This window comes from Myxocyprinus asiaticus, chromosome 45, assembly GCF_019703515.2.
Source record: "Myxocyprinus asiaticus isolate MX2 ecotype Aquarium Trade chromosome 45, UBuf_Myxa_2, whole genome shotgun sequence".
In the NCBI taxonomy this organism is placed as follows: domain Eukaryota; kingdom Metazoa; phylum Chordata; class Actinopteri; order Cypriniformes; family Catostomidae; genus Myxocyprinus; species Myxocyprinus asiaticus.
In genome coordinates, this window is record NC_059388.1 from 15,705,668 (window position 1) to 15,777,756 (window position 72,089).

Genomic DNA, 72,089 nt, shown 5'->3' on the forward strand with positions numbered 1-72,089 from the left:
TCTATACATTTTTTCAATGCTGTCATTGTTTTCTATACTGTCTATGATGAGGTAAAAAAGGAAGCTCTGCTCTTTTTGCGCAATGCATCAAAGTCCAATGAAGATGAATGAGAAACAAGTGAGTACAAGATCGCAATATATCAATTTCTTTTAATCACAATACACTACAAATAAAGAATGTTAATATTATCATATCGCAGATTGCAATATAATATCGTATATCACCAGGTCCCTGCTGATTCCCACCCCTAACAATTAGTTACTCCTAAAACCTCTAATACACACAGGGACACACACACACAAATTTAATTTTTTACATTTACACAATGCATTAAAGAAAACTTATGTTTACGATATATATATATATATATATATATATATATATATATATATATATATATATATATATATATATATACAGTGGTGGCCAAAAAATATGAGCTGGTAAATGAGCAAAGAAGGCTGTGAAAAAAAATCTGCATTGCTTATCCTTTTTATATTTCATTCAAAAAATTCACAATCAAATCTTTAATTGAAATAAAACAACTGAAAGAGGGGAAATACCTCATTACTAAAAAATTTTTTCTCCAAAACACGATGGCCACAAATTTTTGGCACCCCTAGTAAAATATATCTGTAGTATATTTCCATTCATATTTTACATTTGTTTAGTACACCTGGGTGACTAGGAACATGAAATTGTTCAGCCATGACTTCCTGTTTCCCAGCAGTATAAATATAACACAAGGTAACACACAGGCCAAACTCCCTTAATCATCAATCACAGTGGGTTAGACTAAAGAATATAGTTCTGATATGCGGCAAAAGGTTGTTGAGCTTCACAAAATGGTAAGTGGCTATAAGAAAATAGTCAAAGCATTGCAAATGCCCACTTCCCCCATCAGGGCAATAATTAACAAGTTCCAATCAACTGGAGATCTTAAGAATCAGCCTGGAAAAGGACGTGTGTCTATATTGTCTCCACACACAGTGAGGAGGATGGTTCAAGTGGCCAAAGAATCTCCAAGGATCACAGCTGGAGAATTGTAATTAGTTGGGTCTTAGGGTCAGAAAGTCTCAAAAAATTATCAGACATCACCTAAATCACCACAAGTTGTTTGGGAGGGTTTCAAGAAAAAAGCCTCTGCTCTCATCCAACAGCAAACTCAAGCGTCTTCAGTTTGCCAGACACTACTGGAGCTTCAAATGCGACCGGGTTCTATGTTCAGATGAAACCAAAAAAAAAAAAAAAAAAAAAAAAGAGAGCTTTTTAGCAGCAAACACCAGTGATGGGTTTGGCGCACACAGAGATGAAGTACCCAATGCCCAAGGTTAAATGTGGTGCTGGATCTTTAATGTTGTGGGGCTGTTTTTCTGCCAGAGATCCTGGACATCTTGTTTGGATACATGGCATCACGGACTCTATCAAATACCAACAGATAAAAAAATCAAAAATGGGCCCTGGTTGGATCTTCCAGCAAGACAATGAGCCAAAACAAACATCAAAATCAACACAAAAATGGTTCACTGACCACAAAATCAAAGTTCTGCCATGGCCATCCCAGTCCCCTCACCTGAACCCCATAGAAAACATGTGGGGTGAACTGAAGAGGAGAGTCCACCAACATGAATTTGAAGGACCTGTAGAGATTCTGTATGGAGGAATGGTCTCAGATCCCTTGCCAGGTGTTCTCCAACCTCATCAGGCATTATAAGAGAAGACTCAGAGCTGTTATCTTGGCAAAGGGAGGCTGCAAAAAGTATTGAATAAATGGGTGCCAATAATTATGGCCAATGCTTTGGAGAAAAATATTTATTTAATAATGAGATATTTCCCCTGTTTCAATTGTTTTACTTCAATTAAAGGTTAGATTTTTGTGATTTCTTTGAATGAAAGATGAAAAGGATAATGCAGATTTTTTTTTCCACAACCTTCTTTGCTCATATTTACCAAGGGTGCCAATATTTTTGGCCACAACTGTATGTATGTAATATATATATATAGCTGTGGTGACTTTTTTTTTTTCAGGGTAATACAACACAAAGCATGATGTTATACATTTACACTCAATATTTAAAAAATTGCTAATATAAAAAAGTTCGCTAGATTTACGCTGCTAAATAAGGCGGAAACGTGTCATCACAGTCCGTGAAAAAGGTCTATTAAGAACACCTGTCCACCTACTTATTCATGCGATTATCTAATCAGCCAATTGTGTGGCAGCAGTGCAATGCATAAAATCATGCAGATACAGGTCTGGAGCTTCAGTTAATGTTCACATCAACCATAAGTATGGGGAAAAAAACTATTTAGATAGTGATAAATGACACAAAAAAACAATGAGGAAACAGTTGGATGCTGTTTTATTAAAAGACTATTTACAGAAAAGAGAAGCTGTGTTCAAAGGAGTCGAGTCATTCTCTGTCATCCCTCTGTATGTTTCCATAAAGCACGTCTCCAATGAGTTTCCGAACAGCTACTGTGTCACTGATATCTGTAAGGTGCACAAACACACACCCATAGTTCTTATGCTTGTTTTGCGAAGATTCTCTGTAAGAAATTGAAGATGGTGTAGAAATAAACAAACTCTTATTTCAAGCACATACTGTACGTGTGTGTGTTATGCATAGTAATGGGCTGAAGGCATTGCATAAATGAATTATAAATTCAAAATCAGACACGACACGAGCCTTGCCTTTGTCAGAATCCACTTTAGGCACATCGAAGATATTTTGGAATCTGAGAGGCAGGAGAAATGGCTTGTGGGAGGTTAGGGGCATTCATTTGAATGCCTGAATATTTGAAGCTTTTAATGCTTTTTTGAGTCTCTTTTTGAATGAATTTGCATTAAAAATAACAGATTTGTACATTCAGAATGACTCAACTAAAAAATTCAGATCCACTAATTAAAGGTAGGCTCATTATTTGAGTTATGTAATTAAATATAATAGTAATAAACTGAGATTTAAACAGCTTATTAGCATTTTTAATTAAAAACCAGGTCACCAGGTTCTCTCCAAATATTAAATAAAACAAGCATGAAATACATGTTGAAAGACCTGGATATTTATGTATTTTCCCTCTTGGAATCAATCAGGTGTCATCCATTAACCCGGTAATAAAAGCTCTCTCGCTTTCACAAAAAAATGATAAAAAACTACTTTTTTTTCCCTCCCATTTTTTGCTCCGGTATGTAAAAGCTTTTGTATTAATGTGTCTGACTTGGGTAGAGTGACTGTTTGTTTGTCATTTACGATGAATAAGTGTTGTAAAAAGGCAATACACAGTGTGAGACCAAGAGGAAAAACACACAAGCCCATAAAACAGGTGACTGGCCTTTTGTGCTTCATTTGGCATGAATCTCCGCCTATAGTTCTTCCTATAGTCACAGAGTCTTTCTACATCTCTATCTCTGGTGAACTCTCACCTGCAGGCGTTCAGGGCAGCTGCGTCCCGTGGCACGTTTAGCAAATCACACTTTGAAAATCACGTTGTGGAAGCACATCAGACTCGGAGGATGAATTATTAACAGTGGCACCAGGAAGTCACGCTGGCTTTTCATTAACAGCTGTGCATGTGGCAGGAGTCTGAGTGAGCAGAATGACCTGACCCCCCTTTGGCCAAGTCAAATGCTTTTGAATATGAAGGCAAATTGTGCTGCATCCCACAAAATTGAAATGATATGAGACAAGAATGTGTAAGTGTCAAACAGTCTTTTCAGCCCCTGTGGTGGAATTCACGCTACAACACTGTCAAAAGAACAGCATCTGTAGCGGTCTGAGAGGGGTTTTACTAGAGATGTACAGCATCACGGTAATGGCCAATGTTAGCAATATTTTTTGGTAATTTAAAAAAAAAAAAAAAAAAAATGTTATTGAATTGGCCGTGTTTTTTCTGCCAAGTTACAAAGTATTAAGTACTATACATTCAAATGTATAAGACAATCTTATGCCTGATTTCACATGAAGGATGTAATATTCTAAACTGAATGTTTAGGCCATGTCCACATAATGTTTGAAACCCTTAAAACAGAACCTATCGTTCTATATTGGTGCATAAATATACATTGGCATTCATTTTCTAGATGTATGATTATAAAGATTCATTCAAATAAATGTGGTCATGTCCAAGAGCAATTAGAATGCCATAGGAATAAGCACATATTTTCAGTTTACTGTTTTTGAATTTGTAGAATTTAAGAAAATGACTCCAGACCTTGCTTATACATCTTAGCATTTGTTCCTCCAGATGGTCATATGCAATCATATGCACAAACACACTTACCCACTCCCAGTCTGTGAAGAAGGGCTGTATAATCAGGCCTCTCTTCCAGCACACTCAGCAGGTTGGTGGGCTCCATTCTGTCCAGCTCCACCCTCCAGTACACATAGATCTTATGGTTAAAACTCACATAGACCAAGCAGGGGCTGTTCCTTCCATCCTTACATGCATACTGCCCTAATGGAGGGAATAAAGCACATTGAAGAGCAAATATTACATCAGAGGCTATTTAAAAAACATTTTACAAGTTAACATAAGCATAAAATTGAATTGAATATACCAGGTTCAATACAAGTTACGCTCAGTCAACATCATTTGTGGCATAATGTTGATTACCACAAAAATTAATTTGGACTTATCCTATTCTTTATAAAAAGCAAGAATCTTACAATGGAAGTGAATGGGGCCAATCCGTAAACTGTAAAAAATTATGATTTAAACAATTTTGCATCTTAAATAATACATGAGTTGTAACAGAAGAATTAATGTAAGTGCTTTTACACAATTATAAATGTCACATTTCTGCCTTTAAACCCTCCAAAAACTGGCCCCATTCACTTCCATTGTAAGTGCCTCACTGTAACTTCGATTTTGCTTTATGCTTTTTAATAAAAGCAGGGACAAGTCGACATTTTTTTGTGGTAATCAACAATATGCCACAAATTCTGTCGATTGTGCTTAACTTGTTTTGAACCCATAATATTCCTTTAATACATATTCTTGGTCTAATTGTGCATGATTCATCACAACATGGTCATTGTAATCTTTCAGCAACATGTAACAATTTGCTCCACCTCTGAAACAATTTTCCTTTGGCTGACATCACCAATGCTGTGTGGGTGGAGAATAACGTTATACCAATGTTAAATAACCAATCATTAAATAGCTATTTAGGCATTGTTTTATGCTACTGCAGCCTTTCGGAAACTTTGCCAATAGTTAACGTAGTAATTTAAAGATGGTTAACTAAATGCAATAAACGTTACAGAAATAATAACAAATTATGTCAGACTTTAATATAAACTATTTTGTCAAATGGACAGTTCTGATCCTGGATCCTGATTGGTCAAATACAGCTTTCCAGTTGTGCTAAAATATAAACAATATAGTAGCATCTATTATGCAAAACCCTGGTTCACCGAGCTACTGTGTATATCACTAGGTAGCACCAATAAAATAACATTGTTGCAGTTTACATGTCAAGGACTATATCTTCTAGTGTAAGGATAAAAACGGTAATAAAATAAAATAATAAATGTAATAATATTTAATAAATAAAACAGACCTTAAAATAAACCTTAATAAAATTAAAATGTGTGTCCGTAATTGTTTTTTTTTTTTTAAAAATAGTAACAGTTACAGGAACTTAAAGCCATGTTATATAGTGAAGCTAATACCCTATAGTGGTGACTATATTCAAAATATAGTGTGCCCTCTCATACCTTATACATGCATGCACATTGAAGATACAGTATGCAATGCTTGCTGCAATAGTGGGACTACTGGTCAGAAATCAGTCCAATGTTTTTTAAACCATTGAGACCTGATTGACAGCCTGATTCCCAATCAGTAGCCTGATTGATTGAAATGCATTTAAGCCACCACCTATTACATAAAGTTTAAACTGCACACAAATCCCAAAGCTTCACACAAGGCTGTATTTACTGTAATTGCTAAGTATAAAAACATCAATCAATATTTCTCAAGCTGGCATGTATAAATGATTATTAAATCAATCTACACCTTTGCTGTTTTGTTTAGGTTTAGAACATGTAGATCAGGAATCCAGTGGTGCTGTAGGGACGAGTCTGAGTAATGTTTCATAGGATGTCTAATGTTTTTAGCGTGAGAATATGCTTTTCTCCAGAGAGTGACGTGTGAAAGCATGGCACCTCTCTTTGACATATTGCCATCATACAGCAGACTCACAAAGTCTGGGGCTGAATTATAATGAGTTCACGCTGCCTACACATTCACACTTTGCGTTTTCACGAGATGAAAAGGAAGGCACTGGTGTGTGAGCAGATAAACATTATATGTACTATATGAGGCTTTGTGGCACATGAGTCTTTTCAACGTCAACATGAATGCAAGTCCTCATGTTTTTGTTTGTAAAAGCTCTCTCATTAATGAAATCCTCTTAATGCATCAATTTGAGGCCTTTCAGACCTTTACCAAGGTGCACAGAGAGAGAAACAGAGAGAGAGAGTAAGAAGGGATGATGAGAGTAAAGGGAATGTAGAAGTGAGAGAACTGAAGCAGTGATATTTCTTATATTGCTGGTTCTTCACATATCCAGTTAAAAAAATGGTAATGGTTTTGAATATTAACCAAAATATGCAGTAAAATTTCAGAAATACAGTCTGGTTAGAGACATGGCCCAATGGGTAGTGCTCATGCATGAGCAGGTTCGAATCAATTTCCCTCTCTCCCCCCACACTTTTCTATCTACCATCCATGTCCTGCAGATTTAAAAATAATAATTAATAATAACAATAATAATCATAATAATATATACATAAAATGTGAATTAAAAAAAAAGTAAAAAAATAAAGATATAAATAAATACATTTAAAAAAGAAATTTTGTTTTTAAAATCTGGTCCCCCACATTTTTTGGCCAATAAATTTCCATACATTTTCCATGACCTTTCCAGTTAACTGGGTGATACATCTTTTTAATAATAATTTTATAGAGCAATCTTTTGAATTAATAGAATAATAAGACCCTTAACGAACTAATTTTTTGTGCTGTATTGTGGGCAATAAGCAATATGTAGGCAATTAAATACTTTAAAGCAGTGCAAAACTAGAAAAAATGCAGTGCCTGGCCAAAACAAAAGTTGCCGTTTGGATTTAAATAAGCAGATACTTAAGAGCTTATGACTGGATCATTATTGCACTAATTAATATGTTTCAGCTGCCAACAATTCTTTTAACCCTAACTGATGCAATGTGTAGCTTCTCGTTTCTTAAACAATCATGTCGGAAGACATATCCCGTGGTCGTGGAAAAGATGTTACTGTGTTTCAGAAGGGGCAAAGAAAACAACTAAGGATATTGCTGAAACTGGAATTGGGTTAAGAGCTCTCCAACACATTATTAAAAACCTGGAATGATAGTGGTGAACCATCAGCTTCGCAGAAGAAATGTGGTCGGGAAATTTTTTTGAATGATCATGATCAGAGATCACTAAAACGCTTGGTGAAGTCACATCGTACAGTAAGAGCATTTCCACAAGAACTTACAGGATTGGGACTAAACAGCTGTGTGGCCACAAGAACGTCACTTGTTAGTGAGGCTAATCGGGAAAAAAATAATTCAATTTGCTAGGGCGCATTAAGATTGGACTGTGGAGTAATGGAAATAGGTCATGTGGTCTGATGAGTCCAGATTTACCCTATTCCAAAGCGATGGGTGTGTCAGGGTAAGAAGGGAAGCTCATGAAGCGATGCACCTGTCATGCATAGTGACCACTGTACAAGCCTCTGGAGGCAGTGTTATGATCTGGAGTATCTTCAGTTGGTCAGGTCTAGGCTCAGCAACGTTATGTGGCAATAAATAAAGTCAGCTGATAACCTGAATGTACTGAATGACCAGGTTATCCCATCAATGGGTTTTTTTCTTTGACAGCACAGGCATATTCCAGGACGACAATGGCAAAATTTATCGGGCTCAAATTGTGAAAGAGTGGTTCAGGGAGCATGAGGAATCATTTTCACACATAAATTGGCTACCACAGAGCCCTGACCTTAAACCTATTGAAAGTCTTTGGGATGTGCTGGAGAAGACTTTATGGAGTGGTTCGACTCTCCCATCATCAATACAAGATCTCGGCCAAAAATGTTCAACTCTGGACGGAAATAAATGTTGCGACGTTGCATAAGGTTGTCGAAACAATGCCACAATGAAAGACTGCCATAATCAAAGCTAAAGGTGGTCCAACTAAATATTAGAGTATGCTACTTTTTTTTTGCCAGGCAGTGTATATTCACTGTTCAACCTGTTACGATTTTACTAGGGATGCACTGATGTATCGGCCGCCAATATTTATTTTAAAATCGGAATCATCGGCAAATCGGTTTTAAGCAAACGCCGATATGAAAAATGGATGGTTTATTTAGAATTATCACACTTTGTAAAAACGTTCTGAATTTAAATGCACAGTCCAAATGATACAATAATGATAGCCACAGAATGTAGAAGAGTTGGCACTCCTAAGAACATGAAATTTTTATTTTTATTAACATTAATTAATGAGGAAAAACAGTCATTACATGACAGTTGTGAAAGCAGCACTTACTGTACCTACACATGATGAGGTAAAACCATCCAAAACCATCTAGCAAACTTTGACATCTTAGACATTGGTATGGTATCCATTAAGGCTGCACGACTTATTGGGTTAAGACAATATGGTCTTGCACAATAACTAAACCTTGAAAGCTTAAAAATAGACTGCATTCAGTGCTTCAGTCAGCATTGTGTAAGCAAGTGGCGCCCTCTAGCGATGTGTATGGAATTATCGACTATCCTTTATACCACAACAAAACATAAAAGGGCATTTTGTTTCTTTGGTAACTTTTCGATGATGTGGTTGACATTTCTGTGGTTGGATTTTCCCAACATATTCATAGTATGAATTTGTGATGTTCTATTGGAAATCAATTTTTTTTTTTAAATGTCCTGCTCTTTCCAGGGTTTCCATGACCTTGGGAACCCTGTAAAATGTTGATAGAGACTATACTGTAAATGAGAACCTCACCAGCACAGAATGCGTTCACATTTTCATCAAACTGGAAGCGGACCACCATACGTGTATGATCAATGATGTAAGTCTGGCCATCCCAGGCACAGGCCACCACTTCCTCTCTGCCATCACCCTGAGTGCACACATACATATTTCAGTTTAGAACACACAAACCAAACTTCAATAAACTTCAGGTACTGTACTTTGGGAATAAAAACCTTGTTAATTCTGAGAGTACTGTGGGATCAATAAAGAAACGAAAGGTTGTTTGATACCTTTTAATGTTCAAGTATAGAAAATGATTCAGGATGCACATATATATTCATCAAACTTACAGTAACATCCAGCTTCTGAAGAGCAAACAGCTGGTGATCCACCTGTACGGACCACAAGAGCGTCTCAGAGCTGTCCATGAGTTTTAGGGTCCCTGGAAGACCGCCATTCAATGAAAAACAACAACAGATAACCAATCAATAACATTAATGCATGGCTGAAGTCAACTGTAAAATGGCTTGTTTTTCACCCAACAATGAAAATAAATAAATTTATAAAAACATCCGTACTGAATCTGTTCTGTCTCTGGCACCACGGAACTGCGTGGCCATGGAGACAAATGTGTACAATAAACATATGCTTTCAGAGTAAAGAGAAAAAAAGTCAATCTTGATACACACTTGAGCTTAGAGTGAACAAAGAACCTTATGGGAACACATAAGTGTGTTTGGCTTATCACATCTGATTAATTACCTAGATGTGATGATGTGACGGCCTTCACAGTTATGGACTAACACCAACACCCATTTTAAATAGAGGGTTCACCAAAAATGGAAAACTTGTCAAAAAGGCATCTGGCTCTTTTAACTGCAAGGTGGGACTTCTATTCCTGCAGCCGCCTTAGTGAGCATTAGGATTTCATATATTTGTTTTTCTACAAGTGGTAACCATCTCACTCACCGTCTAGAGTGCAAAGAGCAAATAGGCCACATTTAGAGGAGTCATCCTTTGAACCTACAGAGAAGAGAAACAGAGGATAAATTGTAAGCCACATTCTATACTTTTCAGACAATACAGTTTGTAAGTATTTGCATGCTACATGCACAGTATGCAATCTATATGTGTGACATCTTGGTCTCTCAGTACCTCTGCTAATGCTGCCAATCAAATGAGTGGACACGTTCTTGTTATGGATGCGTCCAGTGGTAAGATGAGGGATGACATCTCTGGAGTGACCTTCCCTGTGAACATTAACACATATGATATGAACTCAAACAGTATGAGTTATTCCCAAATTCAGTTCTGGATATTATTTAAATTATTCAGTGGTGGTGTAACATTCACAGCAGTCCATTTCTCATTGTGATTCACCTGCTAGGAGTGGCTGTGCTTTCATCCCCAGAGTCTGCAGTGCCATCTTGTGTCCAAGAGCACGTCAGAATAGCATAACCACAGCCGGGCTGGGACACCATGAGCTCAGGTAGACCCTCTGGACTTGGGTTAACCGAAAGACTGTCAACCTGAGGAAACCAGAGAAAGGCTATATATTGTTCATTTATTGTACAATTATCTTTTATAGCCATATAGCAGTTTTTAAGTTTTAAGTTTCTGCTTTTTTTGTTCCATTCTGCAATTCGAAAGGAATTTTTCTATTGCTCAGAGTTTGCTCAATAGAATTAATGGAGTTCTCAGGTATGTTTTAATAAAGTATCAACTTTGTCTCAGATGTTTCTCCTTAGAAAAAAAAAAAAGATAGAAACAAATGAAACAATTGTTTACATACAGTAAGGGTATAGAGCTATAAAATTAATGTGGATCACATAGATCAGATAATTTGGATGGAACAGCTTGATGAAAATTGTTTACGTTCATATTAAAATCTCTTGCTTTTAATTGCAGACTTTGGCATCTTGGTAAATCTGAGCACAGTTTGTGACATTTTTGAGATCTTAAAGGGATAGTTCACTCAAAAATTATCTCGTTTACTCACACTCATGCCATTCCAGATGTGTATGACTTTCTTTTTTCAGCAGAACACAGAACGAATCCTTTTAGGACAAAATCATAGCTCTGTAGGTCCATATAATGCAAGTGCAAATCTTTGAAGCTCCAAAAGCATACAAAGGCAGCATAAAAGTAATCCATACGACTCCAGTCATTAAAATCTTCAGAAGCGATATGATAGGTGTGGGTGAGAAACAGATCAATATTTAATACTTTTTTACTATAAATAGTCACTTTCACATTCTTCTTTTGTTTTTGTCGATTCGCATTTGTCATGCATTTCGCCATTTACTGGGCAGGGAGGAGAATTGATGGTAAAAAAAAAAAAAAAAGACTTAAATATTGATCTGTTTCTCACCCACACCTATCACATCGCTTCAGAAGATATAGATTTAACCACTGGAGTCTTATGAGTTACTTTTATGCTATATTTATGTGCTTTTGGAGCTTCAAAGTTTCGGACCTCATTCACTTGCATTGTATGCTGAGATATTCTTCTAAAAATCTTTGTTTGTGTTCAGCAAAAAAAGAAAGTCACACATCTGGGATGGCATGTGGGTGAGTAAATGATGAAAGAATTTTCATTTTTGGGTGGACCCTAAAATAGGGTCTTTTTCTCAGTTTAAAATTCTGGGCAGCAGGAGACTTATCATTTGTGACTTATTTCGATGAGATATCATCCACTTCTAAACAATTTCTGGGCCACAGAAAGATTTCTCTCACATTTTAGAGCATGACTGGAGAAGTTTTTAATTTTCTGAGTCTAAAGATAAATACCATAGGATGCAAAAATGAGTGATATTTAATGTGTCTTCTTCAGTACCTGACCCTCCAGAAGCCACTTCTTCAGTAAGACCAGCTGGCCACAGCTCACGTCTGAAGCATCGGAGGGCTCCTCCCAACGGAATGCCCGCACCACCCGGTCCGTGTAGCCAACAACAAGCTCACAGCGTCCGTCCCCATCTTAAACACACAGACACTTCAATATCCATATCATTTAACTTCACAAGTGTCACAAGAAATCTTTGAGTGTCCTCACCGATATCACTGATGAGCATGACTTTGGTGTTGGCAGGGATGTGCTGGGTAAAACTGGGCTTCTGCTCGTCACCAATAGAACCATCCTGCTGGCTTGAAGAGTCTGACTTGGCTACAGCAGCACTAATGTCGAACAGGTGAAACCAGCCCTCTGCACCCACAGCCACAACAAAGTTCTGCCAGCATGCAAGTGCAGAAAGCAAGCCATGTTAAAACAATGAGATTAAAACATATGAAAGTGAAATTTGAGAGATTTATATAACTAAGATGCTTGTCTTTTCATGCTTCAAAAAGTTAAGATACATGTCAAAAAGCAATGGTAACACTATGGTTTTTGGACATGTAGCATGGTATTCTTTGAATTACCTTGGAATACCATGTAAAAACCATGGTACTGGCATAATAATCATGCAGTACCATGGCATATATCGAAGTACCATTGTATTACCATCTGATACCAACACTATGCCATTTTTGTGTGTGTGTGAGAGAGAGAGAGAGAGAAAGAGAGAGAGACTTACCCTGCCTTTATTGCAGACGTCCCCTACTCCCACACAGGTTAACTGGGAACAAAACAGAGTCTTGCAATGAGATATTACAAGTATATGCTAATTATGTCAGTCTGTGCATTTATTTATTCATTCTTCATTATTTAACATCTGCAAGGTCATGTTACTCACCATGCCCACACATGTTCGAGTAATCCAGGGCTTACAGTCATCACTTTTATAGATGTACAGCTTCCCACTTGTGTCACCCACCACCAGCTCATTCAACTAAAGGAAAAAGATAAGTATTTTAGTTTTTCTATTGTAACAGCTACATACAATTTAATTAAAGGGATAGTTCACTCAAAAATGAAAATTATGTCATCATTTGCTCACTCTCATGTTGTTACAAACCCATATGACTGTCTTTCTTCCGTGGAACACAAAAGGAGCTGCAAGGCAGGATGTTAGTTCTACTCACCGTGGAAAATGGAAGTATGATGCAATCAAAGTGAATGGTGACTAAGGTTGTCATTCTGCCTAACATCTTTTGTGTTCCACGGAAAAAAGAAAGTAATTTGGGTTTGGAACAACTTAAAGGAATATTCCGGGTCCAATACAAGTTAAGCTCAATCTACAGCAAAATTATTTTTGACTCATCCATCCTTTTCTTTAAAAAAAGGAAAAATCGAGGTTACAGTGAGGCACTTACAATGGAAGTGAATGGGGCCAAATTTTGGAGGGTTAAAAGACAGAAATGTGAAACTAATAATTTTATAAAAGCAATTACATTAATTCTTCTGTTACAACCTGTATATTATTTGAGCTGTAAAGTAAATTGTAATGTTTTACAGCCATTTTAGGGTTTGTTGATATTACATCGTCATGGCAACGAAGTGGTAAAATTGGCAATAACTATACACAGAAAAGGCTAGTAAGTGAGTTTATCACACTAAAATCATGTTAACATGCATATTGTCTATGTCTTGTGGCTATATTCTTGAAACAGTGAGTGTTTTAACGTTTAAAGATTGGCCCCCATTCACTTCCATTGTAAGTGCCTCGCTGGAGCCCAGATTTGTCCAAATAAATTTTGTGGTTATCAACATTATGCCACAAATGCTGTCGATTGAGCTTAACTTGTACTGAACCTGGAATATTTCTTTATAGTTGAGTAAATTACCAAATTTACATTTCATGGTTGACCATCCCTTTAAGACTGGAGATGATATGGCAGCAATAAAAGCACTATTCATATGATTTGTCCACTCATAGCTGGGGTATTTATAAAGGTAATTCTAGCTATTGGATCTCACATTTGCCTAACACACAAGTGCACAACTTACAGAGTCGTTATCTGCATCTCCAAGACAGATGGCGTGAGGGAAGAGTGTTCCTGTGAAGTCTAAACTCACTCTCTGAACATAACTTAACGACCGCATGTTTTTAAAACATTACCACTACACTTAACTGATTAAAATCTTTTAAATTACACGTACAAAGCAGTGGACAGTGGTTAAAACAAATCATATTTCCGCTACACGGTCTGTCCAGCACAAACAACTGCACATGATCTATACAGAACGATTCCAGTATTTCAAAATAAAAGCCCTCAATCGCTGCATTAATTTAAGGCAATCAGTATTATACAGTATGCAAATCTACTGAAATTATTAGGTTGACTTGAAAGAGATATTGGAATATTCTTCTTCTTCTGAGACTAAAATTTCTAACACTAACTCCTAGAGCTTTCAAGCTATATATACCAAACTCTGCACAGACATTCAGACTGATCTCAAATAGTGTGCTACATCTTTTCTAACTGATCGGACTTAAGGTTTTCCCACAGCGGACGATCAAACAGCGGAAAATCCCCATTCACTTACGTTGATGGAATGTTCAGATGAGCCACGACTATTCAAACTCCAACTGTCAAAATTCAAATCTGAGCCACCAACAGAAGGGTTAACATGCTTTAGGCTGCTCTTCTATCAAATCTCTATTTCTATCTCTCTCTTAATATGCTTTGGGCCACTCCATCGAATCTTTATTTCTATCAAATTCAATCAAGCTTTATTTGAAATACTGTTTTTACAACATTGCCATATCAGTTCACTATTTCTGTCTCTATCTGTTTCTTTCTATTTGTCTTTTTTCATCTATCTATCTATCTATCTATCGAACTGCCTAGCAACCAGATGTGGTTACCCTTGCAACCAAGTAACAAAACATATATCTCTGCACCAGAACATCGTAGAGACTTCCGGTTTCGTTCATTTGACTGAGGGTAGCAAGGAGCCTTTTGAGTATCACCTTGGTAACTGCCTAGCAACCAGATGGGCTTACCCTAGCAACCAAGTAACAAATCACATATCTCCGCACCAGAACATTGTAGAGACTTCTGGTTTTGTTCATTTGACTCAGGGTAGCAAGGAGCCTTTTGAGTATCACCTTTGGAACTGCCTAGAAACCAGATGGGCTTACCTTAGCAACCAAGTAACAAATCACATATCTCTGCACCAGAACATCATAGAGGCTTCCGGTTTCATTCATTTGACTCAGGGTAGCAAGGAGCCTTTTGAGGATCACCTTGGGAACTGCCTAGCAACCAGATGGGCTTGCCCTAGCAACCAAGTAACAAATCACATATCTGCACCAGAACATTGTAGACTTCCGGTTTCATTCATTTGACTCAGGGTAGCAAGGAGCCTTTGAACTGCCTAGCAACCATATGGGCTTACCCTAGCAACCAAGTAACAAATCGCATATCTCTGCAACAGAACATCAGACACTTCCGAGTTGGGTCATTTGACTAGCAATGAGCTTTGTTAGTATTACCTTGGTAACTGCCTAGCAACCAAATGGGATCACCCTAGCAACCAAATAGTCTATCTATCTATCTTAAACTTTCAGACTAGGCTTTTTCAAGCCAACCTAAAGTTTGTCTACAAACTTTTTGATCTAGTATTATTATTATTAATCAATAATGTTGTTTAGTTATGTTTGTTTTTTAATGATCATTAGTTATTCACTTTTTTTTTAATAAATCATCTTAAGATGCCACCACTCACAAAAATATAAAATATGTTTCATTGTATTGATTCTGAAATCATTTTACAGTGTTTAAATAAGATCCAATGTTAATTTAGAAACTTATTTGTTTAGATTTAGTTTTTACAAATGAAGTCATTATGTGTCCAGACTTTAATTCAGTATGATGGCTGATTCTTCAAGTTTCAAAATGAATCCTTCCCATGCAAAGACTATAGTTGATTTTGAGTGGGAGGTTGGGTTGATTTGAGGGCTTCGTCATATGCTATTAATAGCCATCATTGCCTATATAGCCCAATGCAAAAGACTGCAAACACATAAAACTGAACAACACAAACATGAGTCATATTTGTTTCAAATGTTCTCTATATTTCTGTGCAACAAACTAACCCCAAAGCCAAATTAAACATAACATACATATTCTGTATGTTGATATATAATGTGATGTAAACAATACAGCAGCAAAACACATCCCTGAAGCAATTGTAGCAGGTGATTCTGTAAGCACTTTGCAATTACAGCAGTGAAAAAGTATGTTTTCTTTTACAAATAAAAACTAGCTAATTAAACAGGGAGAAAATAATAGGCTACAAATAGTGACGCCGGTTTATTACATATGACACTGATTGGTTTTGCCCAATGCTTGACTTTTACATTCCTAAAATAGTTCTGGATGATTAAATATGCTAAATATAAAATTGGGAGAAAAGGAAAAAAAAAAAAAAAGAAAAAGTTGAGAGACCGTTTTAAGTGTTTGTGAATAAAATATTGGAAAGGACTTTTTAATAAACAAAAAGAGGTCTAAAAGTGCCTCTAGCAACATTAATCACCGAATTAAGTAAAACATAATGAGTATAAAAATAAAAAATGTAGGTTAGGCCTAAACAACAAACATTCAGAACACAATCACTGTATGAGCTTTCTTCTCATACTAACACGAGTCCATAGATTTCTTGCACCTCTGGTTATGGTTGTCCTTGATGGGAACTGAATGCTTTTGAAGGGCTCCATCATACATGTCAGCATTCCAGGCTGGGAGCTTTGCAAGTGCTCATGGGAAACGTAGTTGATCCTTCTTAATTGTTTTCTATAATAACTTCGGAGATGGTGTAACTCCTCCACAGCTGCTGCGGATGTAATGGAGATCTCTGAAGGTGTGCTCATCAGATCTGGTTTTGGCTGCTCAGCATTGGCAGTGCAGTTTGATTTAGTAGTAAGTGGTTTTTGCCTTCTTGATGTTGATTGTTGTTTAGGGGTGTTCTGAAGACCTTTGTTAGTTTCTTCTTCTTCTTCAGTCACACTGTTGTGTTGGACTACATTGACCTCAACATCAAACACTGAGGTTTGCTTTACAAATTCACTCGCTTCTGAAGCAAGATCGTCTATCTGGCTCTGAGCAAGCCTCTTCTCCATGTTGTGGTGGTCCTTGTGGATTTTAGTTTTGTCAAGTCTCTTAATGGCAGTCAAGGCCGTCTCTACTTCCTCTTGAGACTCACCTTCTAAATGAACATCCTGAGGAATGAGAAGAGGAAATTAGAGATCTTTTCCTGGTTAAAACATATTTGAGAGGAAAATAGAGCTATAGGGGTATGGTAGGGTTAGTGGCCCATGCAAAGCATAAAAGTTTGTTAGTGATGATAATATTTAAAATGATGTACTTTGATAACCAAAACACCACAAATTTCATAGCCAAGAAATAATTTACTTTATGAACTCTGGGATGCAATAAAGATAATAATTGGGATGTTGTATAAACATGAGCAGAAGCAAGAAAAAAAAAGTGGTAGATGTATTCCCTCATTAAACTCTCAAATGTTTCTTAGACAATGTCTACATGCTGTGGCTTGTGTGAATATTGGGTAAATGAACTGTACTTTTGGTCGCTTCTCCGTACAGACTATGGAAGGGCATCTTTCTTGACTTTCTTGGCCACAGATTTTTTGCAGTCACTGTCAACAGGTCTTTTGCCTTCTACTTTGGTACTACTTTTCTCCTCAGCACTTTCTGACATTCTCTTTACCTGTGGGGCGGCACAAGAGCTCTTTACCTGTGGGGTTCTTATAAGTCATTTGGCTGAATGGGTGGGTACTATAAACTGTAGGAATACAAAAGATACAGGTGTTACAGCATCAATGAAGGATAATGTATCTGAATTCAGATAGACGGGGAGAAATGATATCAACATCAGGAAAGGTTTCACTGCAAGGGCAATCCATCAAAGACATGATCGGCAAAGGCTTGTATTAGACAATACGTTTGTAGCTGGTCCAACTCAATTGTGACTGGTACACATCATGTTTTGGGACAGAGCTGTTCAGAGTATGATTAGAGAAATCCCTCACTTCTTCGCAAAGGATTTTGATTTAAGGAGATGATCTTTGACAGCTAACTTCCTTACATGAACACTGATTATTAGTCTAGGTTGAAATGTGTCTACTTTTGAGGGACAAATCTTTCGTTTTCAACCTGATGCAAAGAAAATTAGTAAAGAACATTAGATTTTCTTTTGGTAAATAAAAGTATATGAAATATTAAGGAAAGATTTAAAGCTGAAGTACGTAACTTTTTCAGTGTTAAAAATACTTTTTCCTATCCCAGCTTATTATGCAGAGACAACTACAAGTAAGCCATTCATAGGTTAATTTTCTCGAAAACTGTAAACACTGTGTCTCTGTGGCGCTCTAAAAATTCCTGTTAATTGTGAGCAACCTCAAGAGAGACAAAAGCATTGACTCGACCAATGGCGTGAGTTGGGGGCGGGACTATCTGAAAACAGCAGACGAGGGACATATAGACCAATCCTTTGACAACAACACCGCTTACATCACACACGGAAGTGGAAGAAGAAATCATACACAAACAGTAAACTTTTAACGGATTCAGTAGTTGAAAAATTATTTCGAGGGTTCTAGTAGATGGACGTGGCTTCAAGCCACCAACAGAGCTGACTGGACTGAGGAGATCATTTCAACTCACTGCTTTGCAGCAAACGTATAAAGCGAACATTATTACAGATAGGTTTCTAACTCATATCATTATAATAACTGTATAGCTAAGAATATTTATTTATGATGGTTTTGTGTCGTACTTTCGTTTAATCGTCTAATCTAACACAACAGTCTATCGACTTTTTGCCACCACGTACTGTTGTATTGTAAACAATAGGATTGGTCTATTCAGAAAGCTGTTTTGAAAACATTGTTTATTTTTGCAATTACGTATGGTGGCGCTAGTGTTGCAGAAATGACATACTTCAGCTTTAACAAACAATTTTGATGAAAAGATTAAAGTTTTATGTGAAAAAGAAACACTACATCTAAAGACTGTAAATTTGTGAAAATCATACATGAATCACAAAAATGCACGGTTTATATACAAACAAACAAAAAGTTTAATGAATGTGTTAGTTTCTGGGGGAAAAAAAAGCATTTATAACTTTGTGAATTGTGATGCACACCTAAAAAACTCTGATGACATCTACCTGTAACTAAGACGGGAAGAGGCATAAAACAGATGAACAAAAAAAAGAGCTCAACAGATACAACACAACAGAGACCAAAGGCCAGATTCTATACTGTAAATACAACTGGAGTTATACAAATTAAATGAAGCAAAAATTCCTTTTCCACAGAAAACAACATAATAAATGAGTTATTATTTCTGTTTTCATGTGGCCAAATCTAACAAGAGAAAGACCCTGTATCCTCATGAGACCCGAGCATGACTGCTTTGTGCAGTTTCCATTTCCCTATTTGATTTTTAACTAGCAGCACCTAATAAACATTTAAAATTCTAATGCAAATAGTTTTCCTAAAAATTACAGATTTATGTCCACATATGCGGACAGTGAGACTAAGTTGTGAAATTTTAAATAATACCAAGCTAAAGAAAGTCAGATTGTTTTAATTAGATTGTTTATAATGTTTCAAGGACTGTTGGACATTACTGCTGATTTTCTGTAAAGCTGCTTTGGAACAATGTGTACTGGGAAAAGCACAAATAATAAAATGATAAAATACAAATTATTTGACTTGATTTGACTTATCATATTTTTTTTACTCTGGCAACAAAATCTCAATGTTCTCTCTTTGCAGTGTCAAACAAACAAGTGATACCAAGCATTTTACCAATCAGAAATTAGCATAATTAATTCAGATACAAGTAATGGCCAGCATCGTCCAATCACTTCCAACCATGTTAAAATAAAATTATACATGATAAATTCTGAATCTATGTACTGATTATCATTGTCCCATGTCTGTCAAACATGTTGAGTGATCCAAACATCATCTGCAGCCTGAAACTGAACTTTTGATAGGAAGTTTGGATTTAATACACTTGCCTCCATAGAGAGCTATAGGATGCTCCCTTGCTCCCTATTTAGTGAATGACATAACCTCCCGTGTGCTGTCTGTCTGCACTGGTCTCAGAACATTTTGAAATGCACCGTATTTTCATCCTAACTCCATATAAATCCTCTGAAAACAAAATATTTATCAAATTGTGAAAATGCACAGTAAATATAGGATTTCTAATGAAAACTATTGTGTACATTGTGTTTGGCACTGTGGCGTTTCGCGATAAATTGCTCAAGTTTTAAAAAATGGCACATCTGATGAAACTAAAAACTTTATTAGGATTCTTACCAGATGTAGTTTTGTTGGCATTTCTCCCAAAGACAAACTCCGCTATGATCGGCGCCATGTTGTTTTGTCACATGACTCCATACGTTGAAAGTTTAACTCTTTACCGACAGCCCAGAGTCTCCTGGACTGAGATCAGTCGGTTTAAATGACATTAAATCATGCGTTGCCTAAAGCGAATGTTGACACGTCCACGCATTTGTTTGCAGGGTCGCACGAGGTTATAAGGTTACAGCAATTTGGAAAGAATCTGGCCAATTGTCACCACTGAAAAGATGTTCAGGCAAATATTGACAATCAAACAACCAAGAAAAAAAAAAGGTTTAAATCTAGAATTATGTACATTGGAAAAGAACAAGGAAAACATATAAGCAGACCCCTTGCACGGCTGCTAATCTTACTGTGCTGTGTGACGGCACTCTCCTCTTCATCTTCATAGTGATGGAGTGACTGTCGTTTTTCAGGAGAGCTGCTTTACGCCCCAGCTTCAGGTAGAAGTGGGTTGTGTAGGGAGTGAAGCTAAAGTCCTCACTAATTAATTTAAAGGGACATGAAGAGAAAATAAGAATTAATCAAAGTGTAAAACTCAACAAAATGCAGAGGAGGTAGCTCGTATAGCGAAAAGATTATTTAACTATTACTTAAAAGGTTAGATCATCCAAAAAATTAAATTCTCTCATCATTTACTCACCCTCATGCCATCCCAGATGTGTATGACTTTCTTTCTTCTGCAGAACACAAATGAAGATTTTTAGATGAATATCTCAGCTCTGTTGGTCCATACAATGCAAGTGAATGGTGACTAAAACTTTGAAGTTCCAAAAAAGCACAAAAGGCAGCATAACAGTAATCCATACAACTCCAGTGGTTTAATCCATGTTTTCTGAAGCGATCCAGTTGGTTTTGGGTGAGAACAGATGAAAATGTAACTCCTTTTTCACTGTACATCTTGACAGAAGTCTTCTTGGCGATCATGATTTCAAGCTTGATTACTCTTGCTATGCGTCAAGCACTAGAAAGTGTAATCGGGCTTGAAATCATGATCGTACCTAGAGACAGCAATAGGAAGATGTACAGTGAAAAAGGGGTTACATTTTTGTATGTTCTCACCCAAATCCAACTGGATTGCTACAGATGACATGGATTAAACCACTGGAGTCTTATGGATTACTTTTATACTGACTTTATCTCCTTTTTGAACCTTCAAAGCCCTGATCACCATTCACTTGCATTGTTTGGACTTACATAGCTGAGATATTCTACCAAAAATCTTAGTTTGTGTTCTGCAGAAGAAAGAAAGTCAAACACATCTGGGATGGCATGAGGGTGAGTAAATGATGAGAGAATTTAATTTTTTGGGTGAACTATTACTTTAAATAAGTCATCAATTGTAAATCTTAAATACGATAATGATTTCATTACATGATATGGGTGAACAGACAGTAGTTTAAGTGATGTTCTGAACCATTTTAAAGCACTTTAAAAACCTTTTCAATTCTACATAAGCATGAGAGCCACCTGAAAGTACCTGAAGTATCCATGCAACAAGAGGTGAATGATAACGCACTCCATCTCCAAGCGTGACAGGGATGTGATCTTTGTAGTTTTGCGGTGCTTAGCAGGCCCCTTCCCCATCCAAGCATCGCAGATTTTCAGAGGGGTCAACTTTTCTTCCATAGATCTGGCCAGCTCTACTATCTCAACAACCTGACGTGCATGCTTGGTGATGTCCATTGTGATGTAGTCTAAGAGAGAAGAAGAAAAAAAAAAAAAAAACCACAATTTGACCAAGGTCTAGTTACAGAGAGTTTTCCAGGTTCATGTGGCGTAAGAGAAACTCAGCTCACCGTTGCCATGACGACACACATCACACATTTTGTTGCACTCGTCATCATTCCAAACTTCATCAAAATGAATTGCCATCATAGCACGCCGACACCTATTAGCACAAACGGCATACTTAAATTAAACGGCAGTCGTACAACATAGAGTATAGGCCACATGGAGATATGTTGCCTTGAAAGTCAAAGGCAGAAACAACACAACGTTTCACAGACAAGGTTTTGAATCTGAACACTGGTATGCCACAAATATTGTGTATTATGACACACATTGGTCTTAATGAGCTCTTTTTGAACTATCAGAACCAGTACCTGTCCACATTTTGACAATAAGCCACCATATTCTGTAGCTTCTGCTGCCCAGTGTTCTCCATCACAACCATTGTGCTTATTCTGAAGATGTCTGAAAACCCATAGAACACAATGCAGTCAGCTGGACCGTCATCCCTCCCTGGAAAAAACATTGGTTTAACTACAGTATTGTTTCCTATTGAAACTTCTTACATTTAGTTGGGTTGGTTAGGACAGAATGTACAGTAATTCAGTGGTAGGATGTTGCTTACCTGCACGTCCACTCTCCTGATAGTAATTTTCAATGGACTTGCTAATTGTGTGATGGATAACAAATCGCACATCAGCCTTGTCAATGCCCATCCCAAACGCCACAGTGGCAACGACAACCTGCACAAACAAAATCAATAACAACAGAAGTTAAAGAAATATTCCAGGTTCAAAACAAGTTAAGCTCAATCAACAGCATTTGTGCCATAATGTTTATTACCACAAAAATTTATTTCGACCTGTTCCTCTGTTTCTTAAAACAAAAAGCAACAATCACTGTTACAGTGAATCACTTACAATGGAAGTGAATGGGGACAATTCTTGGAGGGTTTTAATGCAGAAATGTGAAGCATATAATTTTATAAAAAGTACTTACATTAATTCTACTGTTAAAACTTGTGTCTTATTTGAGCCGTAAAGTTGTTTAAATCTTAATTTTTACAGTTGTTTTTTTTTTTTTATTGTTTAACTTTACACAGAAAAGGTTAGTAAGTGATTTTATCACACTTTAATCATGTTAACACGCATATTGTTTACGTCTTGTGACTATACTTTTAAATTAGTGAGTATTTTAACATTTACAGATTGGCTCCATTCACTTCCATTGTAAGTGCCTCACTGCAACCCAGATTTTTGCTTTATTTTTATTTTTTTAAAGAAAAGAAGTAATGTGGTAATCAATATTATTAGACAAATGCTGTCGATTGAGCTTAACTTGTATTGAACCCGGAATATTCCTTTAAGACATAAGGACATATCACAGCAAAACAACTGTAATTGTGTATTTAAACCTGAATCTTTTTGGTGGACCATCGTTGATGAACCAGAGATTTGTCTGCAGGCTGCATGTTGGCGTGGTACGGCTGAGCAACAATATCCCTCTTCTGCAGGTCGGTAGCCACAACTTCTGCATCCTTCTGGGAGAATACATACACAATTCCTGCAAGTATAATGTGAAACATGCATTTATTTGTTGGATTTCTCTTTTTAAGTTGGTTTCACATTAATATAAATTCAAAATGACTGGTATCTTTTATTCCAGAATGCTGAGACAGTAAAGAAAAATAAATAAATAAATAAATAAATAAATAAATGAATAAGTGCAGTGGACACCTTGTATTAAAGGGATAGTTCACCCAAAAATAAGAATTCTCTCATCATTTACTCACGCTTATGCCATTCCAGATGTGTATAACTTTCTTTCTTCTGCTGAACACAAACAAAGATTTTTAGAAGAATATTTCAGCTCTGTAGGTCCATACAATGCAAGTGAATGGTGACCAGAACTTTGATGGTCCAGAAAATCACAAAGGATTGAAATATTGATCTGTTTCTCACCCAAAGTAATTGTATCGCTTCTGAAGACATTGATTTAACCACTGGAGATGTATGGATTACATTTATGCTGCCTTTTTGTGATTTTTAGAACTTGAAAGGTCTGGACACCATTTACTTGCATTGTATGGACCTACAGAGCTGAAATATTCTTCTAAAAATCTTTGTTTGTGTTCAGCAGAAGAAAGTCATACACATCTGGGATGGCATGAGGGTGAGTAAATGATGACAATTTTTTGTTTTGGGTGAACTATCCCATTAAAGCAACTGAATTACAGAATAACAGGCACCTGACTGGTTTTTGTATCTTCCCCTGATTAATGCTGCAATCTCATCTATACAGTCCTCATTATCTTTAAAACGAACCTGCAGGGATTGAGATGACAAATTATGAATTATTCCAATTTTATTGACATATTCAGTACTCAGTTCTGAAAACATTATTCAGCACTTTTTTTGAAGAATGCAACGATATGCTTGCCTCATAATAAAGGTTTACTCTGTTGAACGGTGCTGTCAGAGTGATGGGCTCTTGAACACACAAAATCTTCTGGCAATCTTTAAGAACGTTGCTGGTCGCCGTGGCAGTCAATCCGACCAATGGAACCTTTGAGAACTGCCGCTTCAGAATCCCCAGGAGCTTGTAATCTAGTAAAGGAACATTAAGTGTTACAAGCTTTATTCTGCCTGGATTAAAAAAAATCAAATTTTACCTGGCCTGAAGTCATGCCCCCATTGACTGCAACAGTGAACTTCATCCACAGCGATGCGTGCCAGTAGACCCATGTTGTAGGCCTTCTCCAGTTTTGACATCAGCATCTTGCTCTTGGCGATTTTCTCCGGGGTTACATACAGCAATTTGAAGGGGCTGTTTTTATCCAACATGCCTGCCAGGATCCACTTGGATTCCTCCTGCAGAGGAACGTGAATATCAGTGCATTGCCTTCCACCAGTCATATTATTATTATTATTAGTGATATATATATGCTATATCTGATATATTGTCCACCTTGCTCTCTATACATTTTGTATTTGTATTTATTTTTTAAATTAGGGACAATACACATTCATTAACATCATGTCCACGAAATGTACCAGATTTAGCCAAAATGGCTCATTTTCATCCCTGGGCAGGTTGATGTTAAAGGAGAAAAAAAATATATAACTCGACCAGTCATTATTATTTATTATTTAGTCATTATTGTTTAACTTGGAAGTGTCCCAATATCTATGAGATTCTGGAACATCAAACCTTTGTACTGGAGGCATTTAAAGTAACTGCAGAGACATTAATGGACTTCAGATACATCAGTTGATCTTCCATCAGAGACACCAGGGGAGCGATAACTAATGTAAAACCTAAAAGAAACAAAGAGATATTTATGCTAGAGCATTCGAAATACATTCTTGATCTACATCAATGTTTGGTGAGATGCTCTTGGGCCCGTCAAAAGACCTGCCTGACATGAATGTTGCATGGTTGCAATAATATTTACAAGCAATAACTTCTGGTCACCGTGACATTAGTTCTAAACAACTGCTAGATAAATAGAGCGTGACAGTGTGCATGTACCCTTAGAGCAGAGGGCTGGCAGCTGGTAACACAGACTTTTCCCTCGTCCGGTGGGCATTACCAGGAACAGGTCTTTCCCTGACATGCTGAGATTAATAGCTGCTAGTTGCAGTGGCCGAAATTTGGAGAGCTTGAATACACTCACCAGCTTCTCCTGAACTTCTTCTGACCAGGAGAAATCTGTCAATGAAGGGATAAAATAGAAAAACTCATGCATATAACTTTGATATTCCTGGAATGTCATTTCCGCTCATAATGGACAACATGGGAGATACCTGACTCTTCATAGTGCTTTAGGTCCTGTTTGCTAAAAGAGGGTTTGGAAGGTTTAGGAGCTTTGCTGGATCCTGAGGGCTGGGCGGAGCTGCAGTCTCCCTCCAGGATCTTGAGAAGTTTGTTCTTCCTGCAGTTCAGCTTCTCCTGTTTCTCCAGCAGCTCAGAGATCTGAAGTGCTACCATCTCCAACTCTGCCTCCACGGAGTCCAGCTCTGCCTGAGCTTCATCTGCAAATAACAGGACTTTAGTCTCATGCACAAAGATATGGCAAGCAAGCACATGCGCTACTTCCCTGCAAACCTCCTAGACAACACACAGATTACAGGTATCACTGCTGATGAATTCCCTCCGTGTCTCTCACCTCTGCATCTCTAATGAGATGAGCTTCACAGAGGGATGTAATGAGGAAAGTCACACTAGTATGTTTGCCTGCATCACTCCTCAAGAGAGTAATAAGAAATATCCTGACAGCCTAATTCATCCTCTCAAATCCACACATTTTGACTTAGTTTACATTACTTCCTATTCTTGACAATAGTCAAAATGTGTGATTTATTTGTGTGTAGGCAAATACTATCTGATCCATGAATGCTAACTGAACGATTTCTAAATCAGAGACACTTACCAATGTCATTGGCCATTTTATGCAGTTATTCTTCAAGGTCACAACTGAAATGAAACTGAAAGGATGATAGAAAGACACAGGATGATGTTAGAAAACTGCTAAAATGCTATAGATACATTACATTGATTGAGTTTGGACTTGCATGTCATTTCCCTAGTAAAGACTTTAAATAAAGTGTACACTTTTAAGATTACAGAAACGTTTTAAAGAAACACACACATACACCACTGATGATCTATCAGTGCATACTAGTAAACGACTCAAACCCCTTATAAAGTGTACAAATGCGTATCCTGAGTAGGGTGCACTTTAAGAAATAAATAAAACTCCAGCTGCATGCTAAATACTTCGCATAAACTCACCTTTTGAGTGCTCAGAAGTCTGCTCCGTTTTCACTTTCTCTTGTTTGCACCAGATGAAGTCCTCGTTGCCCCACGCGACCATTGATCAGGGAAACGACAAATCACAGGCCTGAGAAAATACAGGGGCTCCAGACAAAATAAGAGTCTGTGAAAATAAAATCACGTAATCATATCATATATGATCCATGAAAATAATTACATGTAGGCATGAAATTAATGGAAGATTAATTGTGTGCAGTACATAGTTTTATATATGGAATGTATTAGAAATGATTCGCACCCGCAAGACTGTTAAACTTTTGTAAACCAGGAAGTAGATTTTTATTTTTCAAAATAAAAGTCAATTAACGGCGCGTGTATTTGAATATGACGTGAATATATGTACGTACCAGAATCGTGGTATAATTAATAATTAAAAATGTAATTGTATATTATCAATTGTGTTGTTTAAATACATGTATACATTATAATTAAATATTTTATATAGACACAAAGGTTTATTACAACGTTATAGAATGCAATTAATAGAAGATTTATTGTGTACTACCTAGTTTTTCTATGGAATGTATTAGAAATTATTCACACCAACAAGACTATTAAAAGTTTGGGAGTCATGATGATGAAACTCCTGTTTTTGTAGTTGTTCTTAGAGGACTGATTAGCCGCTTATATGAGGTTACATGCTGCTGATATGCTGCCTTTATGTGCTTTTTGCACCTTTAGTGTTCTGGCCACCATTCACTTTCATTGTATGGAGCTACAGAGCTGAGATATTTTTCTAAAAATCTTCAAGAAAGAAAGACATATATATCTGGGATGGCATGGGGGTGAGTAAATGATGAGAGAATTTTAATTTTTTTGGTGAACTATCCCTTTAAGTGCACTGAGCTTTGGCATGTTTCAGACATGGGACAGTCTTGCTGATGTTGCGTGCACGCGCATTTATTGGGACAGGGCAAATGTATGTATGAGAATCCTGATATAATTCTGTGGTTCTCAGCCTTTTTGACTCCAAGGCCCCCTATTGGCCAAGGCAATTTTCGAAGTCCCCAAATGGAGGTTCATTAAGATATTTCCTCTGGTACTTCTGCTGTATTGATAACAAAGTTGCTTGTTTTCTAATGTCAATAGATTAATAATTAATTGTAATTAACTTTGTGATTCCAGAAGTTTCAAGAACTGTATGTTTTTCAAAACAAAAAAAACAAAACAAAAAACACACACACACACACACACACACACACACACACACACACACACACACACACACACACAACACACACACACACACACACACACACACACACACACCGCTGTTAAAGGGAGTTAAAATATGAAATATTATGTCCGTTTACTTGTTGTTGTTTTTTTTATTATTATTTATTAAAACATTTTTAGATTTATCATAACAATATAGATTATTGTTATATTGCTATATTATTGCTTATAAATAATTTTAAATAAAATTAAGTTATCTTAAGTCCCCCTTGGATATTTGCTGAGGCCCCCTGGTTGAGAAATTAATTGATCATTAATAATATAATTATATATTATCAATTGTGTTTTATTAAAAAAATACATGTATAACTTATAATGTAATTATATATTTTATCAAGACACAAAAGTTATAAAACATTATATATTTTAAGCAAAATCATTAAATGTCATCTTTCCATTAGAAGACATAGTCCCTGACAGTAAACGGTAACGTTGCGATGTAACAAAAATAATGGTCAGCTATGGGTGCTGCGCAGTAATACAAACAGTAGCTAGGTGAAGAGGTGAACGGAACTATTCTTTTTATGATAAATATTTACATGTGTTGTAATCAAGTTGCAATATTTTATGACTGGTTCCTATAGTTTCCTATTGTGAACTTATTCAGGGGCAATGTCCACAACCTCCACAAGAGGCTGCTATAAAACAATAAACAAATTTTATGGTGTCCTGGCTCATCAAAGTTCAAACATATGAAAGAAAAGTTTCTCCTTACACCCTTTCTCTCCTAAGAGCAGGGCCGTAGCTAGTGGGGTAAAAGGTGGTAACGATTCTAGGGGCCCACAGGTCCAGGGGGGCCCACAACAAATTCTAAACATTATTTTTTTAATAGGAAAGGGGCCCTGAGCACTATACCGTCTGGAGGCCCAGAATACCTTGCTACGGCCCTGCCTAAGAGGACAAGAGATACTTTTCTCTTTTACTCCTATTTGAATTTAATTGAAATGTAATGAAAATCCACAACGAGCCTGTGAATCATGAAAGACAGCTCGTTGGCTGGTTGTAAACATCTTGTATTCTCTTAAAATTGAGAGCATTGTGATATTCCATAGCTAATAAAAAGGTAAACTATGTACTGTGGGTTTATATCAAACTGTTTCTTATTGCTTGTTTGATGCTTCAATGTTTCAAGCATTACAGCAATGTAGCTGCTTTGTTATTGTTTTCCTGTAGCGCCCTTCTGAAAAGACCAGCTTAACCAGCATGCAATTCTAATGCTAGTCTACACTGGTTTATGTTGATTAGTGCTTGTTTGGTGCTGGCCAGCATAGCCATGCTTTTCACCAGCAAAACATTGACTAGCATGGACTTTCTGATGAAGCTGGTTAGGCTAGTTTAAAAGCCTGGTGGGGACACCAGCACACCAGCATCCCATGCAATGGTGGCACGCTGGACAGGATTGCCTACCTTCCAGAGCACTGATGACCCTGGTAACTAAGATGTGCCCAACATGCATCAATCAAATTCCTTTAAGTCATTTTCATGGGACAAAAACAGATGAAGAGAAAAACAAAACAAAACAATGTGGCTGCTTCGAAAAGAACTCAGCTTAAAGAGAAGTTATTTGAATAAAACTCAAACAAAGTAGTTTTGCAATATGCTTTGCTTTGAGTTCTCTCTACTCTGTCTGGCCACTTAAGTGTTTAAGGCCCAGCTGTTGCATACGTCAATGCGACACTTATTTTTCCATCAAATGCTATGTCCACTTTTGTCTGCCTCTCATATTTCTAACAAGCACAGTGTAATTAAATGTCATTAATGCACAGACAATCGCGTTTCTATGGTTCAGACATCTGAATGTACAACAGCATTGAGAACAGCGATGGAGGTCCAACACAGAGGATCTGTTCTCACAAGCCTGAGCAGATGTGCTCTGTGACATTTAGGCGCTGCTTTAGAAAAAATCCCTCTTCTGATCATTTTGAACTAAATGTTAAATGAAAAGTGAAATTAGTTGTTGTTCAGTATGTCCTGAGCTCTACTGTCATGGGCAGTTCAGAGGTACATTAGAAGATAAAACTAGTTTTACAGGCTTTACATACATTCATACATACCCTGAGTGAGTATATATTCGACTTGAAGTTTAATATGTCATAAATTCAAACGCTATATCTACTGATTTAGTAAAAACCTAACAAGTGTTTTGTTTGAAAAAATGTGCTTATCCTATCCTTCTTTAAAATAAATGCCACTATGCCACTATTTTGTTATGGAATAATGCATTGGCATTCATACATTTTTAAGTGCATGTTAAGTTTACAAAAAACACATTTTGGGGCAACTGACAAAACTTCAAGAGGATGAAGCAAAAGTGCAGAAAAAGTTAATCAGTGTTGACTGATAGACGTAGAACAACTTCTATGCACATGCTCTGAATGTGGATTGTCTCACAGCCCTCGGCTCAGAGTCCACGGGGTGCTGAAAAATCAGCTCTGGCCCTTCCTCTGCTATTGTACGGGCTCTTTTCTTACACATAAAGACTAGAGAGACACAGAGAGAGGCATTGCTGGAGAGGGTGGCAGAGAGGGGGTCAAGGGAGAGTGAATGAAACATTTTGGAGGCTTTCAGTGGTGCAGCTCTAAAAGAAGGGATGAATGAGTGAGGGAGTGACAGAGAGAGACAGAGGGAGAAGTAAGGAGAGTGAGAAAGAGCAGGGGGTCGAGCGGGCAGCCACATGGGCAGTTCTCACTCAGGATAATGAGAGTCTTTTCTGCAGCACTTAACCTCCAAACGGCACGCTGGGAACCCACAGCCGTGCAAGCTAGTCCACACAACAGCCACGCTCGGACATGCTCGCCCATCGCTTAATCAAATTTTACACCCAGCTCAGTGACCCCCCTCACCACACGTGGCCCTGACAGCCTCTCTCCCAGGATCACGCTCACCCAGAGGCCAAGCACAAGAGAGGAAGAGAGAGAATGTTAATGAAGATGAACAAAAATCTAAGAAAATAATCTTGCAGACACAAGTGGTTTTCTGCAGGGCTTCATTTAAGCAATAGCATGACACGCAGTGGAGCCACTTCAGCAGTGACTATATTCACAATATCACTTGGCTTCATGTGCCTTATTACTTTTCTAAAATGGTAACTACATAATAAAAGAACATTAAGGACATAAACTTTCATTTAAACATTATTTTATTCAGAAAAGTCATAAAGTTATTAATTCATTAATCAATCTTTCCACTTGAAGAGGGGTTTTAAAAACTTTGATGCCAAAGACCCCCAATTGATGATTCCCCTCCCCAAAATATAAAAAAAGCTATATATTTGTATGTATTAAGACCCATTTATATTGTGTGAGAAAATAAGCATAGTATAATAAAGACAACGTTTTCTTAGTAAAATTAAATAATTGTCTTTTACATGGTTATTGTATTAAAGCTAAATGAAATTATTAAAATATATATGGAAAATGTTAACTTTGTATCAAGTTGACGGTGTATCTATTTTCTAACCACTATTAGAGTAATAAAATTACATAACAAAATGTATTACAAGCTTAAGGCGATAGTGACAAAGACAATCCCTAGGAAGAGATAACACAAATAAAAACTATTCTTGAAAGTATGTATGTATGCTGCAAAGAAGGACAGATGAACACTTAGAAATAAATAATAAGTATCTATTATACTAAATACCCATTTGTTTTCATTTCTTACTGTTAAAAAGTATGGCTGTTGATAGAATAAAATAATCATTCATCTCAACATTTCAGAATTAAACTTTTTTTTCTACAAATTTTTACACTTTTTGTTTTCTCTGAAATTTTCCACGGACCCCCTAGTACTCCCTTACGGCCCCCTTGGGGTCCCCGGACCCCAGTTTAAAAACCCCCTGCACTAGAAGAGATAGTCCCTAACATGTCAATCTAGGCTAAAGGGATAGTGCACCCAAAAATGAAAATTCTGTCATCATTTACTCATCCTCATGTTGTTCCAAAGCAGTATGACATTTTTTTTTCTCTGTTACATAAAAGGCAGAATGACAGACTCAGTCACCATTTACTTTCACTGTATGGAAAAAAGATGGTAACTTAGTGTAACATTTTGCTGAATATCTCATTTTGTGGTGTTCCATGGATGGAAACAAAGTCAAACAGGTTTGGAACAATATCAAAATAAGTAAATTATGACAATTTTGACTTTTTAGTGAACTATCCCTGTAATAGTGGGCCTCTATGAGTGCTGCGGAGCGAAATTCACGGTAGCTACAGTAGATGAACAAGCTGTTCCTATACTGTGTCTTTTAGCACAGCTGGAATCAGGGGTGTCATGCACCAATTTTTTAAGAGGCACTAGTGCCAGTTTTGGCATGCTTTGTATCTGTTATAACACCTACAGTGTTTAGCTACTAAACTTATACAACTACATTTGAAAGTTGGCTTTAAAATCCATTTGTCTCAAAAATTTGTTTGTGCATGACAGAGTGCAGAAAAAGGGGAAATTAAATCTTTCCTTTGCACTATAACAACAACAACCCCCATTTCTGCAAGTGCTTAAAACACAGTCCTGTATCTATTTATAGCTCACTGGTGCAGGAATGAAACAGTAGGAGAGATAAGAAGAGTTCTTGCCTCAGGGTATGAATGTTAACAGGAAACGGCAGCACGTCTGTGGCCAGCTAGAGCAATGATCAGCCCACAGAATAAGTGTGTTAAAATACTCCCATGTATTAGAGAGCGCTCAGTGCGACAGCCACCTGAGGAGCCCATCAGTAATGGGAAGTGGACTGCAGAACATGGCTTGGTGGTAAGTGACAGCCCTCCATTCTCTCTTGAGCAAACACAAAGGGATGCAGTCACTTTCACCTGTCCCTCAAACAGTTGACTCTGGTCCCTGATTGGAGTCTCTAGGTGAGTTTTAATGCGTGGCTGTCTAGCAGTGGTTCATAATTTACTTTTTCACAAACATTTTCCACATTCTCTTTGACCCTTAAAGGGATAGTTCACCCAAAAATGAAAATCCTCTCATCATTTACTCACCCTCATGCCATCCCAGGTGTGTGACATTCTTTCTTCTGCTGAACACAAACAAAGATTTTTAGACGAATATTTCAGCTCTGTAGGTCCATACAATGCAAGTGAATGGTGACCAGAACTTTGAAGGTCCAAAAGCACAGAAAGGCAGCATAAAAGTAATCCATACGACTCCAGTGGTAAAATCCATGTCTTCAGAAGCGATGTGGTCGGTGTGGGTGAGAAACAGATAAATATTATGTCCTTTTTTTTTTTTTACCACTTTCACTTTTACATTCTTCTTCTTTTGTTTTTGGCGATTTACATTCTTAGTTCATATTGCCACCTACTGGGCAGGGAGGAGAATTTATTGTAAAAACTGACTTAAATATTGATCTGTTTCTCACCCACACCTATCATATCACTTCTGAAGATATGAATTTTACCACTGGAGTCATATGGATTATTTTATGCTGCCTTTATGTCCTTTTTAGAGCTTCAAACTTTTGGTCACCATTCACTTGAGGACCTACAGAGCTGAAATATTCTTCTAAAAATCTTCAGTTTGTGTTCAGCAGTAGAAAGAATGTCATAAACATCTGGGATGGCATGAGGGTGAGTAAATGATGAGAGAATTTTTATTTTTGGGTGAACTATCCCTTTAAGATTTTAGAGTGCTCTGCTATGATAGGCTACAGATACATACAGCGACACATACGTATATACAAACACAAAGACATTTGTTTGTATTGTATGTTGGTCTATCCTAGCTTGTCCACACTTATATATCACCATAAGGACACTCTTATCACAGACAGATGCATTTGTCAGTCAACACCTATCAATTATGCTTTTTGTGAACTTTAATGTCCACAGTAGTACAATATTTCAACCAAAACTCTGTATTGCTAAGATCTATCAGCCAGTATAAACCTTATCAGGTTAGATGCCATATTTAATTTTACTGCAAATAAAAAAACAAGGCTGTGAGGAAACATAAAAATTATGTAATGACAAAAATTCCAGTGTACATAAAACTCTGGAACACATGGGTTGTGCTAATTAAACAGGATCTAACATTTGAATAGTACAACCCATTGAACCCTTACAGTCTGTCTATCCCACAAAGGCTTATTTTTATGCCATCATAACCTTAGCGTGTACTACACAAGACATTTTAACCAGAAGAGGGGGACATTTTTCCAGTCGGTCAGACCACTTTTTTTAGCTGTTTCCCAGGGCAACCTCCTCCATATTCCTGGATGGGCCCTCCCCTCAGAGCCTAACCTCTCCTAATCCTCCTCCCCCTGTTTCTGTGGCGACGGCTCAGACGAGCAGGTGACGCATTGACAGGGAGCAGATGGTTCCCCGTGGAGGTAAGCATGGCTAAACAATAACTCCATACTCAACATAGAACCCTTCTTTCTAAACTCTACTCTCACTCCTTAACCACACAGGCACACACACACACACACACACACACACACACACACACACACACACCCTTACACACATACACGTAAACACACACAAGCCCATTTGAACTCTTTCACAGAGACTTCACCAAAACATACACACAGCCATTTTCATCCAGCTGAAGCCCTCTCCATTCCTTTATAGCAAACATACACACCATCACACTGCACTAATCAAAAAAACATGATCATACTCACACACAGCACTAATGTGCTCCCCTTTCATCACAGTCACACTGAAGAAATGTCGGCCTGCATTTATGGCACATGCACACAACACTGGTACAGATCAAAACACAGATGGCAAATAAAACATTCTAATGGCATTCAGTATTTGATAGGCTGATTGATTCATGGTTTATTATTTAACAGAATTTGCAATCCCAACTGATTTTCATAGCTCAGGAGACTTAATAAAGTATCATCTCTTAGATGTTTAAAATTCCTTAGAAGAAATAAAAATAGGCACAAATGAGACCATTTTAGACATACAGTAAGAGTACAGATCTATAAAATTAATGTGGGTAGCAAAGTTAAGATAATTTGGTTTTGGAAGTCTTTGATGACAAATGGTTGAGTTCATATAGAACTCTAAGATTTTGAGCACAATTTTAGACATTGTTGAGATGGGTGAGATTAATGGGGTCTTTTTCTCAGGAGTAAAAATCGAAGAAGCTGGAGAATTACTAAAAATGATCCTCCCTGCAGGCGATATGTAGGTGCCGATATGCACAAAGAATGCAAATTGCCAAAAACAAAAGAAGAAGAATGTGGAAGTGAAAGTGGAGATTTACAGAAAAAAGGACTTACATATGAATCTGTTTCTCACACACACTTATCATATTACTTCAGAAGACATGGATTAAACCACTACAGCAGTGGTTCACAACCCTGTTCCTGGAGGCCCCCCAACAGTACACATTTTGGATATCTCCCTAATCAAACACAACTGGTTCAACTCATCAGCTCGTTAGTGGAGACTCCAAGACCTGAACTGTATGTGTCAGAAAAGGGAGATCCACAAAATGTGCAGTGTTGGGGGGCCTCCAGGAACAGGGTTGGGAACCACTGCACTAGAGTTTTAAGTATTACTTTTATGCTGCCTTTATATGTTTTTAGGACCTTCAAATTTCTGGTCACCATTCACTTGCATTGTATGGACCTACAGAGCTGAGATATTCTTCTTAAAATCTTTGTTTGTGTTCAGCAGAATAAAGAAAGGGGGATGGCACACATCTGGGATGGCATGAGGGAGAGTAAATGACGAGATAATTTTTTATTATACTATCCCTTTAAGCAAATGTCTCCATTTGACCTCTGTTTAATGTCATTACTGTCTAAAAGAAACAATTGAGATATTAATGAGATCTCATTTTAAATTTCTCCATGTCGTTTAGAGACTGATGCAGAAAGGTGGAGCATTCTGAGTATCAGATTAAATAGAAGAAAAATAGAATGAAAATATGGAGATGATTGGCAGAGTCTTTGTAATCGGTCTCTCTGTCTTTCTCTCTAAAAAACAAGGTACAGACATTTCCATTATCCATTATCTGTAACAATCCATAAGGAATACTTTCTTTCATTGCAGTGCATAGTGTATGTTTGCCCCAAGTCCAACATGTATTTGGTGGGGGGGCTGGGAGATGTTGTATACAGTATGTGTATATGAGTGTGTACAGGGGGGTAGGGAGGGATTATTATGGAAATCAGCTAATGCATGTTGAACATTGCGTTCTGGTTTTAAGTGACTAGTGTGGAAAGCACAGCACAATGTCCCCCCAACTTTTGTTTTACTTTCTCTCGCCCTCTTCTAAAGCCACACTTTCTCCCCAAACACCTGGAGATCACAAAAATGGAGGATAAGAGCCCTCCTCCCCACACACACACACACACACACACACACACACACACACATACACACACACACACACACATCAACCAACTCCACACTGCGTCTACCTATCAATACAGTGAGTGTGGACTGCGGGAGGCTGTTCGGGGTGGGCTACGCTGAACCTCAGGCTCTGCCATACAGCCTCACAGTCAGGAGCCATTGAAGTGCTCTGCCTCCATAATGGAGTCACTAATAGATGGCCATTCAGCAAGGAAAGTGTTTTCTGAAAAAAGGGGGAAAGAGGGAGAGAAAAGAAAGTTTTAGGCGAAGCAGCAATCACTATGTACGCTGCCTTGAGGATGTAAAATTTATTCAGGCCTCCTCCCTCAAAAGCCCCATCCCACATTTTTTTCTTCTTTTGACTAAGAGAGTAAGAAATAAAAAAAAAGGAGAATAACAAATCACTACTGAAAGGGCTTTATAGAGAGTTTGGAGTTATCTTTTCTTCTATACTTGTATATAGGGCGAATAGCTTGTCCGGGAGTAAGTACAGGCCTGAGTCCAGATAATGTTTAAATGTTCACAATTTCTAGCCTCTGCACATTCCCTCAATTAGCCGCACCTCTTGGTTTCATCATACATGCAAAAACACTCTTAATTGAATATTCTGGGTTCAATACAAGTTAAGCATAAACAATATGTGTGTTAACATGATTTTAGTGTGATAAAATCGCTTACTAAACTTTACTGTTTAACGTTATAGCCAATTTTATGATGATTTATACAACTTTACAGCTCTAATAATAAAGTTTTAAAAGAAGAATTAATGCAAGTGATTTTAATAAATTATAAGCTTCACATTTCTGTCTTAAAACCCTCCCAATATTGGCCCCATTCACTTTCATTGTAAGTGCCTCACTGCAACCTTGATTTACAATCCTGCTTTTTATTAAATTTTTTCTCTCCCCAATTTGGAATGCCCAATTCCCAATGCGCTCTTAAGTTCTTGTGATGGCATAGTGACTCGCCTCAATCCGGGTGGCGGAGGACGAATCTCAGTTGCCTCCGCGTCTGAGACCGTCAATTCGCGCATCTTATCACGTGGCTTGTTGAGCGCGTTACCGCGGAGACGTAGCGCGTGTGGAGGTTTCACACTATTCTCCGTGGCATCCACGCACAACTCACCACACGCCCCACCGAGAGCGAACCACATTATAGTGACCATGAGGAGGTTACCCCATGTGACTCTACCCTCCCTAGCAACCGGGCCAATTTGGTTGCTTAGGAGACCTGGCTGGAGTCACTCAACACTCCCTGGATTCAAACTCGTGACTCCAGGGGTGGTAGTCAGCGTCTTAACTCACTGAGCTACCCAGGCCCCCACGATTTTTGCTTTTTAAAAGAAAAGGAGGGACGAGTTGGAATAATTTTTGTGGTAATCAAAATTATGCTACAAAATCTGTCAATTGAGCCTAAGTTGTATTGAACCCATAATATTCCTATAAATACAAACATCTCTTACATTGCGTTTACATGCACACCAATACGCTGATAACTACCAAAACTCAGCTTATTGAAAAATTGCTTACATGCAATGTGAAATCTGGGTAATGGACAAAAATCTACCTGTGTCAGTTGGTTTAATGCGTAAACTGTTTATGACCTTACCCGATAAACGAGCACATTTAAGGCATTTACAAGACAACACACATTGTCAGCTAAACTCTTATTCATTTTTCTTAGATGGTTAACAATGGAGTGTTCACGTTATGTCATGATCAAATATGAATTACTGTAATTACAAGTTTCCAACTTGTAAAAACTGTTCACGTATTTGTCGAACTCATATTTACGAGTTGGAAATGTTTTTATGAAAGCTCTGATTTTACCGTCATCATGTCACGTAAAAAGAACTAAACTTGCTGCGGCCTCTACAAAGCTAGTTAGGTTTCTCTGCAAATATTTTGTGTTTGATATTCCATTTTATTTTAACCAACGTTACCTGGTGCACTTTCTTTGTTCTTAAACATTTTGTAAGAGCATATAGGGGTAAATCAATGAATTAATGTATTGATTAAATTATTTTAATGTCAATAACAATAAAGCCACATGTGGATCCATTTTTGTGTTATGAGTGTTGCCATAAAAACAAATACATTTTGAGTACGAAGACATGAAAAGCTCTGAGTAGAATCTCGTAATTACAGGAATTCCAATACAAATTGAACGCAACATATGTTTTGTCAGATTTTCTAATTCCCAGTGAACTGAACACTTTTTAATCTTAATGTAGCAGGTGCACTGATAGCAATCTTGCATTATTTAAATTCACAAAAATGGAGAATGCTGAAAAAGGCCAAACCTTTTGTAATTCTGTTTCTAATTTGCTAATGCCTCAACACACAAACACAAATACCCTCATAGGCTCAGAGTGTAGAGGTCAAGATATATGCCACAGTTATTTTTCACAAGCAACATGACTCAGTGGGGTGGAAGTAGGTCCAGTGGTAAAGTGTTGCAAGAATCATATTGTGAAGAAAGAACATTAAAGCAGGGATGTGGAGAGGCCTTATTGTACTGCATGTGTCTGTTCTGGTTTGACAGATTGATGGAACGGGTGTATAACAGCCCAGTGTGGGCTCTCAGCCCAGGATGAAGTTTAGAACTAGAGTGAGTTTGTCCCTTAGGGGGTTCAATTCTCCTGCTGGGATGGGCTCAGCCCAAAACCACCGGCTTTTGTCCTCCAGCTTTTAAGTTAACAATACCTTGTAGAATGGCTAGATCTTTTTCACTAAACACATTTACTTAGGCTTTCTTATGATTATAGGATGCATATTTCAAAGTCTCACATGCACATACCAGAATTAGTTCATTATGTTTCAAAGTAGCATATGCTTAATTACATTTATCACTTATAGTTTTTCCTGTTTCAAACTTAATCAATAAGGAGAGGCTGTATAAGCCTATATACTATGAATGCACTGCGAAACAAAGCCAAACAATCAGAAAAAGTAGGCTGACTTTTCTTTGGCTAAAATCAGTCTGTCGAAAAAATCGGTTAACCGAAATTCGAAACACTGCACCCAGTGGCCAAATTGGTAAGTGCTGTTGGGCATATGGGCAAGTGTGAACTCCATTTTCCGGGTTAAATGTCCATGGAGGGCATATTTTAAAAACTGTACCCCCAACCCAAACCTAACCATCACTGGAGTAAAAATGTAATGTTAGAGGGAAAAAACTCAACCTCCGAATCGCGCTATTTACACTAATGCGATTACTTATGGGTTTCAACAAAGGATTGAACCCGGGTCTTCCACGCTGCTGACGCAATGTGCTTCCGTTCATACCACAATGGAAGGTAAACATGCTGGAGCTGATGCAAAGATGTCTAATAGGTGATGGTGCTTGTCAGTGAGTTGGCATAATGTGGCCGATCCTAAGGTACTGGAACTCTCAGAAACAATATGCCGATTTCCCGGTCGATCATGTTTTTGTTTTTTTTACTACGACAACTCTGAAACTGTAAAAAATTACTTCAAAAGTTTCTTGATTGTCAGCCAAATGTGGATTATAAAATAGTCACTCCATTTTCTCTGAATCTGAGTATAGTTGAGCCAAACCCATCTGTCACAGTACAGATCATAGTCTAACATTTCCTTTTGTGTTCTATGTAAGAAAGTAAGTCATATAGGTTTGGAACAACACGAATTTGGGTATATCATGACATAATTTTCACTATACAGTGAACTATCCCTCTACTTTGTTTTCTATTGTGTCACCATGGGAACAAACTCACATTTGGTTGAGTAGTTTGGCTAATATTTCCCCTTGAAATTTTGATGAAGACCAAATGAGCACAATAACTCCAAACCTCTTCGATTCTCTCAAGCTAATGAGATATGATTAAGACGACAGATAGACAGCAGTCCTACTGTCATACACACACTTGCACACATTCCCACTAATGAGATTTGATTTGTGGGACTGATAGTGTGTGTGGTTTCCTTAAAACGACTCTGCAAATCCTCAGTAATGTAATTAAGCACAACGGCAGATTTATGCATGTAGCAGGACAGAACCTGATCCTCACCCATTCTCTCCACACTCTAAAAAGCCCTTTGTTTGCCGCTCATGTGGTTTGGACTTGTGTGTGATTTTCTTGTGTGTTTTTCGATTGAAAACTAACGATTCACCTGACTGATTTAGTATAATCATTAACTGAAACAATGAGCTCACTCTCAAACATTTAATTCCAGAGAGCAAACCAAAATTAGCTGTATTAAGAGAAGTCAGAAACAGAGAGAGTCACAGAGGACAGGGGACAGGGCTTGTTCTGTCCCAGTAAACACCTATATCTTGGAGCTTGAGGTAAAATAAGTTTCGTTACAGAAAATAAAAAATACTATGCTAACAACTGAAGAAGGAGGTAGATGGCAGTTTTACTCCTGGAAACCCCGATCTGTTTGTGTACGGCTTGGCGGCCCTCATTATTCATGGCGATATGTCAACACCAAGGCCTGGCAACTCAGTTCTAGACCCCAGACCTGGAGAAATATGGTGAATCTCCACCCTATCAGGGTTCATCCAAAGCCCTTTATCATGGATAACATTAAGCTTGGTCTATCAGTGTATCTCTGATCTCTGATTTAAAAATGAAAAAGCACTCAGAATCAACCCCATGTTGAGAGGATGGGAGAACAGGGACAAGACAGCAAGCCTAAAATCGAAACATCTGCCCAGGTTTTTGTAATGAATGTTAAGCAGGTTATCTGCTGTGCCAGAGGTCAGTGGGACCGCTCTGGGCAAGTAAGGCAAACTTTGGTTTAAGCCCCCCCAGAGAGTCTCCGAAATCGGGCAAGGTGCTAACTCCTGCTCTCACTATTGTAGCAGTACCACTAACCATATTGATCTCTGATGCTAGCAGATTAGGTCATAAAGAGGACTCTGTCCTGGCTGTGGGGGTCCCCCTCTGATTCTCTCCTCTTCTTTCAGGGTCACAGAACCTGTGGAGCTCCCCTGACCCTCCGAGTCAACACGCACACACACCATTGAATCTGCAAAGCTGGCGAGGATGGACTCTATTAAGCCAGATTGGTTGGACGGTTACATTCATAGCTCATCATAGCTAACCCAGCGAGCGTTGGTTTTGTGCATGTGTTTTACGCTAGTCTGCTCCATGCTGGGGATCAAGGCCTGTCCCCTTTTTTAGGCTTTTAATGGGGTTGCATTTTGGAGACCTCATTGTCTTGGGGAAAAAGGATTTCCTCATGTGTTCTCCATCCCTTTGTGGTTTGATTGATGTTCTGTGTTGTAAGGTTGTGTGTGGATGATGTAAGGGTGTGCATTTGTTGTGTATGAGCTTGGTAATTCTCTTGTTGTGGACTCAGCCATGGACATCAGTGTAATGTGGTTTGTCAGAGAATGCAATGTAAGCTTGGACAGTGATTTGATTATATCATCTCCAAGTGAGATTGAAAAGTCCTGTCTATTGAAAATCAAGCTGGAATATTTTGGCTTAGAGTAACAGTTCAGCCAAAAATAAAAATTCTGTCAAAATGTACTCACCGTCATGTTGTTTCAAACACATATGACTTTCTTTCATATGCAGAACACTAAAGGAGAATATAGTCCAACACAGTCTCAAGACAAGTAATAATTTGCATGAAATGGTGAAATCGTACGACCTGGCAACATTTATTCCCATACAGACCAAGCAATCAACAAACAGAATTTTAAATCGATACAATACAGGCATAACATTTTAATTAGCCTCCTATACAACACTTTATTTTCAGAAAGTAAAGGTTAGTGGACAAATTAGGTTACTCATTAAATATTTATTTCTGCAATCAGGCGCGGCTTGTCCTTATGGGCAGGCAGGGCAGAGCTCCACCCAGATATTAATCCACTTGAAAACATAGATCTATCCTATAATATAATACATTTTTATCCTATATTTAAGTCAGAAAGTAGCTGAATACTCCGTTACACAGTGTTTTATATAGATACTAGATACTTGCCTTCCCAAACTGCACAGCGCACATCAGTTTTTCCAATGGAAATCTGTGGTCAAATATGGTACTGCAATGAGCACTAACTGATACCCATTGGAGCAGAAATGTATCTGTCTATTAATGAAGCGCCAAAGGTAACTTTAGTATTAGTGCATGCCAGCAGTGTGACAGATTGCGAACATGGCGAGTACTATCGAAAAATGTGTGTGAACAGCGTGTCGTTTCTATCGCAAATTCAAGACAAATTGGCCATCAAACAAATTAGTTCTGACAATTCAAACATAAAAAATAGTTTGGCAATCAAAAGATAAGGGTAGGTGATAAGACGTTGTATGTTTTGTATGATGATAAAATTGTATGTTAAAAAGCCTTGGCTTTTGAAACTTTCTGTTTTAAATTTACTGTGATTTAAAACATTAATATCATTATAAACATTCAGTTTTTTAGTACTGTGGAAATATGTAAATGGCATGTAGATAGTGCTGTTTCTCTTCCTGTCTTCCCTGGGGTTCTTCAACGTCACTTAACATTATAAAATAACATTTGATTTAGATTTTGATCTACAACAAGTCAACATTTTAAGATAAAGCATATTTCGAATATTAGAATCAATGTTATGTTCTAAGAGTGCTGCCTTGTGGTGGAATATTGCAAGGACACCACATATTGTGTCAGCTTGTTTGAGTAATGAGTAATGAGAACAAGTTGAATAATGTAAAAAAAAATTAAAAAAAATAAAGCAAGATCTGCCCCACCTATATCTGTAACTGTGGTCACAAGCCACTACTGTCTGCAATACAAACGTTTCTCTTTCTTCTGTATTACACAACAGTGATTTTTTCTATTAAAATCATGGTTAGGTTTAGGTTTGGGTTACGGGTTAAAGTTAGAAAAAATCGGAATAACTTTGTTCATTGGTTAGTTCATATTTTTACATGGGAGTAAAAGTTTTACTTTTTGTACTAATTATTAAAACCTGACATACACTCACTGAGCACTTTATTAGGAACAGTATGGTTCTAATAAAGTTACCGACGTGGTCTTCTGCTGTTGTAGCCCATCCGCCTCAATGTTCGACTATTCTACTTACTACAATTGTACAGAGTGGTTATCTGAGTTACCATAGCCTTTCTGCCAGCTCAAACCAGTCTGGCCATTCTCCTTTGATCTCTCTCATCAACAAGGTGTTTCTGTCCGCAGAACTGTCACTCACTGGATGTTTTTTGTTTTTGGCACCATTCTGAGTAAACTCTAGAGACTGTTGTGTGTGAAAATCCCAGGAGATCAGCAGTTACAGAAATACTCAAACCAGTCTGTCTGGCACCAACAATCATGCCACAGTCGAAATCACTGAGATCAAATTTTTTCCCCATTCTGATGGTTGATGTGAACTTTAACTGAAGCTCCTGACACATATCTGCTTAATTTTATGCATTGCACTGCTGCCACATGATTGGCTGATTAGATAATCGCATGAATAAGTAGGCGCATAGGTGTTCCTAATAAAGTGCTCAGTGAGTGTATCTTTTCAATACAATGGCACTCACTTTAAAGTTTAAAAAGGACCCAAAGATATAGTAAAAGTAGTCCACACAACTCCTGCATCATATCCGTCTTCTGAAGGCATGTGATAGGTTTTGGTTTGAAACAGCCTGAAATGTAAGTCATTTTTCAGTGAAAGTCTTGACATGAGTTGCGTGTTCACCATTGCTTGTGTCTTCTAGTGAGAACTTGCATTGTTTGGCACTAAAACACTATTTTATGATACTTTTGAGTCCTTTTATAAGCTTTAAAGTGAGTCAGCTGCCATTGTATTGAAAAGATGGACCAGGATATTCATCAAGACATCACCTTTTGTGTTCTTCATAAGAAAGTCATAAAGGTTTGGAACCACATGAGGGTGAGTAAATTATGACAGAATTTTCATTTTTGGGTAAACTTTCTCTTTAAAAGATGGACAGATGGCCCAACAACCAAAAGAGGGAGAGATGGAGAGGGAGAAGAAGTAGGCACTTTGCCTATTAGTACATCATGTAATTTGATCTTCCTTTTTCCACCTACTTGTTATTGATAAGCCTCACATTTCCTGTGTCTCTGGACCAGCAGCATAGCATTTCCTGTCTGGCCTCAGTCTGTATGATGCAATGGTAAACAGCTTCCCTGACAGGAAGAGCCCACAGAATAGGGGCACTGATGCGCCCCTGAGACACAGAAGCAATGGAAAGCCCATCTGCCTGGAATTGGCTTAATCTCATCTGGTGAATTGGACGATGGAATACAGAAAACACCAATCATGCCTGTCCAATTTCATTATGGAACTCAATCATGAGGAGTTCAGAGAGCAGGGCAGAAAAGTGTGGGCTGACTTGACCCAGTGTGGCTCTGCTCTCTGGGACTCATTTATGTTTGCTTGAGAGCTCAGATTTGAATAAGTCCTTCACCCAGTGCCCTCTACGGCAGCGAGTTGGATTACAACATGAATATGACATCAAATCATGAGCGCTGTTCACCCAAGCTGCCCTCCTGATGTTTATAAACAGCCTGTGGTGTTGAGCAGGAGCAGACTGTGACTTTTAATGATTCTCTAGGTCTCATGAGGTCCTTTTCTGTCCCTTTGCCAGTCTGTGAAGACTGAATATTACAGTTGTCTTTCACAAAATATACACAACATTGTACACCCAAACATACAATCACTCTTTCCTTCTGGTCTTTAGTCTCTTTTCCCAAATCTCGATGCTTCCCCTAACTAAGGATCGCCCATTTGCATCCAAACCTATTTGATTTCAAGAAGTAATTAGAGAGAGGGCAGGTTTTTGTGCACTAAGTGGTCACAATTTAGCTAAGGGATTTGGTCATTGTGAATCGTCCAGCAATCTTTTAAGTGATGAGCAGAAATTAGGGGGTGTTTTATGAATAAGAGGCATTAGTCAGGAATATTGTCTGTAGTGATGTTCAGAGACAGGTAGAAGGTCATTTTCAATTCTAAAACACCTGTGTTTGACAGCTCTGGTCCTCTTATACTAGATCACATCAGGTCTAATGAGCTGTTTACAGTAGATGCTATGGTCAAGGGCGTAGATTTGGAATTAGATGGAAACATGTAGATAAGAATTTACATGTTTCCATTGATCATGGTATAAATATTGGAGGGGTTGTACTTGCTTGTTTTGATTATTGGCTGGGTTACATCCCCCTTGGAATCTATGCCCCTGGCTATGGTACAATCACAACTAATTGTGTCCTAAAGCTTCTTTAGAACCAGACCTAGTTAAAAGCTATTAAAGCAAAAAAGTGATGAGAGGTTGTGCCCTACTGTGATTTTACCATCAATCATCTGTGCTCTTAGGCATGAAACAAAGAGAAACTTTAATTATTAAAGGGATAATTCACCCAAAAATTTAATTTTTCTAATAATTTACTCACACTTATGCTATCCCAGATGTGTATGACTTTCTTTCTTCTGCTGAACACAAACAAAGATTTTTAGAAGAATATTTCAGCTCTGTAGGTCCATACAATGCAAGTGAATGGTGACCAGGGTTTTCATGTATAAACATTGCGTATGCACAAACATGTTGCGTATGCCACTTCTCAAGCTCGAGATGGGATTTATAAAAAGTAAACTTGACGTGAAAATGTGTGCCCGCCACGCAAGCTGTACCCCATGCGTACACACTCTTTTACTGCTGTATTTGAATTGATGACTCTAGCTGGACAAGTAATAAACTGAATGGACTGATTATAAAAGCTTTTCATTAAATACACAGTATATAGAATAAAAAATGTAAGTAGTATGTAGTTAAGCACTTGAATCAAAATGAATCGTAATCCAGATAATATTAGGCTATATTAATTGTATGTAACTAATTGATAAGGCATTCAAATATAAGCTGTAATAAGGAAATACTGGTAGTGGATGCACAGCCAGCTTGTACATTTTATTTTTAAAAAGCTCTTTTAGTAATCCAATGATGTCAGGCAATAGTTTAACACTGCACAATCTTTGTTTTGTTTCCAGTATTAAATATTTAACTTCTCTATAAAACACCTTTAAAACTATTAAAATATTGTCTGAGAAGCAAAATTGCATAGATTTCTGCTTGAGACAATAAAGAATTGTCCAGGGATAAGATATATTCTCTGAAAACAAGTTAAAAAAATAATGTTTCTCAGGTTAACAGATCTTGTTTTAAAGATATCTAGATATTTTACTCTAAAACAAGACAAAGATAAAGAAATTGTTTTTAGCACCAGCAACTAACTTATGGGCACTTGAGGCATTAACAGTCTGCATTATCTCCCGTGTTAATAGCTTCTCGTACCGTTAAACTCGGTAGTCACGTGTCTGGATGGCAATATGCATATGGTAATTGTATGTAAAGGAGGTTACACATAGTAAAAATAGGCGTTGTACACACCATACAAGTTTATATGCTAGCTGGGATTTATAAAGTGAACTTTACGCAGGTTCTGGCATATGTATGGTTTTATAAATCTGAAAAATGTGTGTTTCTATGCACAAAAGTCAGATTTTATGTACGCACACTTTTAGGATGAAATCCTAAATCCGATAATCACATAAAGGCAGCATAAAAGTTAACCATATGGCTCCAGTGGTTAAATCTATGTCTTCTGAAGTGATATGATAGGTGTGGGTGAGAAACAGATCAATACTTAAGTCCTTTTTTTTACTGTAAATCTCCACTTTCACTTTCACATTCTGAAAGTGAAAGTGAAATGGAGATTTATAGTTAAAAGGACTTAAATGTTGATCTGTTTCTCACCCATAGTGATTGCATCGCTTCAGAAAACATGGTTAAATTTTTGCCCATTATCCCGATTTCGCATTACATGTAAACTACTTTACCGGCGTTCTTACTGACTCTCCCAATGCACGTAAGTGTTGTGCGCATGCCTCTTCACATATTGACATCAAAAGCAGAGAATAACTCGTAAATGTGTTTTTCTTGCTTTGCTGGATTTTTTTAAATAAGCAGATTTTTTTTTTGTGAACAGGCTCAATATGTGTGATCATGTAAATGCCTTAAATATTTCCTATAAAACTTTTAAGCAAAAACTGATCGACATGGGTAGATTTTTGCCCATTACCCCGATTTTGTGTTGCATGAAAACACCTTGGGGCTCATTCATGAAACACGAGCAGAAATTTTTTTTGTGTAAATCGTACGTAAATCCATTCTGATGTAAATTCTCGGATTCATGAAAATGTTCAAAATGTTAGTTGGTATGAACAAAGTTTACATCTGCTCCCGACCATGTGTAAATCGTGCATAAGACATCAGAACTTGTGTTCTTTTAGGAAAACTGCCATGACTACATTTGGACAGAAGTGAAATTAAACAAATCATGGAAAAAAAAAATAGCTAATAATTAAATGAGTGTAATTAACCTTAAAAAAAAAAAAGAAAGAAAGAAAGAAAGAAAAAAAAACCTTTTTCTTTTTCATCCATAGTCTATACTTATTTAGAAATGTTTCTTTGCTACTTGCATTTATCTTCAAAGTATAGTTTTCCAGCAGTATTGCTTGCCTTGGGGTGAAAAGGTTCATTGAAAGACGCAGTTTATGTTTGATTTTCTCGAAAAATTAATGCCCTCTAACGTGACTGGCTGGACAGTTTTATTTTTATTATTATTTGATATGAGCTCTATAATTTAGGCTTTATAAATTAATATAGGAATTTTTAAATCGTGTTCAGTTGATAATGTATGTTCAGTGCTAATGCTGTTAAATCCATAAATAAACACATTGCGGACAGGTGCGTTGGCCTACACAATACAATAGGGGAGAAATAAGAAAAAGTCTGACGCTGTCATATAGCTTGCAAATCTGTTAGATCATACATCATTTCTGACTTTCGGTCAAAGATCTTCTTCAAGTATTCTATTAATATCTCTAAAGATTCCAGTTGCAAGTAGCCTATATCACTGTTACCATCATGATTTACCTGAGAAGTTACACAAATGATGCTGGCGATGCACTCAACAGAACCAGAGATGGTGACTGGTGGTGGACATCGTCCTCCCGGCGTAACATGAAATGTTTTTACATTCATGTCAAACCATTTTTATTGACTTACAAAACTGTTTGATTCACAAAAGATCCTCCGAGGACAGCAAAAACATGCGATTTACTGTAAGTCCTCACTTTCTTTGAGACACTGTTGTGTTTGCTAAATAAACATTTTACAATGTGAATGCACTTCATTCATAAGCACGATTTAATTACTGTTCCACATAGATATTAAGAGCATTTACTAATGAGTCATGTGCCTTCCTTATATGGCGTTTTCATGGCCGTGGATTATGATAATTGTCAATGAACGTGCACATGCCCCCTCTTTATGAATATTTGAAATTAACTTACATACAGTCAGGGGCGTAGATTCCAAGTGGGATGGGGGGGAGGTAACCCCCCAATAATCAAAACAAGCAAGTACAACCCCTCCAATATTTATACCATGATCAGTGAAAACATGTAAATGCTTCACGTTGCAACCCCCCCAAAGTTCAAGCCAAATCTACGTCCTTGCATACAGTACATACGTTTTACCAACAAATCTGGGGAGTATGAAGTGGAAAGTTTTTGGGAAGGTCCATTTTACCTACAAATTACTTTGAATGTATGAAAGTTTCATGAATGAGGCCTCTTAACTGGCTTTCTTAGTGGCTTATCCAAGTGTTGTACGCATGACTCTGCACATTTTGACATCAAAAGCACAGAATAATCCGGGTTTGTAATGTGTTTTTTTTTTTTTTTTTTTAGTGTTAGTGAATTGCTGTGCATGTAAAAGCGTTCAGTATTAATAATCGGAATAAACAATTGTTCCGACATATAAGCTTATGCTTATTTAGGTCATAAGCCTAACTGCAGACTGTTTGCAATTGCCAAGCAACGTAGCAACTTGGCACGTTACAGAGGATGTGTAGTCACAGGTGTGTGTTTGTCTGCATTTTCCAGCGTCTTCGAATGTGGCTCATTCAGTCAGAATTTATTGACGGAGCTATCTGTTGTTTTTTTTTTTTTTTTTTTTTTTTAAACTAAACCAAACCTTAAAATGGTTCCAACCTAAAACTTTTTAAGAACAACAACGAAATGTCAATAATGATTTTCCTAATGCTCCCCCAATAGACAGGTTCAAGCAGGCGTTCAATATTCTTCCTTTGGTCCCACTCTGCAGGTCCCACTCATCGCCCACAGGTGGGCTGGTGGCTTCAGTGTGCAACCACTGTGAAAGAGAGGAAAAACCACCAGGCTACCAGACAGGAGCTGACTCAGAAGCTCTGGCATCTGCCACAGCGAAACTGATGACCTTAGAGGAGAGAGATACGTGACCTCCGTGAAGAGGGATAGGATAGGGAAACTAATAGACAGAGGGATGGAGGAGGGATGTCTCTCTTGATGGATGAGTCTCTGCTGGAGCCTTGGGCCACAGGTCGCACATATGAGAGTGGCCCAGACTAAGTGAAAGGAGAGAGCTGAGACATGGAGTAGAGACCCCCACAGGCTGGCTGTGTCTTAGCTAAAGGCAAAGATATCTGATGAGGGCATGATGAACTCCACAGAAAGGCTGCTGCAGTGCTCTGTATTCACTATTGAGATGCAACACAGCTCTCAGGCAAAGACAGAGACAGAGGGTCAACTGACGCTCTTAGAAGGAGGTCTATGAATCACAGTGTGTTTGTGTGTGTGTTGGTGTTAGTTTAGCTAGAGTTTGTACTTAAAATCTGAGAAGACCAAGCAAGAAACATTCTGAAAAGTGTAATCTTTCAATGTTTAAAGATTCCCCTGAAAGCATAAACACTGTGACTAGCTTGACACAGCAACAATGGCTCAACCAGTAGTGTGAATTTAGGATGAGACTATCTATTGTTGACCATAGGCAGACAGGGATAATGTTCGGGAAAGCAGTCTATATTTATATTACTATAAGCTGAGGCAAAGTTCACCTATAAAGACAATTTCAACAAATGTGCCTTCATTACATCTGTAGCAGAAATGGTGCAAGATGAGCTATGCACCAAATTTAAGAACAAATTAAGAACATTGTAAAGACACAAGTCTGACGCATGTCTGACAAACTAATAAAGCTTCAACATTTCACAGTTTAGCACAATTTCAATTAATTTAGCATGCAGTACATTCTAATGAGTCTAATGTACAAATGTGACATCTACAAACAAACACTATCTCTTGGAAACACACACACACACACACACACACACACACACACACACACACACACACACACACACATATGCACTGATGACCTGTGCATATCCACCTCACTGTCTTTCTCTTAAAGGGGCCAGAGACTGTGAATGTGCCACAGGCAACAGAAAGGTTACCATGGGGACAGTGAGATGTGTGAGCTGGCTTCCTGTCTTGGCCTCTGCTTAAACAAACAGAAAAAAAGAAAAATGGGACAAAGATCCACCAGCCTCTTACTGACTAATTTACATCTTTGACTGGCCCCTATACATAAATGTACCAGTACACAAAATCAGCCAAGCACATAAGTATGAAGAAATACACATGTTTATCTCACTATATTAGTGAGGAAACCTAACCCCACAGAAACCTTTTGATATCAGTAGATTTAAAAAAAGAACATGATTTGGCCAATTTATAGGTCTTTTTTTTTTCCTAGTGAGGACCAACTACGATGTCCTCACTAGTTGGTTTTTGTCACGTTTCACTATATTAATGAGGATTAAACTCATTAAAACTGTCACCTCCCAAAATAATAATAAAAAAAGTAAGAAATTACATTTTGCAGGAAGATAATGAAGCTGTTTAAGGGCCATTAAGACAAATTCTTATGTAAAAAAAATAAATCTTAATGATCCTAAAAATAGGCTTTATATTCTTTAATCAAAATATGATTATTTATTCTTTATTTAAATGTTTGGGGTAAGATATGAACCTGACACACTCAAAAATAAATAAATAAATAATAAGCCTATTTTTAAGATTTACGCATTTTAATTTTATAACAAATTTCCATCAAATTTATTTGTGTAATCTTTAACTAAATTAAATTAATAAAACTTCAAATACCTATGTTTTTTTTTAAATAAATGTAATTTGGTTATAGCATGCTCAATTCAATTGATGGAAATTTGTTATAAAATTGAAATGTGTAAATCTTGAAAATATTCTTGTGAGTACAAGTTTTTGACAGGTTTCATGACATTCACCCAAACACCACTTTATGCATCCCCAAACATCACACACCCACACTGGCACACACACTCACATTATCCTTGCCCCCTAAATCAACTCTGTACACTATCAACAATAAAGCTGCATCACCCATTCAAAATCTCTCAACTTTACAGGCTCATTCCAGTCCAGACATTCTATTGAGAACAAGAGATTGGCCTCATACTTTACGGTTTCCACGGACATTGTGGCCAAAGAGACAGGACCACATCACTGAGGATCAGAGTGCCGACAGGGACATGAATACTGTTCACCAAACGATGACACACGCACAGGTGGGCAAACACACTCCTGGGCCCGCCTCACTACGCAGACAAACACTCGTGTTTACACTGTGATTTATGGTTTGGTGGTTTGGGTTGGAGTTTAGTTACATTCTGTTTGGTATGAAGTCCTTTCTTATTGACGAGTGCAGCTATAAGTCCCAGACAATTCTGTATGTATAAAAGCTGGTGGCCACAGGAAGGCAAGTGGCATTCAAACTACAGTGGCATCCGATCGGGATATAATGCATTGCTGAATTCTGACTTTGGATCAGTGAAATATATTGTTTGGAGTAGTGGTCAATGGATATGTGTTTTTCAATGGCCGATGTTGATACTGACATCTAGAAAGCAGGATGGCTGATATAATGCAGATATAGAGTGGTCCCAAAAAGTATTTGGACACTTAAGCCACACTTAAATGCATGAATGTCATTGTATTAGGTAACAAAATATCAAACCAAGTGCAAAGATAGCACAAGCACACCTTTTAAGCACAACTTTTCACAAAAATACATTTGTTAGGTTTTATATGATAAAACAAATCTAAAACAATAGAAATACTGTTTTAAATTGAGACAAAAAGTATTTGGAAACTTTCTGGTGTGAACTTAAAAGAAACTGACTTCACTTCATGTATTACAACTAAAAATCTTGTGGCAAAAATGGCACCTAAAATGAAAAAAAAAAAAGGCAAATAATAATAATAATAATAATTCCTATGGTAAGAGGTAATAAATTCACAATCTTTAGAATTTTTATTAATGAATCGATTGATTAAATTGAAGTATTTGACATAAACGAATGAGACAGATTTTTTTTTAAATGGTGAGAAAAAAAAATGCCCTCTGAAGGTAAAAAATGCCCCTGAAAATCAAATCCATGGGGCAAATATTGCACACAAAAATGAAAATTCTCTCATCATTTTCTCACCCTCATGCCATCCCAGATGTGTATGACTTTCTTTCTTCAGCAGAACACATTTGAAGAAAAGTAGAAAAGTATCTTGCAAGTGGATTGTGATCAGACCTTTGAAGCTCCAAAAAGACAGTCAGCATAAATGTCATCCATACAACTCCACTGGTAATTAAAGTCTTCTGAAGCCAAACAATCGCTTTTGCTATGAAAAAGATATAAATGATATAAATAGTTAAAAAGTACTTAAATATTGATCTATTTGGCACCAAAAGCGGTCAGTTTGCTTCAGAAGACTTTAATTTAACCAGTGGAGTCGTATGGATGATGTTTATGCTGACTGTGTTCTTTTTGGAGCTTCAATGGTTGGATCACCATCCTGTTACATTTTAAGGAACTACTGAGCTAAGCTATTTTCTGATTTTTTCGATATTTAATGTGTTCTGCTAAAGAAAGAAAGTCATAAACACCTGGGATTACATGAGGGTGAGTAAATGATGAGAGAATTTTCATTTTTGGTGAACTAACCCTTTAAAGTAAAAGTAATTTTCGGAAACTTCTGAAGACATACAGTAAGTAAAGGCATTTAGACAAAACATACGGAACAGCATTAAGACAAAAAGACATACCCAAAGCTACAAAAACAATATTCATTGTTAAAGTTGTCTGTAGATGTTGAAACTGTTACAAAATACCACTCGACAATGTGGACGTAGTTATCGGCCGATGCCGTTAATCTCAAAATGGCAGAATATCGGCTGATTAGTGAGCTAAACTGACATACCAGCTTTATTTGGAGCTCTTGTTAAAGAGAAGTTTTTAAAATACTAGAGGTAGACCGACATATCGGTTTTACCGATTAATCTGTGCCGATAGTTGCTTTTTGGAACTATCGGTTGTTGGCAAAAATCTGTGCTGATTGTAGCTGATTGTTTTTTTTTTTGTCATTTCATATTTTCAAAATAAGAGCCCCCTGTGTGTTTTGGGCTTGTTTATACTTAAAAGTTGTGCACCAAAATATAATTTTTTTCTGGTTATTATTGGGATTTGTAGGATTTTGGTTATTAAACTGCATCTGGGATTTTATTAATTTTGGACTCTTTTTCTGTGCCTGCCATAGTTAGAAAAGAATAAGATAATTTTTTTGACATTCTATAAATCGATTGTAAAATCAATGGGCAAATTAATTGGTTATTGGCCTTTCCCACCACCTTTACTCAAACCCTATAAAATACTATACCACACTTGGGCATCCATTATGATCTCAGATCAAGGTTGCCTGCTCAGTATTCTATGGGACGGAATGTGCTGTTTCGGACAGGACTGAAAGTTTAAGAGAGAAGTTGAAGAAGAAAAAAAGAGCAAGGGAGAGGAGTTGGAAAAAGTAGCCTCATTGTCTGCCAGGGAAGAAAGTAGAAAGTTGCTCAGAATGCTAAGCTGCATCTGAGCCTGGCTTCTGACACGAGCGGCTAATCAGATTTGGTCCTCCCAATCCTAGAGACTCCACAATGCTCCCCACTGTCATGTCTTCCCCTCCTCTCCTCTCTTCCACTTCCCCCTGTCCCACAGCAAAGCTAATTACAGCGCGGACAGAAACACAAATCTGGCTGATTGAAAAAGTCACTCTTTTTCAGCGGGGTTTAACCTTGTTAGCGCTAAGCCTGGCTTTCTTAGACGTCAGGCCTTTTTGAGAGGACTCCTCTGTTCCCTGCAGACAGAGGCACAGAGACACACTTCTGTTTGGCCTCTGATCGCCTCGTCTCCCCCCGGCAGAGGGTTCACACAGAAGCAGTGCTATTAAGTGTGTGTGTATGGATGTACGTGTGTTTGTGAAGGGGCTGAGGAGTGTATGCAGGCCATTTCTTGGTGAAGGCCATCTGGGACTCTGGTTTACAGACGCCCTACATTCATGAGCGCACGCTGGTCTATCTCCGTCACAAGGCTGTCCGGAACGAACACGGGAGGTTAATGACATTAGTACAGGCGGTGTGTGTGTGCCGCTGTGTGTAACAGGAGTGTGGGCTGCCTGACGCCAGGGGGTCATGTCATTTCCTGCAGGTCCCTGAAGAGCCCACACACTGGGGCCTCGGGCCCGACATAAGGCTACAAACACCATCACAAGGTCAAAGACACTAAGAGTTTAATACACAATGCTACTCTCAGAGGACTCTAAACAGCTTCTGCATGTAAATGTTTCCCTTTCATAAAGGTTGGGTTCTGATGCGTGTTAGCCTGATTCTGAGGACGTTGAGGGACGTGTGCAAGTCAGTTGTAATTCTGATAAGGCCTGAGAAGGAAATACTACAGTCTTAACCATATTTTTAAATTTTCTGAAGATAATTGTGGTGCAAAACTTGCCACAACGATATTAGGATGTTCTGAGTCTGTTGCTGTGTGGTTGCTTGGGTGTTCTGGCTGGTTTGCCAGGGTGTCATTGGTAGTTTCTAGCATACATTGATATTGCTTTAGCTATCATTCCAATGGACCACAAAACGTCTGTTAATATTAAAAAGGTCAAGTTCCACTTGTAAACACATGAAAGTGAACTGACAGATGCATCTGCTACAGGCACGAACAGCCTTTTCTGAGAGCGATTAGGTTTATCATAAATGTCAGACAATTCTGCATATTATAGATGATACAAAAGTCAAAATTAAACAGTATTGGTAAAACTCATATAAATGATAATAATAATCTATTATTTGTAATATTAATACTGATCACAGCCTGATTGCTTGAAGCTTCTAATAAAAGTGATGGGACTAGTGAACGCAAAAGGGTGGATAGATCATAACCATAAATGTTTATTTAAACCACATATTTGTTATTAATGTACAGGTTTCACATGTTTTCACAGCAGCATTCACATAGCTTAGTCATTTCTATCCATATATATTGTAAACCTTACGTTGGGCTTGTATTAAACTGAGACAAGTAATTACAGTGCAGTATACATAATTTACATAATTTTAGTTGTTCTTTTTATTTCTGAAAAGTACAACCAAAAATATGAAAACACCTTTACAGTTTACAATGTTTAACAAAAAATGTTAAAGATTAGCACACGTAGTGAGTCAATTTATTATATGATGAACTGTTCCCTCACAAAAGCAGTTTATGCAGCACACTGAGGCTTCTTTTGCATTGACTTGCATTCAAACAGGTCTCCTTGTTGACCGTTCCAAGATGGCGGCGTTGTTGACTTATCTGAACCAGACGAATGTGGTATCTACATTTTTATATCTATGTTTTTAGATGGTTATTTACTAGTCCATGTCAGAAGATCCCACCCCCAAGACATTATGATATTCTGGTCATTCAGCATTTGTGGCATAATGTTGATTACCACAAAAAATAATTTTAACTCATCCCTTGTTTTCTGTATAAAAAGCAAAAATCTAAGTTACAGTGAGATAATTACAATTTAAGTGAATTGGGCCAATTTTTGGAGGGTTTTAAGGCAGAAATGTGAAATCGTCATTTTTACAGTCATTTAAGGGGTTTGTTGACATTACATCATCATGGCAACGAAGTTGTAAAATTGGATATAACCTTACACAGAAAAAGCTAGTAAGCTGTTTTTATCACACTAAAATCATGTTAACACATATTGTTTATGTCAAATGGCTATATTCTTGAAACAGTGAGTATTTTAACATTTAAAGATTGGCCCCCATTCACTTCCATTGTAAGTGCCTCACTGGAACCCAGATATATTTTTTTATTGTTTTATTTTTTCAGAGTCTAAAGTAATATTTGTGGTAATCAATATTTTGAGCTTAACTTGTATTAAACCCGGAATATTCCTTTAAATGTATATCTATGGTATTTTTTCCCCAGTGAAAATTGGAAGTCTGATCAATTTGAAAACAAGTCGCACAATTTGAAATCTCATTCACGTCCATAGCGCAAGCCGTGTGGAACAAATTACCTGCCAAAGTTTAAAAATTTGTTAAACAACTCACCAATTACTCTACGAGCAATAATAATATTAATGCTTGCCTTAGCAAACACCTCCAATATGTCAGAAGTTACTGCAATTATGGGCTTAAAGTGAACTGAAACACAGAAGATTAGATGTTTCACTAACCTTAACAACATAGAAAAAGGGAATGGCCATAAGGATCTCTTTTCAGGTGTTTAAGACAGATGTACTGGGACAGAGAATGAATGAAGTGAATGAAAGAATGATTGAAGGGAGATAAAAGGTGAGACAGATCTGTTTGCATCAGAGAGAGGAGCATCATTAGTGTCAGGGAGAGCCATTACAAGAGTGTAAAATGGTTTCGGGTCACCGCTCTGAGCTCCTATACACAGGGAGCTCATGTCCCTTTTGATAACATTTTCAGCTCAGACCTATCCATGTTTACTCAGCAATTTACTGTCAGTCTATTCAAAAGGGATAAAGACATCAAGACGTGTGTGTTTATGTGTGCTTTTTAACATTGCCCTGTGGCACGGGACAGGTTAGGGCTTGCACCCTGACAGGTTATAGGCAGTGTGGCACCTGTCTGGCTTCACAAAGCAAAGAGAAAGTGTGCGCACACACAAAACACAAACATGCAAACAGAGCTGCTAAAATGACTGACATCCATCAGATTTGGCTGACTGACAGGTGACTGAGAAAATAAAACATCTGGCGGGATGAGATAACTTCAAAGAATGTGTGTGTGTGTCCATTCAAAGACCAGGTAGAATTTGAATTTGAGATGTTTGTTATGTAAAACAAAAAAACTGAGGTGAAGTGAATTAGCCAGAGGACGTGGCTGTGTTTGCTGGCTGGTTTTTAGGGCTTTGTCACCTAAATATCTTCTAAGTATTAATATTCACCAACTGATGCTCTTTGCTTGCCTCTTCTTCATTGAAGGTACCTTAGTTCATTGCCTTAACTCCGTGAGGAACATGCAGGCCCCACAGACAATTTGCTCAATGGCTTACCATCTGTAGTTCAAAATGCTGCATTCAATCAGTCATTTCAATAAGTCAACACAAGGCGGCACTATGGAGAGATTTAATTTATAGTGGTGTTTTTGAATTGTTTAAAAAAAAAAAAAATCTAGTATATTCTGAACCAACTGCCATCTCTTCAAACTTAGACAGTGACATTCTGATGTAGAGACAAGTTATCATTCTGTAAATTAGTTCTATAAATAAATAATAAATTAATTAATTATTTGCCTTTTTTTTATTTTTATTTTTTTTAATAATTTTTACCTTGGGGCAAGTTTACCATTAAATTATTTTGTTTAATTTATGTTCTCTTTTCAGGTTGTCTTGTGAGAAAATAGTCCTCCACCCTTGTGCTCATGTTTTCATGCTCATATGGAGGCCTGTCCTGCCTGTTATAGACCCCAACATTTCCTGAGCATGCACGCAAGAGCAGGGACTAATCATCTGGGGCAAAGACAACAGACCCTGAGTGCTCCACAATCTCAAACATGCACAGGTCAGTACAATAGTCATTCATAAAAGCATCTTGGCCCTAGTGTGCCTCTTAAGGCTAGGGGAGTGAGGTTTTACACACTGCACAGCACGTACCAGCTGGCTCCCGTTACACTCACCCCACTAAACCTCACTCCCATCCGGGTCATAGCACCACTGTTACCGTTCCTGCTTGACCCACTCCGAACTGGACTCGAGCCGGCGTCTCCAGCATGGGAGGCGGGCGTGCTAAAGAGAAGGCTAAAGGCTACAGCCTCTAGCGTCAGTCGCTAGTGCGCCTCTTGAGGCCAGTGGAGTGAGGTTTTACACAATGCACAGCACGTACCAGCTGGCTCCCTTTACACCTTTCACATGTCCAATCAGTGAGTATGTGTATGTGTTTGATATGGCACCACCCTCCCGGTGGTTCAGCCTGCTGCTACTGCTTTTAAGCCCTAGTGCTGTGATGTGAAGGCATTTGGTCCAGATTGGTCATTAACACACATCAGGACCGTTTCTTTCAGAGCAAGCTTGGGAGTCAACAGAGATGCGAGCATTGCTCCACATCACAAGCCAAAACTAATTATACAGCCATATGGTGCTCGGAGACTCGAACAATCAACCCCAACCTGCCTTTAGCTCCTCAAGGAGAGAGAGGGGGGTGAGGCAGCAACAGTGCAATATGACACATGTCTCCTACACACATACATTCCCCACTTGTGCGTGTGTGTGCGTGTGTGTGTGTGTGACTGTGACAGATGGAATAGGCAATGGTATTGTAAGAACAGCAGTACAGCTACAGTATGTACTTCTCTCTCTGCTAGTCTCTTTTTCTCTTTCCCCTCACTCCATCCTTTTCTCTCACTGTTCTGTCCTCTGACTCCTCAGTGACACAGACTGAGGGGAACAAGAGTCTATTGTGTGGGGGCCTCTGGTTTGTCTGAACACAGGCCCCTGCTGGGGGACTCCACAAAACTCTGGCCTGGCGAGAGACAGGCCTGAGGGACAACGACCGTACATAGAACAAATGAGAAGAGAGGTTTGGTCTAATAGTGTACATTGTTGTGTTTAAAGCAAAAGTTCACCCAAAAAATTAAAATTCTGTCATTAAATACTCTCCCTCATGTTGCTCAAAACAAATATAACTTTCTTTATTTTGCTGAACACAAAAATAAATAATTTATTCAATGGCCTTCATTGGTTCTTGAGACATTGATGTTATATATTGGATTTCAGCGCTGTTTATGGACTTTATTACTGATTTGATTTGAGAATGAATAACAACATAAATTACGGTCTGTTCATTAAACATGATTGTATACCTTCAGACGACTTGGAATATGATGCACAAGTCACATGGACTACTTTGGTGACACTTTTGGGTGCTAAAGTACAGTCTGTCTCTATGTACTGCCATTTTATTGAATTCAGCCAAAAGATCATTCATTACTCTACATTATTTCCTTTTGTGTTCTGCTGAAGAAAGACAGAACATACAGGTTTGTAACAAAATCAAGTAAATAATGACAAAATTTTCATTTTTCTGTGAAAACAACATTCACAACCCATTTTACAGTACTTCTGTAAAGTGACATATTTCAGAGTGAAATAGGGTATTTAATGAGGTATAAATGTAGGGTGGGGATTTTATCCATCAGGAAATGATATCCATCAAATTTAATTGAGTAATCTTTAACAAAATTAAATAAAACTGTCATACTTTTAAATAAAACAGATTTTTTTAAATAATTATCAAAAAGTTTTATAAAAATAAAACTGTAAAAAATTTTATTAATTTAATTTTGTTACACCATTCAATTTGATGGAAATTTGTTATGAAATTGAAATGTGCAAATCTTAAAAATAGGTTAAAAAATCTTTTGAGTGTACTGCACAAGTTGTTGACTTGAGTTATAACTGTTTACATCTTCGTTGAACTCGTAATTACAAGTTGAAAACTCAGAAATCATTTAAAGCTTGGACTTGGCAGTTTAAAAAAGAACCGAAATGTCATTTTATTATAACCCGTAGAAAAGCCCAGGTATACTTCATTTCTCTGCGTTCCGGATTGCGCCTAGTCGACCATGTTGCCTTTCAAAGTATACTCTTTTGTCTGCGAGGGATGCATGCGCACTATGACTGCTTTGTGATACTCTTTTAGTATAGTCATTGGCTGGTGCATACACCAACAATGCGCACAGACAAGGATTGTGCACGTGTCGAGAAAATCTTGGCCATGCACGGTCAGGCTACAAGGACTGTGCTGATGACGAAATTTGCGTCATGCATACTGAGCAACGCGGACAACCATAGTATATTTTGGCCTTAACCTGGTGCATTTTCTTTGTTCTTAAACATTTATTAACATATAGAGGTGAATCAATGCATTAATGTAGTGATTACATAGTTTATTGTCATCAACAACAAAACTGCTCATGGGTCTGTTTTGGTGTTATGAGCATTGCCATAGAAACTAATAATGTCTGAGGCCAAATCCACACTAATCTGTTTTCGGTTTTCTAATATCACCGTTTTCCAAAGTGTACGGAAATGGAGAGAATTTATGTAACTCTCCATTTTTTATGAGAGTTGTAAACATAGAAAAATCATTGTGTTTTCAAATGAAAATGAATCTACATTAGTGTGGATGTGGCCTGTGTCTGAAGTTGTGAACAGCTCCGAGTAGAATCTCCAAGTAGAATGTTCTTGGCCAAAAGCGACAAAGATCTCCACAGCATGAAGCAACCAAAACAAGACAATGTTGCATTTTCTAATTAATAATAAAAAATAAAAAATAAATAAAAAAAACTTCACCTCCAAAGAATACTGCACATTACACAAGAGGAAAGCCTTTGAAAGTATCTCACAGTAGGTGTCAACATTAAGGGCCATCAAGAGAAAGAGTGAGGCATGGCTCATTTGTTTGCTTTGCTGTCATTGCATCCATAATTAGCTGTATGGGGTGTCTAATCCCAATTATGAGAGTGAGTTCCTTCATATAGTGGTCATAAGTGGTAATTATCATATCTTAGAGCTGCTCTGCATACTGAGCTGGGAACTGGACAGCTGCTCCTGCAGAGGGGCAGAGTTTTAGACGGGAAGGGGGTGTCCGGGGACCTTGTTAGGAACCAGGGGCCCACAACAGGCAAAAGACTGTTTGCTCTGAGGCTCAGCAGAGTGGAGCAGCGGCAGCTATTGGGCTGGATGGCCTTTTCCTCATTCCTCTCCTTTTTAGGTGTAAATGATGATGAATACATTTTGTACCTGACCCTCATGCAAGTTAATTATTCAGGACCTCTTTTTGTGTGCCCCGAACAATGCCTGTCATTAAGGCTGCGTGTGGATGTATGTGAGTGTGTGTTGGAGTGTGTTAGTATGTCCTGCTTTCTGTGGGACTGTGGAGTGGTTCATCTTTATATGAGACAGCTGCAGACTGGGGTCTGATGTGCATGTATTAGAATGGTTTGTTTTGGGAAGGCAATGCACTTTCTCATTTACATTTGTGACCCTAAACTTGACCTATATGTAATCTCCCTGTTTAACTTGTACCTAAACCCTTGGTACCCCTCTTAAAAGCATTTGTTTGAAAATATATTAAATGTCATCTTTACCCAGACAACAGGAGGCAGCAATACAAGAGTAATTCCAGTAGAAAGCAATTTGCTGTGGTGACGCCCCGTGTTCCTGCATCCCCTAACCCAAGTAGAGCTTCTCCAGAACCCCCAGCCAGTCCATCTCCTGCTGTCCAGTCTAACAGTAGGAGATAGACTGGCTGGGAGTTCTTGAGAGGCTCTACTTGGGTTACCCTAACCCTCATAGATTCCAGACACCCAAAAAAAGAATCCCACTGAGTGATGACAATGAGGAAGAAGATGCACACTTTGCTCCACCATATCTGAATCTGTGGCAACATGAAATTGCTGAAGAACAGGCATTGACCCCAAGCACCCTTGTCACCCCATTAACCCCAAATATTCCAGGCACCCCAACCAGTCCAGGCACCCCAACTCCCCTAACCACCCCAACCACTCCAAACTTTTCTGTGACCCCAAATTCTTTGTCAGACTTCAGCCACCCTGCATCCAGCCAGTTCAGCCATGGCATCGACCTGAACAGCAGTTCAGGTAGGAACACTGTACTCTTTGCATAGATGATTATCTTCAGATTTTCAAGTTAAATGAAAATGTAGATGCTCGACAAGGTCTCGTTCATTGATTCAAAAGTTGAATAGTGCACTGGAGTTAATGTTTTCATTTAGTGGTGAACCTATTGGTAGCAGCTGAATTGTAATACACTTTTTGTCAAAATGTAGTTATGACTAAATCCTGACATCATTGTTTTCCAAAGAATGTGGCACTAAAGAGCATTTTTAAAAGAACTTGTTTTCAAGGAAAACACTGTTCCAGTGTGGATAAGAGGTGTAAATGTAGCTAAATCAATGCATTTTCAAACAAAAACATATTAGTGTGGATGTGGCCTTAGACTATGATCTATCCTGTGACAGACGGGTTTGGCTCAACTATGCTCAGATTCAAAGAAAACAGAGTACGACTGTTTTATAATCCATATTTAAAACTTTTAAGTCATTTTTCTCGGTTTCGGTCTTGGCGTAGTTACTGAGTTTTAGCTTTGTTGGACAGTATAGCATATATGTCTTTATTTCTAAATCCTCTTTATGTTAACAGTAAACTTCAGTGATGATGTTGTTGCTGACAATGGTACCGATGACGAAGATAGCCATGATTATGACCACAACCAGAAGATCCATGATTATCAAGAGGGCTGCTCTACTTCTCTCCCTGAGCTTCATTTCAGCTCTCCAGGAAGTGGTGGCCAGGCCAGATCACAGATGGACTCCCCTCAAGCAGGTCTGTCCAAATCTCTCACCTCCTGCAAGCAAGAAACACCTTCCACCTGTGTGCCAGACATCCCAATTTACACCCCAAAAACCCAGCCGCAAAGCCCTCAATCAAGGCTAGCCCCAGACACCCAGACATCCACAGATGAAACCCTACACAGATGCCCCAGATCCAGCCAGTCTGGTTTGAGTGTTAAGTCTAGACAGACTGATTCCTCAGAAGTGGAGAGTCGATCAGAATGGAACCTTTGGCCTGTGCTGCCTCATATCATGCCTCAGCAAGGTGAATTGCAAGGTTAGTTTAAAAGGTGCTTCCCATTCACATCTCATGTTCTAAATATAAGCTAATTAAAAGTTATATATTCTAACCCCAACCCAACACCTATCTCCTTTATGGCACTTTCCCTACTGAAAGTAAAATAACAGCTTAAACCAGCCTAAGCTTTTTTGCTAGTCTTAGATGGTCTCACAGCCTGTTCAGACTGGTCTTTTGGCTGGTTTAAGAGAAGGCTGGAGCACTTTTAAGATGGTCAGGCTGGGAGACCAGCTAGACCAATTGAAGACCAGCTTGGCCCAGGATGGGAGACCAGCATAACCTCTTGCGACACCGCATACACATACGAGGACGTTGTATATTGGCTTCGCTATAGACAACGCATAATTTAAGTTAATGTAAACCAACTGATCTCAGTTCAGGAGACTCTGTGCATCAATAAAGGGTTAAACTTTTGACACACAGAGTCATGTGACAAAACAACATGGTGCTGACCACAGCTGAGTTAGTCTTTGGGAGAAATGCCAACAAAACTAGATCTGGAAAGAAACCTAATTAAGTTTTTACATTGAAATTAAAAGATTAGAGTCTCTAGTGTCATCCGATATGGCATTTTTTAAATTTGAGTGATTTATTGTGAAACGCCACACTACTAAACACCATGTACACTAATGTGTACTTTAGAGCATTTTTTCGTTAGAAATTCTATATGTGCATTATCACATTAAGAATCAATGGGTTCATCCAAAAGCTGAAAAATGTTACTTTCAGAGGCTTTATATGGAGTTAGGAAGAAAATAAGGTGCATTTCGAGACCAGTGCAGACAGACAGCACATTGGAGGTTACGTCATTCTCTAAATAGGGAGCAAGGGAACATCCTATAGCTCTCTATGCAGCTAAGTGGATTCAATGCAAACTTTCTATCAAAAGTTCAGTTTCAGGCTGCAGATGATGTTTGGATCACTCAACATGTTTGACAGACATGGGACAATGGTAATCAGTACATAGATGGTTGGCAGTGTTTGAATCATGCTGCCGATTACATTGAATCAGAATTAATTATAGTAATTTCTGATGTAATGTCTGTAACGTCTTAAAAACATGAATAACCAACACTCTGGAAACATAATAAACAATTTGATAAAAAAAAACAAATCTGACTTTCTATAGCTTGGTATTATTTAATATTTCACAACTTAGTCCTGCTGTCCATATATGTGGATATCAATTTTTAGGAAAACTATTTGCTCTAGAATTTTTTTTTTTTTTTATTAGGTGCTACTAGTTACAAATCAAAAAACTAAATGGAAAATGCACACAGCAGCCATGCTCAGGCCTCAGGTGGTTAAACCAGTAAAGACCAGCAACCCATTTTAGGCTGGTTTAAGCTGGTTTTTGTTGTTGTTGTTGTTTTTTAGCAGAGTGTAGATATGAATTAAGACATTTGGTCCCTTTATGAACCTCAATATAAAGCTCAATATTTGCTATTTTTCTGGGAACATTTTTAGACATCTCATCCCCAACAGGATCGCAAAACCTGCCCACATACGCACACACCTCTACACACATTAGAATTAGACAGAGTCTTGTGTATTCATCCACACACGCAGGGGTCAATTAGGCCAAACAGAACCGAACATTCACCGTACCTCTGACATGAAAGAGAACAAAAGAAAATCAAAGTCCAACATTGCGACTGTGAGCTTCAGCTTTTTCTATATGGTGACTAAGTCATAAATACAGCAAGGAGCTTTTCACTTTTCCTCTTTACTGAAAGCAGAGGGAAAGCGAAGGGGTCCTTTTGATGGCGAATCAGGCTGGTACCGTTTGATTCCCCAGTTCAAAGCGGCCAAAGGCCTTTACAATGGAAAGCATTGCGGGGGATGAGTGGGGTGGCGGTGATGCCGGCTGTGTCGTGTTCTCCCCTCTGAGCCTCTGCCTCCCACGTCCCCTTCTTTCTTCTTCTTTTCTCTCTCTATTCTCTCTACTCTCTGAAAGGCAGACGTGTGGAGCAGCGGTCATAAATCCGCACTGACCACCACCTGGCTGACGGGTGAACAGTAAGAGAGCCCCAGCTACAATACAATCTCTTAGATGCCCTCGGTGTGCTAATTTACTGTCCCCTATCAGGATAAAGAGCCGGGGCTACTGACATTTTGACTCAAACCGAGAGTTTATGAAAGAGAGCAAACAATTCAGAAATTGCGGAGAGATTTCTTTGGCCATCCTTTTTTAAAAAAATTTTTTTATAACGAAGTAACTATCAGTGTCTTATTTACTCACTTCTGAGGCTAGACAGATAAATATACCACTCACACAATTGTAGAGATGTGATTTATTTAGAAATAAAATGCTGTTGCTGATCAGGCTGGTCAGTTGGCTGGTTTTAGAGGGGTTTTAAGTACATTTCAGCTGGTCAGACTGGGAGACCATTTGGCTGAGCACAAGCTGGGCCAGGCTGGAAGACCAGTTTAAGCCAGGCTAAACTATCTAAAACTATCCAGAAGTCCAGAAAACTATCTTAGGCTGGTTTAAGCTATTTTTCAGCAGGGCAGAGTGGCAGAGAAAAAATGACAGACATATACTTACAAGTGTGCATGCCTGTGCCTGGAGGGAGACACAACTGACCTTTTTCTCTGTGTGTGGTTGTGTGTATACAGCAATTCTGGGCAGTCTGGGGGTCTTTTTGTACTGCTGGTCCGATCTCTGTCACCTCCCCACGCTATGGTCCAGCAGTCAGTCCTTGACCCCACAGCAACCACTTTCGGCACCATGTCTAATACGTAACTGTCCTTGACAATGAGCGGGACCCCCAGGCCTCACTGAGACCCCCTACCGCACACGCACAGACACACACACTGACTGGCCCTCTTAGTCTCTACACCATCGCCACTGAGAGAAAAATGAGAGGAAAGAAAGAAAGAATGAAAAAGAAAGTAAGGACACACATGTAAAACGTGCATAAATATTGTGGCTGTTTAGCTCAGCCAATGGCATAAGTTTGGGAGGGACAATGGTGGACAGGGTCATTACTTTTGCAGTTATGTTTGGTGCCACTAGTGGCACAGAAATACCACACTTCACATTTAATCTAATGCAAATACACAAATTCTACATTGTAATACCTTCCACCAACCTATAGGCTCGTGCACACAAATCCCACATGCACTCCCTCAGACACACAGTCTGTATCAAGAAACCCAAAGGCTTTGAAGTGTCAAGTCAAGTCCATCTATTGTGTCTCTGAGTGGTAAGCTGAGGTCTACGCCCATACAATAGCTGTGTGTGTGTCTAAGTGTAGGCCGACATGGAGGCCTTGTATGAAAGCTTTTGGTCTTTTTTAGCTCTTGCATATATGTATACAGTGGAGTTTAAACAATGGAAACCACATTGAAAATCTGGGAAATCTGTTTTAATCTGGGAAATAAACTGAAAATGTTAGGAGTTTGAAAATTTAAAAACAAAAAAATGGTATGAAACAATAGTAAAAAAGTAGAAATAATAAGATTCAGCACTATTACTAGGTCACTAATCAAATCTTATTTGTGACATTGGCCGTTAAAGGGATAGTTCACCCATTCACTCACCCTCATGCCATCCCTGATGTGTATGACTTTATTTCTTCTGCTGAACACAAACTAAGATTTTTAGAAGAATATTTCAGCTCTGTAGGTCCTCACAATGCAAGTGAATGGTGACCAACATTTTGAAGCTCCAAAATGCACATAAAGGCAGCATAAAATTAATCCATATGACTCCAGTGGTTTAATCAATGTCTTCAGAAGTGATATAATAGATGTGTGTGAGAAACAGATCAATATTTATGTCCTTTTTTTACTATAAATCTCCACTCTCACTTTCACATTCTTCTTTTTTAGTTTTTGGTGATTTGCATTGTTCGTGCATGTTGCCACCTACTGGGCAGGGAGGAGAATTTATGGTAAAAACTGACATAAATATTGATCTGTTTCTGAAGACATGGATTTTACCACTGGAGTCATATAAATTACTTTTATTCTACCTTGTGATTTTTGAAGATTCAAAGTTCTGGTCACCATTCGAGTACATGCTATCATTAAAGCAAAAGTGGGACAGAAATGTTAATATTTCAGTTCAACTTTTCACTCAAACTGTTATGCTGTTAATAACATTTGTAATGAAAATTGTTTAATTCAATTTTTAATGCAAAATAGAAGCATTTCTACTAGTGGTAGCCTGATACACTGAACAGAAAAAGAAATAATATAAATCATAAATCATAAACCACAAGCAACAAGTTAATGATAATTTCACTAGATACAATACTGTAGGTTTCTATTGAAAAGATGTATACTGTAATTTCAGGGCTTAAAGAGACTGTTATTGCAGTGCGTGAGAAAGTGCATATCTCTTAATCAAAATATACTGTATACTGTAGGGGCTTCAGAGCAGAAGTCATTTTCGGTAACTGGGACACCGCTGCAGGGGAGGGTGTGATCCTAGATGTTGTTTAACTTTTTGATGGCAAAATTAAGCGACATTCAGCCCGCAGCAATGATAAAAACCGTAAACTGGTATGACAGCTGAGGAAATAGGATCGTGTTTACGTTCTGCATTAAAACGTCTATTCCACAAAAATGCAAATCATTGGAAAGAGCGATTAAGAAGATGTTTGCACAGTATATTACATTGCATATGCATTTACATATAATGTGTCTGGGCTGTTTCAGGTGAGAGTGCAATGTCTCTGTCAGATATCTTTGTGGAGTTGGATGCTCTGGCCCCTCGCACAGGTTCCTGTGTGTCCCAAGACCACCTAGCAGGAAGTAAACAGACCGATCCTCACCTACCACAGGTAATACTATCAAAACCATCAATGCAATACCACCAACCACAGGTTATACTTGTAGAGTCCCAACTACCTAGACAACTCCAGGTACTTGTCAGCCTGTAGTCGGGCTGGCTGACCAGAAAAACCAGCTGAAATCTAGCTTGGCCAGGCTGGGTGACCAGCTAAACCAGCAAACCACCTTAGGCTGGTTTAAGCTATTATTTTTTTCAGCAGGGTAGCAAGAAATAATCACATAATCAAAAATTTTATTCATACCATGTTCTCTTTGTGTTCTTTAACACTCCTTTACTGTCTATAAGTGCAAAACAGAAATTACTCTATACTTATAAATTCTTCCAAGTAATCATTTTCTTTTCTTTGGTAACCTTGTTATTCAGAATGAGAATGATGATACTAATAAGCATGTTTATTTTAAAACCTGCATGCTGGTTTGACATACAATAATGTAGGTCATTTGCCTCTGCGTTTTGTTGGAAATGTCCAATGATGGATCAGGTTTAGATAAAAACATGAAATACTTAAAGTTCCATGAGATTAAAATTATTGGCTGCTGTGTAAACTTTGTTTACCAGTGTAACAGTCGGTCTTCTCATTGTCTCATGAAACTGTTGCCCTGCAGACATTATTAAAAATCTGTTTGTTGTAGTCAAAAACCTAATCTACCAATTAGACAGTCCTTATCCTAACACTGCCCTGAGGATCATTGCTGTGTGTGTGTGTTTGCATTTTCTGTGGTGAGACAGGGGTGGACAGAAACATTACCTAAGTTCATTTTTCCCTCAGGATATCCTCTTGGATCTTGACAAGGTGTTAAGTATTTCCGGGGTTCTGCGTGACCTGACCTCCTGACCCTATCACCTTTCTTTCTGCCTCTGGCAGACTGCATGACTAATATGTGTTTGTAATGCATAATGTACAGCACATCTGCATAGACACCAGGCATAGTAATGCATGTCATTATGTCCAAACTAATATTGAAAAATTGTCAGGCTCTGTATTTAAATGTAGACTACATAATTTCTTCAACTTAAGTTTCACACCTAAAAAGGTGAAGACTCTAGTCATATTAGTGGCCTTTGAAAAGCAGTTTTTTCCACATATGGGTGATCACGTGATTCGCCAAATATTACTCTTTTTTTATATTTTTTTTTATCTCGAATCACCCTTATTATCAGACACTTTTATACACCTCCAAATAAAATATTCTCCCTGCCCAGTAGGTGGCGATATGCACGAAGAATGTGAATTGCCAAAAACAAAAGAAGAAGAATGTGAAAATGAAACTAAAAGAGGAGATTGATGGTGAAAAAAGGACTTAAATATTGGTCTGTTTCTCACCCACACCTATCATATCACTTCTGAAGACATGGATTTAACCACTGGAGTCTTATGGATTACTTTTATGCTGCCTTTAAATGCTTTTTGGACCATCATTCACTTGCATTGTGAAGACCCACAGTGCTGAAATTTTCTTCTAAAAATCTTTCTTTGTGCTCAGCAGAAGAAAGAACTATTGCTTTAAAGCTGCACTATGTAGACTTGCAGATAGAGAAAATTGGACAGCTCTGGGATTTAATCAAACTGAAATGGGGAGATCTTCTATCTGGGTGGCAGTTTTAGACCCAGTAATAAACCAGGCTTTACAGTGTTAAAAAGTTAGTGAGTCTTTTTAACATATAGAGATAAGGAGGGGTTAAGGCCTACTGAACTGGAACTGTGTACAGACTTGACAAGTTAAAATCAGTTAGAACAGGGCTGTCTATTCCTCCTTATCCCTTAAACTCTTTTTTTATCCTGCTTTTTTCTTTCTATCCCTGTTTCCTCCATTTTTACATTGTTTACAAATGGACACATACCCAACACAGCCTTACAGGTCTGTTTGCAATGTTGACCTGTAAAAGACAGAGGCTAACAGTAAATATTTCACTCAAAAATAACAATTCTCTCATCATTTACTGATCTGTTTCTCACCCACACCTATCATATCGCTTCTGAAGATACAGATTTAACCACTGGAGTTTTATGGATTACCTCTATGCTGTCTTTATGTGCTGTTTGGACCTTCAATGTTCAGGTAACCTTTCACTTGCATTTTATGGACCTACAGAGCTTAAATATTCTTCAAAAAATCTTTGTTTGTGTTCAGCAGAAGAAAGAAAGTCATACACATCTGGGGTGGCATGAGGGTGAATAAATGATGAGAAGATTTTCATTTTTTCAGGTAAATTATCCCTTTAAGTTAATCGTCCTCCCCTCATCTGTAAAAATATCCTCTTGTGAGGTGCTGAGATTCTGAGTTCTGGGTTTAGAGAGTGTGGCCTGCTCCATGAATTCCCCTAAAAGCCACACCTCATTACTGTAGGTAGGAAATTTGCATACTGTATGTGGCCCATAGCGATAGTGTGATAGGGTGTAACTGCAAACACAGGACCCTTACGGGACATGTTGAATGTTTGATGTTTACCATGTTAAAAAAACAAAAAGGCAAGTCTGGTACATACATTTAACGTATGGACACATTTCACATGACACCTATCAGTTTTACTTACTGAGCGTTGTATGGAAGACATCAGTAACATGTTACAATAAGGTTCCATTTGTTAACATTAGTTAACAACATTATTTAACATGAACTAACAATGAACAATACTTTTACAGCATTTACTAATCTTGGTTAATGTTAATTTCAACATATATTAATACAGTTTTAAAATCAAATGTTGTACGTTAACTTTTTTTTAATGTACTGTGAACTAACATGAAATAATAATTAACAATTGTATTTTTATTAACTACTGTAACATTAACAAAGATTACTAAATGCTGTAAAAAAAAAAAAAAAAAAAAAATATATATATATATATATATATATATATATATATATATATATATATTGTTCATTGTTAGTTTATAATACCTAATGCATTAATTACTGTTAATAAATGGAAACTTACTATAAAATATTACCAAGACATTTCATTTGTGACAATTTGATTAAAACTGTAACCACTTACAAGCTATTGCTTGGCTTGATAAGTGTTCAACCTTACAGAAATTCACAATGGTAACAACAGTTTCCAAAATACAGAAAGATTGTGAAAGTTTCACACATTGTACAGAGATCTTATTTAATGACAGTTTTGGAGTATTCACAATACATACTCCAAAAAAAAAAATCAAAGTGTACTCAAAAAGACTTATGTGCAACAGCCCAGAAAGAGACAATGTGTTTTAAAAATGTGATAAAAATGTGATCTTCATAAAACTTCATACAAATACTTTGGATACTTTTGTTCAATCAAAGCCTAAATTTATCAGTTTATCTCAATTCATCTCTCTTTTTAATCAATTTGTCTAAAATTTTTTATATAAAAAAAAAACAGAAGTGCTGTTAAATTCACATCTACTTTTATATCAAATTAGCTCTGATGGATGAGCCAGTTCTTCCTGTCTTTTTGGCATCACTCTATCTGTTTTTCATTCAAAGACTTGAGCCCTGGACTTGCAGCACTGACAGTTGGGTGTGATTAGGGTGACCTGGGATCTTTGTCCCATGTGCAACTCTTGCTGCTGGAGAGAAGAGGGTCCGAGAACCCTGGTTCTGTCCCAAGAAGCCCAGAATGGTGCTGCACTCCAGACAGAGAGGAGTATGAACCTGGACTCAGAGTCTGGAGCTCGGGCATTCCCCAATACTATCAGTCCACAGGTACAATACATATTATATAGCAAGCTGCCAAACACCTGTCCAGTGTGATGCTGGATTTGATCCATTAATTTAGAGTGTGTGTGTCCATCTGTGTGTGGGTGTGTGCACGTGTAAGCTTGCCTGTCTGTGTGCGTATTTGCGCGTAAAGACTGAAGCAGACACATTTGGCTCTGCTATCTCTCCCCGCCCCATCAC

The 72,089-nt window shown here is 37.9% G+C and overlaps 2 protein-coding genes across 9 annotated transcripts; both read right to left on the reverse strand.

Moving 5' to 3' along the window:
- Nucleotides 1-356: 356 nt before the first annotated feature.
- Nucleotides 357-14,156, reverse strand: itfg2 (integrin alpha FG-GAP repeat containing 2). 5 transcript variants are annotated; one of them, XR_007896231.1, is made up of 13 exons: nt 13,902-14,156; nt 12,748-12,843; nt 12,589-12,630; nt 12,069-12,243; nt 11,853-11,992; nt 10,397-10,545; nt 10,172-10,266; nt 9,986-10,039; nt 9,367-9,458; nt 9,047-9,164; nt 4,286-4,459; nt 1,575-2,495; nt 357-1,422 (listed from the first exon to the last, which is right to left on the reverse strand). XR_007896231.1 is itself a non-coding variant. In XM_051688995.1 (13 exons), exons 1-12 carry the CDS (start codon nt 13,995-13,997, stop codon nt 2,416-2,418), a joined length of 1,311 nt encoding a protein of 436 aa, XP_051544955.1. In that variant the 5' UTR covers nt 13,998-14,156; the 3' UTR covers nt 357-1,751; nt 2,384-2,415. The 5 variants fall into 5 exon arrangements, 3 of the variants coding, with proteins under 3 accessions (XP_051544955.1, XP_051544954.1, XP_051544956.1); XR_007896232.1 differs by having other exon boundaries at nt 1,533-2,495; XM_051688995.1 differs by having other exon boundaries at nt 357-1,751; nt 2,384-2,495.
- Nucleotides 14,157-15,936: 1,780 nt separating this feature from the next.
- recql (RecQ helicase-like) lies at nt 15,937-26,956 on the reverse strand. 4 transcript variants are annotated; one of them, XM_051688985.1, is made up of 16 exons: nt 26,823-26,955; nt 26,461-26,515; nt 25,835-26,062; nt 25,560-25,739; nt 25,239-25,345; nt 24,700-24,898; nt 24,468-24,634; nt 24,277-24,352; nt 23,443-23,591; nt 22,654-22,771; nt 22,403-22,541; nt 22,097-22,188; nt 21,778-21,994; nt 20,651-20,780; nt 17,481-17,626; nt 16,979-17,118 (listed from the first exon to the last, which is right to left on the reverse strand). In XM_051688985.1, exons 2-15 carry the CDS (start codon nt 26,474-26,476, stop codon nt 17,504-17,506), a joined length of 1,941 nt encoding a protein of 646 aa, XP_051544945.1. In that variant the 5' UTR covers nt 26,477-26,515; nt 26,823-26,955; the 3' UTR covers nt 16,979-17,118; nt 17,481-17,503. The 4 variants fall into 4 exon arrangements, with proteins under 4 accessions (XP_051544943.1, XP_051544941.1, XP_051544944.1 ...); XM_051688983.1 differs by lacking the exon at nt 17,481-17,626 and having other exon boundaries at nt 15,937-17,118; nt 22,403-22,493; XM_051688981.1 differs by lacking the exon at nt 17,481-17,626 and having other exon boundaries at nt 15,937-17,118; nt 26,823-26,954.
- Between the last annotated feature and the right edge of the window lie 45,133 nt (nt 26,957-72,089).

Bases quoted from the DNA above. Each gene is read 5' to 3' on its own strand.
- itfg2 (XM_051688995.1), bottom strand. From the start codon at position 13,997: ATGCGGTCGTTAAGTTATGTTCAGAGAGTGAGTTTAGACTTCACAGGA. The intron at 9,459-9,985 runs GTGAGTGAGATG...GCGGTCTTCCAG, and splicing joins TGCTCTTTGCACTCTAGACG to GGACCCTAAAACTCATGGAC. The intron at 4,460-9,046 runs GTGAGGTTCTCA...TCCCTCCATTAG, and splicing joins TGTGAACGCATTCTGTGCTG to GGCAGTATGCATGTAAGGAT.
- recql (XM_051688981.1), bottom strand. The intron at 24,899-25,238 runs GTTTGATGTTCC...GTTCCTCTGCAG, and splicing joins TAAATGCCTCCAGTACAAAG to GAGGAATCCAAGTGGATCCT. The intron at 22,772-23,442 runs GTTTAAATACAC...TTGTTTGTGCAG, and splicing joins GGTCCACCAAAAAGATTCAG to GTTGTCGTTGCCACTGTGGC.